This window comes from Hyperolius riggenbachi, chromosome 4, assembly GCF_040937935.1.
Source record: "Hyperolius riggenbachi isolate aHypRig1 chromosome 4, aHypRig1.pri, whole genome shotgun sequence".
Taxonomy (NCBI): Eukaryota; Metazoa; Chordata; class Amphibia; order Anura; family Hyperoliidae; genus Hyperolius; species Hyperolius riggenbachi.
This window is the reverse complement of record NC_090649.1, coordinates 210,146,465-210,218,553: the sequence shown is the minus strand read 5'-3', so window position 1 is coordinate 210,218,553 and position 72,089 is coordinate 210,146,465. Positions and strand designations below refer to the sequence as shown.

Sequence of the window (72,089 nt, the reverse complement as noted above, 5' to 3'; positions counted from 1 at the left end):
ACCAAATCTAAAAGAACTAAAGCATAATTAGCACATTAATAGCACCTGCCATATCATTATTATGCTATTCAGGCCTCTTTCATCTCCCAATCAGCACAGCTCATTTAAGTGTTACAATTATCATCTAGCTTTTTCTTAGAATAACTGTTAGTTGTGTATAAGGATTCTATAAATCAACATGCTATGAATAGATCTTTGGTGGCCCCTCCGGCAGGTGTCACCCTAGGCATCTGGCTGGTGTGCCCATGTCCCCAGAGAGAGCTCACTTATTATCATTTGTTTCCATACAAGAGGATAAAGAAGCAAGCCAACAAGCACACTGACAGTAATTAGTACCTGGCAGATGCTTTATCATGCCCCCTCTTTTTTCTATTGTATCTGTTATGGAGATTTTACTCACACCCTGACCTTTATGTCACCCCTTAAAACAACAGGAAGTGAGTGAAATTATTTCTGATGAGGATGCTCAGAAAACTAAAAACTTGCCACTGTGATTTGATATATCTTGGCAACTTATTAGGTTTTAAGCAAATTGTAATTTATAATTTAGGTACTCTTTAACCACTTCAGGACCACAGTCTTTTCGCCCCTTAAGGACCAGAGCCTTTTTATCCATTCAGACCACTGCAGCTTTCACGGTTTAATGCTCGGTCATACAACCTACCACCTAAATGAATTTTACCTCCTTTTCTTGTCACTAATACAGCTTTCTTTTGATGCTATTTGATTGCTCCTGCGAGTTTTACTTTTTATTATATTCATCAAAAAAGACATGAATTTTGGCAAAAAAATGATTTTTTTAACTTTCTGTGCTGACATTTTTCAAATAAAGTAAAATTTCTGTATACATGCAGCGCGAAAAATGTGGACAAACATGTTTTTGATAAAAAAAAACCCATTCAGTGTATATTTATTGGTTTGGGTAAAAGTTATAGCGTTTACAAACTATGGTGCCAAAAGTGAATTTTCCCATTTTCAAGCATCTCTGACTTTTCTGCGCACCTGTCAGGTTTCATGAGGGGCTAAAATTCCAGGATAGTACAAATACCCCCCAAATGACCCCATTTTGGAAAGAAGACATCCCAAAGTATTCAGTGAGAGGCATGGTGAGTTCATAGAAGATTTTATTTTTTGTCACAAGTTAGCGGAAAATGACACTTTCTGACAAAAAAAAGAAAAAAAAAAAGTTTCCATTTCTTCTAACTTGCAACAAAAAAAAATGAAATCTGCCACGGACTCACTATGCTCCTCTCTGAATACCTTGAAGTGTCTACTTTCCAAAATGGGGTCATTTGTGGGGTGTGTTCACTGTCCTGGCATTTTGGGGGGTGCCTAATTGTAAGCACCCCTGTAAAGCCTAAAGATGCTCATTGGACTTTTGGCCCCTTAGCGCAGTTAGGCTGCAAAAAAGTGCCACACATGTGGTATTGCCGTACTCAGGAGAAGTAGTATAATGTGTTTTGGGGTGTATTTTTACACATACCCATGCTGGGTGGGAGAAATATCTCCATAAATGACAATTGTTTTATTTTTTTTACACACAATTGTCTATTTATAGAGATATTTCTGCCACTCAGCATGGGTATGTGGAAAAATACACCCCAAAACACATCATACTACTTCTCCTGAGTACGGCGATACCACATGTGTGGCACTTTTTTGCACCCTAACTGCGCTAAGGGGCCCAAAGTTCAATGAGTACCTTTAGGATTTCACAGGTCATTTTGAGAAATTTCGTTTCAAGACTACTCCTCGCGGTTTAGGGCCCCTAAAATGCCAGGACAGTATAGGAACCCCACAAATTACCCCATTTTAGAAAGAAGACACCCCAAGGTATTCCGTTAGGAGGATGGTGAGTTCATAGAAGATTTTTTTTTTTTGTCACAAGTTAGCGGAAATTGATTTTAATTGTTTTTTTTCACAAAGTGTCATTTTCCGCTAACTTATGACAAAAAATAAAATCTTCTATGAACTCACCATACTCCTAACGGAATACCTTGGGGTGTCTTCTTTCTAAAATGGGGTCATTTGTGGTGTTCCTATACTGCCCTGGCATTTTAGGGGCCCTAAACCGTGAGGAGTAGTCTTGAAACCAAATGTCGCAAAATGACCTGTGAAATCCTAAAGGTACTCATTGGACTTTGGGCCTCTTAGCGCACTTAGGGTGCAAAAAAGTGCCACACATGTGGTACCGCCGTACTCAGGAGAAGTAGTATAATGTGTTTTGGGGTGTATTTTTACACATACCCATGCTGGGTGGGAGAAATATCTCTGTAAATGACAATTGTTTGATTTTTTTTTACACACAATTGTCCTTTTACAGAGAGATTTCTCCCACCCAGCATGGGTATGTGTAAAAATACACCCCAAAACACAATATACTACTTCTTCTGAGTACGGCGATACCACATGTGTGACACTTTTTTGCAACCTAGGTGCGCTAAGGGGCCTAACGTCCTATTCACAGGTCATTTTGAGGCCTTTGGATTCTAGACTACTGCTCACGGTTTAGGGCCCCTTAAATGCCAGGGCAGTATAGGAACCCCACAAGTGACCCCATTTTAGAAAGAAGACACCCCAAGGTATTCTGTTAGGAGTATGGTGAGTTCATAGAAGATTTTTTTTTTGTCACAAGTTAGCGGAAAATGACACTTTGTGAAAAAAAAACAATACATATCAATTTCCGCTAACTTGTGACAAAAAATAAAATCTTCTATGAACTCATCATACACCTAACAGAATACCTTGGGGTGTCTTCTTTCTAAAATGGGGTCACTTGTGGGGTTCCTATACTGCCCTGGCATTTTACGGGCCCAAAACTGTGAGTAGTCTGGAAACCAAATTTCTCAAAATGACTGATCAGGGGTATAAGCATCTGCAAATTTTGATGACAGGTGGTCTATGAGGGGGCAAATTTTGTGGAACCGGTCATAAGCAGGGTGGCCTCTTAGATGACAGGATGTTTTGGGCCTGATCTGATGGATAGGAGTGCTAGGGGGTGACAGGAGGTGATTGATGGGTGTCTCAGGGGGCGGTTAGAGGGGAAAATAGATGCAATCAATGCACTGGGGAGGTGATCGGAAGGGGGTCTGAGGGGGACCTGAGGGTTTGGCCGAGTGATCAGGAGCCCACACGGGGCAAATTAGGGCCTGATCTGATGGGTAGGTGTGCTAGGGGGTGACAGGAGGTGATTGATGGGTGTCTCAAGGTGTGATTAGAGGGGGGAAATAGATGCAAGCAATGCACTAGCGAGGTGATCAGGGCTGGGGTCTGAGGACGTTCTGAGGTGTGGGCGGGTGATTGGGTGCCCGCAAGGGGCAGATTAGGGTCTAATCTGATGGGTAACCGTGACAGGTGGTGATAGGGGGTGATTGATGGGTAATTAGTGGGTGTTTAGAGGAGAGAAGAGATGTAAACACTGCACTTGGGAGGTGATCTGATGTCGGATCTGCGGGCGATCTATTGGTGTGGGTGGGTGATCAGATTGCCCGCAAGGGGTAGGTTAGGGGCTGATTGATGGGTGGCAGTGACAGGGGGTGATTGATGGGTGGCAGTGACAGGGGGTGATTGATAGGTGATTGACAGGTGATCAGTGGGTTATTACAGGGAATAACAGATGTAAATATTGCACTGGCGAATTGATAAAGGGGGGTCTGAGGGCAATCTGAGCGTGTGGGCGGGTGATTGGGTGCCCGCAAGGGGTAGATTAGGGTCTAATCTGATGGGTAACAGTGACAGGTGGTGATAGGGGGTGATTGATAGGTGATTGATGGGTAATTAGTGGGTGTTTAGAGGAGAGAATAGATGTAAACAATGGATTTGGGAGGTGATCTGATGTCGGATCTGCGGGCGATCTATTGGTGTGGGTGGGTGATCAGATTGCCCGCAAGGGGCAGGTTAGGGGCTGATTGATGGGTGGCAGTGACAGGGGGTGATTGATGGGTGGCAGTGACAGGGGGTGATTGATAGGTGATTGACAGGTGATCAGTGGGTTATTACAGGGAATAACAGATGTAAATATTGCACTGGCGAATTGATAAAGGGGGGTCTGAGGGCAATCTGAGCGTGTGGGCGGGTGATTGGGTGCCCGCAAGGGGTAGATTAGGGTCTAATCTGATGGGTAACAGTGACAGGTGGTGATAGGGGGTGATTGATAGGTGATTGATGGGTAATTAGTGGGTGTTTAGAGGAGAGAATAGATGTAAACAATGGATTTGGGAGGTGATCTGATGTCGGATCTGCGGGCGATCTATTGGTGTGGGTGGGTGATCAGATTGCCCACAAGGGGCAGGTTAGGGGCTGATTGATGGGTGGCAGTGACAGGGGGTGATTGATGGGTGGCAGTGACAGGGGGTGATTGATAGGTGATTGACAGGTGATCAGTGGGTTATTACAGGGAATAACAGATGTAAATATTGCACTGGCGAATTGATAAAGGGGGGTCTGAGGGCAATCTGAGCGTGTGGGCGGGTGATTGGGTGCCCGCAAGGGGTAGATTAGGGTCTAATCTGATGGGTAACAGTGACAGGTGGTGATAGGGGGTGATTGATAGGTGATTGATGGGTAATTAGTGGGTGTTTAGAGGAGAGAATAGATGTAAACAATGGATTTGGGAGGTGATCTGATGTCGGATCTGCGGGCGATCTATTGGTGTGGGTGGGTGATCAGATTGCCCGCAAGGGGCAGGTTAGGGGCTGATTGATGGGTAGCAGAGACAGGGGGTGATTGACTGGTGATTGACGGGTGATTGACGGGTGATTGACAGGTGATCAGGGGGGATAGATGCATACAGTACACGGGGGGAGGGGTCTTGGGGGGGGGGGGTCTGGGGAGAATCTGAGGGGTGGGGGGGTGATCAGGAGGGGGCAGTGGGCAGGGGGGGGATAAAAAAAAAATAGCGTTGACAGATAGTGACAGGGAGTGATTGATGGGTGATTAGGGGGGTGACTGGGTGCAAACAGTGGTCTGGGGGGTGGGCAGGGGGGGGTCTGAGGGGTGCTGTGGGCGATCAGGGGGCAGGGGGGGGAAATCAGTGTGCTTGGGTGCAGACTAGGGTGGCTGCAGCCTGCCCTGGTGGTCCCTCGGACACTGGGACCACCAGGGCAGGAGGCAGCCAGTATAATAGGCTTTGTATACATTACAAAGCCTATTATACTATTTCCATGCGGCGATCCGGGTGCTAGTAACCCGCCGGCGCTTCCGAACGGCCGGCGGGTTACTACGAGCGGTGGGCGGAGCCAGTCCCCGGCGGCTGATCGCGTCACGAATGACGCGATCGCCGCATAGCCACCCACGCAGCCGCCCCCGCCGATGGGCGTATTGCGGTCGTTTGGGCCCGGTCTTTGCCGCCGCCCATCGGCTGGGGGCGGTCGTTAAGTGGTTAAGGTGCTCATTAAAGAGAACCCGAGGTGGGATTTAATTATGTTAGTGGGGCACAGAGGCTGGTTGTGTACACTAACACCAGCCTCTGTTGCCCCATGGTGTGCCTCCAAGACCCCCCTGCGCGCTGCTATACCCCCCGCAGTGCTGGCGACACGCAGCGCGTCGCCAGCACAATGTTTACCTATGCCTGTCTGTTAGCGCCACTCCCCCGCCTCCTCCGTATCGGCGCTACCCGCCCGCGTCACTTCCCTCCAATCAGCGGGAGGGAAGGGACGCGGGCGGGTAGCACACCATGGGGCAACAGAGGCTGGTGTTAGTGTGCACAACCAGCCTCTGTGCCCCACTAGGATAATTAAATCAAACCTCGGGTTCTGTTTAATGATACCATCTTGATTTTACAATCTTAAGACATCTATGTAATATAAGGGACTGGCTACCTAATACTGGGATGGTTAGATGGTTCGATAGATAATTTCCGACATGTCCGATCTTATTTTCGATCGTTTTTCTGATCGATTTCTCATAGAAGTGAATGTAAATTGATAAGAAAAGATAAGAAAATCGATCAAAAATAGGATCGGACAGTAAATAGACTGAAAAATCTCATCATGTATTCCAAGCAAGTATCCATTCGGAAGTATATTTATACAATTAACCCTTCCACTACATAGATTTGGTAAGATTGTACAATAAAGATTGTATGATTTCAACCAGACTATATCCGAACCTTTTCAGATACACCGAGGTACTAGGCAGGGGTGCCCACTGTCCCCTCTGCTTTTCGCTCTAGCCATAGAGCCACTGGCACAGGCAGTACGTGGGAGCTCCAATATCATAGGCCTTAAAATCAACAATATAATGGAGAAAGTATCCCTCTATGCAGATGACATGCTTATATATTTGGCTGACCCTGGCCCTTCCTTGACTGCTGTACTGGAGCTATATGAAAGGTTTGGACGACTATCAGGTCTTACTATTAACTGGTCAAAATCGGTATTATTCCCCTTAGACATATTTGACCACAGTATAATTTCCCCAATGTCAAACCTATTAATTGTGGACAAATTCAAATACTTGGGTATCTGGATACATAAAGATATTTTCTCATTTAAGACCAATAATATTCAACCAGTTATTACAGCCATAGAAACTCAACTGAAGAGTTTATGTTCCATAAAGATGATTAGTTTATGTTCCATAAAGATGATTATAGCCCCTAGGCTACTGTACGTGTTGCAGATGTCTCCATGTTGGCTCCCACAAAAAATATTTAAAAAAATAGACTCTGTTATGACCAGTTTTCTATGGGCAGGAAGTACACCAAAAATAGCGTTACGAACGCTTCAACTACCAATAGCTGAAGGCGGATTTGCCCTACCGGATTACCAAGCTTACTACCTTGCATCTCAACTGGTGCCTATACAGCACTGGCTGAGTTCCACAAGAACACACTCAGACATGAATACAGAAGCGGACATTGCCACTTCTTATGAAGCATTATGCTCTGCTATATATAGAGGTAAAATCCCCATGGGAGATGAAGGCTCATGTTTGATTCAACACACTATTAGGGTATTTAAAAAAGCACAAAAGATATGCGACCCCTCTCCCAGCACCATATCGCCTAACTTGCCCCTGTGGCATAACGAGCAACTTCCAGAACTTAAAAGAATTCCGGATATTCATTTTTGGTGCAAAGTAGGGATTAAAGAGAGTCTGAAGCGAGAATAGATCTCGCTTCAGACCTCATAGCTAGCAGGGGCATGCGTGCCCCTGCTAAAACGCCGCTATAGCGCGGCTTAACGGGGGTCCCTGTCCCCCCAAACCCCCTCCGAGCAGCGGGGGAGCGCTTCCTGGTTGGGGCAGGGCTAACCGCCGCAGCCCTGCCCCATGCGCGTCTGTCAGACGCGTACCTCCGCCTCTCCCCCGCCCCTCTCAGTCTTCCTTCACTGAGAGGGGCGGGGGAGAGGCGGCGATGCGCGTCTGATAGACGCGACTGGAGGCAGGGCTGCAGCCGTTAGCCCTGCCTCCAGGAAGATCAGCTCCAGCGACCTTTTTCCGACCCAGGTTTGCGGGGGGTGGGTTGGGGGTGAAGGGACCCCCGTTAAGCCGCGGGATAGCGGCGTTTTAGCAGGGGCACACGTGCCCCTGCTATATATAAGACCTGAAGCGAGATTTAGTCTCGCTTCAGTGTCTCTTTAAGTACATCAACCAGCTATATTGTGAAGGTTCCTTTAAGGACTTTGCAACTCTGAGAAAGGAGTTTTGTCTACCACCCCACTCGCTCTTCCGTTACTTTCAAATTAGGCATGCTCTTAAATCCCAACTTGGCCTACAGGGAGTTATACTAGCCCCAATGCCACTAGAATCACTGCTTCTACAAAAGGATACTAACAAGCAAATATCAAGGTACTACAACTTTGCACTCCTTGCTAAACAGAACAATATTCGTAATAATTATAAATACAAGTGGGAGAGTGGGGGGGGGGGGTGGATATAACTGACTCGGAGTGGTTGGAATTTCAGGATACATACTTTAAAACCGTAACAACCTCAAGGGATAAAGTAATTCAACTTAAGTGGCAACACCAGGCCTATTTATCACCAATCCGATTGGCGAGGATGGGAAGAGGAGCTGCGGACTCATGTTTTAAATGCAAGGCGATAAGCGCTGATTTTCTACACTGTGTGTGGCACTGTCCCCAGGTTCAAACTTACTGGAAGACAGTAATACACTTCCTATCAGACAAACTCAAACTCTCTGTTGTAATATCATTTCAAGCATGCATGCTAGGCATATTAGGGGACATAGGTTGCAGCACACATAAGAAAACTTTAATACGTATACTATTGTTCTATGCTAGGAAATCCCTTACTTCCAAATGGAAGCAAAATTCGGTACCCTCGCTAAAACAATGGAAGGAAACAGTAAATAGTGTATTACCCTTATACAAACTCACATATCAGTCCAGATCACAGTTTGGAAAGTTCGAAAAGGTATGGAGTATCTGGGTTAATGCTTTTGAAACTATAATCCCTCACCTTGACATCTCTGTGATGATACAAGATCTTCATTGATTATGTGTTAATGCTGTTATTAACGATTAGATGAATACTTACCTGTGCCCCAAAGTGGTTGGAATGAAGCTTTATCTTTTTTTTTTGTAAATATAGTAACAACTAGCTTTGTAAGAGTTTAAGACATGACATCTGTAAAATGCAATGGCACAAGAATAGCTAACTTGGGGTAGGTGCGGAAGAACACCAAAATGTTATGTGATTGTTGTGTTGTAACTGTTTGTTAATGTGTAACTATATTACAAAATCAATAATAAAAATTCTCTTTAAAAAAAAAAAGATTGTATGATTGATAGGCACCTTAAAGCCTGATCTACAGGGTGCAATTTTCCATCAGATCGGATCTGTTAGATGGATCTAATAGATGATTTCCAACCGATCCAATCGGATTCAGTTAGATTTTGTAATACATTTTAGGTACTTATCGAAGCAAAATCTATCGCAAAATTGATCTGAAACAATTTGGATGTCTACACACGATGCAATTTCTTATTGGCGGATGAGCTTTTTGTCCCTAGGCCTTCTCAAAGGACTAGAGGACATGATCTGCGCATGGACGAAAAAACGTTTTAGCCATTTATTTAGGAAAGGGTTCTTTACAGTAAGAGTGATTAAGATCTGGAATGCATTGCCACAGGAAGTAGTTATGGCAAACTCTATACCTGCATTTAAAGGGGACTTAGATGCTTTCCTTGCGTTGAAAGACGTCCATGGCTACAATTACTAGGTAATGCCTAATGATGTTGATCCAGGGATTTTATCTGATTGCCATCTGGAGTCGGGAAGGAATTTTTTTCCCTTTTGGGGCTAATTGGACCATGCCTTGTAAGGGTTTTTTGCCTTCCTCTGGATCAACAGGGATATGTGAGGGAGCAGGCTGGTGTTGTACTTTGTTCTCTAGTTGAACTCGATGGACGTATGTCTTTTTTCAACCCAAATAACTATGTAACTATATATTAGAGCCATCTAATAGATCCGTCTATCTGATGGAAAATTGTACCGTGTAGATGAGGCTTTAGATTTATTTATTTGGTCGATTGGTTTTTACTCTTCCCCCTCCTCTCTCCATACATACATGGTATATGAGACTGTAATCCAATGCAATCAAAAAAGATTGTTTCAATAGCAGAGATGTATAGTCTGAACAATAGAGCTTTACATTTTAATCAATTCAACATTGATTACATTTACTTTATTTCAGGTAAAATTAACCTTATTCTGGCATGTGGATTTACAGATTGCATCAAGCTCATGGTGAACCGAACTCCCAAGAGTGTGCAAGAGGCTAAAAAAAAAGACTAAAAAGCCCTCTTACTAAAATGCTATGCAAAACAGAAATGTGCCTTCTTAAAACAGAAGGTATTTAGGATTATTCAGGTTGGAGTGAGTGTTATAGGTGCCTTCATGCAGATTATCCTTTAAACAGAAATCCAGTTGCTTGTTACAAATGACTACACTACACTTTACTGACAGAGCCTTCTACAATTTTTGGGGGCGGCAGTGACAAACAGATGTTCCTACTTTGGAAGTTTGGTAGATACAATCATAGAGCGTGTGCTCCCTCTCCTGGGAAAATCCTGAAATGACACTGGGATTCGTTACACAAATTACTATAGTTCCCATACTTTTAAACTACATGCTACCAGTAGAAGCCACATTTAAGATTTTGTGTCTATTGTGATGAGAGTGCAAGAAGTGTGTGATAGCATACATACGTATCTTATCCTTTACTGGAGGCAATGTGTGGCATGTAGCATTACAATAGTCCAACGTTCATTGATTGGTACCAGACAGAGCAGAGTTCATTAATGTATGTCATGGAATCCTGTAGGTTTCGGCTACAGTTCTCTGTTCCCTTTATGAGAAATTCTACAAGATAGCTTTGTCTTTAGAATGTGGAATATATCTTTACAGATAGGGAATGGTAAGCTGAATTAATATTGATTACTTTAGGAGTTGCACGGCCAAGGTTAAATTAATGATCAATAACATTCTCACTTATCTACAGAGTGAAAATTGACTCCTCAGTATACAAGACAAGACAAATAACATACTGTAATTTACTTAAAGTGATATTCCTCTTTTATTTCAAAAATTGCTATAAACATGCATCAGTGCTGCATTCAACTTTTTGAAATGTAATTGTGCAAGAAATTATCATTCCATTAGTACTCGCATCCCTAAAACTGACTGTAATTGCAAACCTTTTTTTCCATTCATTGGCTGTAGTATCTCTGAAGTATGAATTGCCTAGAACCTTGTTCTCCAACCCTGTCCTCAAGGCCCACCAACACTGCATGTTTTGTAGAAATCTACAGAGGCAGTTAATCGGGATCAGTAAATAATGGCGCACAGCGCCTATGCATAAAAATGGCGCCGCATTAAAAAGATACGCTTATCGCTATTTATCGTTAGTACTGCATAATAATGGCGCACAGGGAAAAAAGAAGAAAAACGGCACACACTAACGTTATTTATCAATAGTGGCACACACTAACGTTATTTATCAATAGTGGCACACACTAACGTTATTTATCAATAGTGCCCTATATAAGCCAAACTGCAGATGTTATTGAACTTCAAAACGGTGAATGGATTTAATGTAACACTGTCAAGGTTAGGGTTAGGGACCACCAGGGAGGTCTTAGGGTTAGGAACCACCAGGGGGGTCTTAGTGTTAGGCACCACCAGGGGGGGTCTTAGGGTTAGGCACCAACAGGGGGTCTTAGGGTTAGGAACCACCAGGGGGGTCTTAGTGTTAGGCACCACCAGGGGGGAGTCTTAGGGTTAGGCACCAACAGGGGGTCTTAGGGTTAGGCACCACCAGGGGGGTGGTTAGGGTTAGGCACCACCAGGGGGGTCTTAGGGTTAGGCACCACCAGGGGGGTCTTAGGGTTAGGCACCACTGGGGGGTCTTAGGGTTAGGCACCACCAAGGGGGTCTTAGGCTTAGGCACCACCAGGGGGGTCTTAGGGTTAGGCACCACCGGGGGGGGTCTTAGGGTTAGGCACCACTGGGGGGTCTTAGGGTTAGGCACCACCAAGGGGGTCTTAGGCTTAGGCACCACCAGGGGGTCTAGGGGTTAGGGATAGGTACAGGGAGGGTTCTGTGTGAGAGTAGGGTTAGATATAGTTACAGTACAATATACATCACCAGGGGGTCTTAGGGTTAGGAACCACCAGGAAGGGTCTTAGGGTTAGGCACCACCAGGGGGGTGGTTAGGGTTAGGCACCACCGGGGGGGGGGGGGGGTTAGGGGTTAGGGATAGGTACAGAGAGGGTTCTGTGTGTTAACGCTAAATAACAATAAGGCTTTAACGCTAAATAACAATAAGGCTTTAACGTTAAATAGCGATAAGCGGCAAACGGATTAGCGGCAACACTGTGCGCCATTATTCACAGGCGCCATTTTCAGATGGATGCGGTTAGTGTTAGGCACCACCAGGGGGGTGGTTAGGATTAGGCACCACCATGGGGGTCTTAGGGTTAGGCACCACCAGGGGGGTCTTAGGGTTAGGCACCACTAGGGGGGTCTTAGGGTTAGGCACCACCACGGGGGTCTAAGGGTTAGGCACCAACCAGGGGGTCTTAGGGTTAGGCACCACCAGGGGGGTCTTAGGGTTAGGCACCACCAGGGGGGTCTTAGGGTTAGGCACCACCAGGGGGGGTGGTTAGGGTTAGGCACCACTAGGGGGGTCTTAGGGTTAGGCAACACCAGGGGGGTCTTACGGTTAGGCACCACCAGGGGGGTTTAGGGGTTAGGGATAGGTACAGAGAGGGTTCTGTGTGTTAACGGTAAATAACAATAAGGCTTTAACGTTAAATAACAATAAGGCTTTAACGTTAAATAGCGATAAGCGGCAAACGGATTAGCGGCAACACCGTGCGCCATTATTCGCAGGCGCCATTTTCAGATGGATGCAGTTAATCAGCTCTACTGAGACACTAATTACCTCACCTGTGCATGCGTGTAGTTTCCTGCAAAACATGCACTGTTGGTGAGCATAGAGGACAGGATTGGAAAACTCTGGCCTAGAACATTACCTTCCATGCATGAGAAACTAGCTGCACATAGCAGGAGCCCCTGTCACTCATTTTATACACAAGCTTTTTCCCGTCAGATACCCCCACCCCCTCCAAAATGTCTCACTTGATAAGTGCTTATTTTTGTTTTCTTTCTTGTACTCACCGTTTTGTTTGACAAGTTTACACTTGCTAACCTAACAGATCATGTCAATTAATTAAATTTAAAAAGGAATCAGACTAAGGCTGGGAATACACGGTACGTTTTTCGCGTTCGATTCGGCGTGCTATCTATTAGCCATTCAATTTTCTGCTCAATTCTCTTATCCTCCTCTCATTTTTCTTAATTTTTTTTCCAGTCACTTCTATGAGAAATCGAGCGGAGACGAATCGAGCGGAACATCGGACATGTCGGAATTTTATCATTGGAGGCATCTATCGGAACAATTTAGAAAAAAACGTAACATGTATTCACAGCATTATAACCAAATCTGAAGTAGAAAAGAGCGGCACTGCGGCACATTTCTAGCTGCAAAAAGTTGCTTGTATTCTGGAACAGTGGGCCAGATTTATCAAAGTATTACCGACAGTTATTTCTTCTTAAACAGTTCTAACCAGCGGGGGAACTGTTCTGCATGATAATTAGAAACGTCTTAAATTCCTAGTTAATAGCAGCAGTTTAGCGTGCATTTCTAGAACTGCACTACAGTTGAGAAAAGTGCAAATCCATTCCTAAACTGACACAGATTAAGCAGCCCATACACTCAGCCGATTTTCTGGCCGACCGATCGATCGCGATCGATCGATCGATCGATCGATCGCAAATCGGTTGGCCAATCGACCGATCGACGGCCGATTTCGATCGATTTCGATGGATTTCCATCGAACTAGCAGGGTGGAAAATTTAGGTCGATCTGATGAGATTGCTTATCAGTTTGCATTGGCCTTAATGGAAATCTGATGGCAAAAAAATGCCATCAGATCGAATTTCAACAGATTTCAAACTGAAATCTATTGGAATTCTATCCTGGTAAAAAATGTTCTAAAAACGCATCAGATAGATCATCAGATGCATTTCTTATCTGTCTGCTGCCAATCTGACGAGTGTATGGGCACCTTTAAGAAGTGCTCATTAGCACTTAACCTTTCCAGTGCTGGGCATTGATCAATACAACAGATGTATTGGTTACCTTAGCAACAGCAATTTCCCTCACACACTGCAGAAACCTTCCTAATTCCTCCTATTCCTAACAGTTTAATAAGGAAACTGCACTATTTAGTGATTTGTTAAAGAGAACCCAAGGTGGCTTGTAAGAATCCTATTAGCACACAGAGGCTGGGTCTGCATATAATGCCCAGCCTCTGTTGCTATACTGTCTCCCCAGCCCTCCCCCCACCCACGCTCTGCTGTCCCCCATATATCAAACGCCATGCTGGCGACATGCAGCGTGTCGATAGCAGACTGTTTACCTCTGCATTGTCACTATCGCCACTCCCCCGCCTCCTCTGCATCGCCACTGCCCGCCTGCGTCCCTTCCCTCCAATCAGCGGGGAGGGAAGGGACACAGGCGGGGAGCGACGACATAGAGGAAGCGGGGAAGTGGCGAGAGTGACAGTGCAGAGGTAAACAGCCTGCTAGCGATCAATGACGCTAGCACAGTGTTTGATTTATGGAGACAGCAGAGTGAGGGGGGGGGGGGGGGGTCTGGGGGGAAATAGTATAGCAATAGAGGCTGGGTATTATATGCAGACCCAGCCTCTGTGTGCTAATAGGATTCTTACAAGCCACCTCGGGTTCTCTTTAAGATGTCTGAGACAGATCTGCACGGATTTCTAAACACCTACCAATATTTTTACTCAGACACTCTTGATAAATGTCACCCAGTGACACTATATGTTATGGACACGCAGGTCCTTCATCAGGTGCATAACTGGGTGCTGTCTCCCTGGATAGTCACTTTGCAAATTTACAACTAAATCTGGTCTTTGAGACAGGAGTCACACTAGTTGAAATTGCTGGCGTTTTGCTCTAATGGGAAAATAATGTTTCCTTATGGGGTCACAGCTGCAGTCTTTTCAGGAGCCCTCTGACATTCTCTATAGCGTGTAAAAAAAAGATACAACTTGCGCTATTTTCCCGCCAATGCATGCAATTCCTAATTGAAATTGTCAGGCTGATGTAAAAAAACGCCTACATTCAATCGCATATGGGAAGCCGTCTGTGTTTCCTACAGACACAAGTGTGATCCCTCCCTAAAGTATAGCTATACTTTATAGGCTACTTTTTGACTAAGGGCCAGTTCACTTGGACGCTTGTACGACATTTACCACCGGCCGCAGTGCTCATCATTAAGTGCTGCCCTTTCAAATGGCTGGGCAGCTTTGGTATCATTGTTTGCATGAACACCGCATTTTACCCCTATTTTTGTGTTGCTTCCACTGTAGCTTAGCGCAAATTTCCTGTGTCCCCCTGCAGGGGTGAAGGAACGCAGAAAAATCAGCCATGCTTGCAGAAAAGCATTTCAGCAAGCCGCCGGGTGGCCAGTTCAGACGCCCATCTGAACTGGCCCTTAGTTTATAAGTGCAACTTATAGGGTCTTTATAAATGAGTTCAATTATAGTAATAAGAAATGCTTGTCCAGTACAAAAAAGCAGGGGGTGCAGAGGTTGCGACCGAATCAGGGCCCTTGGGCCAGAGGGGCCCCCGTAGGGCCCTCCCTGAATTACAGTATTAGCTCTCTATTGGTCCTGTGCTCATAATAATCACTTCTTTAGATACTTTGAATAGTGGTAATCATTAACAAACTGTTGCCCATCCCCTTTTTGCACCTCTGACACTGTAGTTGCCATTGGCAGGTTTTGGTGCGCCACATCAATTGTTATGAATAGAGTGCTTGGAGGGGCCCTATGTAAAACTTGCATCGGGGCCCACAGCTCCTAAACTACGCCACTGTTTGGCTAGAATCCCACTAGGAGTGATTTCTAACCGCTAGTGATTTGAAAAAGCTCTTGCTAATGAAAACCTATGGAGGATTTTTATAAAATCACCTCGCTCAAGTGGGATCACACCCATAGCATTACATTAGCAAGAGTTTTCAAATCACAAAGCGCTCAGAAAATCACTCCTAACGGGTTTCTGGCCTTTGTGCATTGTTAATTAATGCAGATTTACACTGTATTAAGATATGGGAGGATGTACTTAAGTATACCTGCACTACTGCTACAAAAATAGACCAATCAGCACACATTCAGAAGCAACCCATTGCAGTGACAATATATGGTACACGACTTGACCAGTGTCTGGACTCTTGACCAGGTACATTAAGGATCAGTTAACATTGCAGGGATCAACAGCTGATCCATGTAAAAACTGATCCGTAAAATGGATCAGTTTTCATTGGGCATCAGTTTTTGATCCAATACCAAGTTATGGGTGGCCGTGATGCGTCGCATTGACCGCACGCTAACAAATGCGACGCATCACGGCCACCCATAACTTGGTATTCTGTTTTCCAGAACAGTCCAAATGGATCCATTTGGAGCAATGTGAATGGGTCCTAAACTGACCAGTTTACTGCCAATGTGAACTGGGCCTAATGGTGCCTACACATGGTACAATTTTTTTTTTTTTTTTTAATAATTAGATAATTTCATTAGCTTATTCAGTTATATTGAATATAAAGATTTTTCCAACGTGTCCGATTGGATTTTTATAAAAAAAAATAAAATAAAATGGATAATTGTTCGTTTTTCTTGATTGAAAAAATATTTTTTTTCCACTTTCTTTAAGTTCATTTGCTTTGGTTGAATAAGCTGGAAAATCAAACATTTTTATTGTACCGTGTATGGGCACCATTAAGGTGATTTATTTGACAAGAGCTCTGGCTCTGGTCAGTGGTGCTCACCGCCAGGTCGTGATCACGCTTACGCGTGGATTCACGACCATTTTGACGCATTCCGCCTCGGACACGAAAATCCGTGAATAGATTTTCAACCACGAAAATCTACTTCGGCTTCGCGTGAATGCGGACAGAAATCCGCATTCACGCTCGTGAAACCCGGGGCTGAAGTCGTGGTTTGTGGAAATGCGTCAAACTATGCGGAAGTGACACATTGCAGGCCAATCAGAGTGCCCCAGCCAGGCCCTAGCAACCAATCACAGGAGGGGAGCTATGCCCTCCCCTCCTGAATATAAAGCGGCGGCCATGATGGAAAAGCTCTGTCCTTGCTACTAGACTGTGGTGCTGAGAGGATTATCTCCAGGCCATTGTTGTTTGAGCAAGTGCATTTATTGTGTTAAAAACAAAGCGTTTTTTTTGCTAACACTGCTCTTATACTGTACACAGTTAGCTAGTCAGTGAGTGATTGCTGTAGTTAGTTGTAGTCAGTGTAGTGTAGTGGGAGTGTGGGAGTCTAGTGATTATTTAACTGTGTGTAGTGCTGTGCAGGCAGGTTCAGTGCTGCAGTGTAGTGGGAGTGGGGATTATCTGTGTGTAGAGTGCAGGCAGGCAGGTTAGTGCAGCTGCAGTGTTCACTTGTATATTCCAGTGACAGTTATACACTTGTACTATTTGCAGGCAGCCAGTCACACCGCCGGCGCCGCCACTCTCTGCCAGCGCTGTTCATTCATTCTGTCAGTGACCTTGTGCCGTGCCCAGTGCCCACTGCTCGCTCGCTCGCTGGCATATGAGCATCTCATTACACAGTGTGACATCCTTGTGTGCCCACTGCATCCTTCAGTGACCTAGTTGTATATCCAGTGCCCACTGCTGTGCCCACTGCATCCTTCAGTGACCTTGTACTGTGGCCACTGCATCCTTCAGTGACCTAGTTGTATATCCAGTGCCCACTGCTGTGCCCACTGCATCCTTCAGTGACCTTGTACTGTGGCCACTGCATCCTTCAGTGACCTAGTTGTATATCCAGTGCCCACTGCATCCTTCAGTGACCTTGTACTGTGGCCACTGCATCCTTCAGTGACCTAGTTGTATATCCAGTGCCCACTGCTGTGCCCACTGCATCCTTCAGTGACCTTGTACTGTGGCCACTGCATCCTTCAGTGACCTTGTACTGTGCCCACTGCATCCTTCAGTGACCTTGTACTGTTCCCACTGCATCCTTCAGTGAGCTAGTTGTATATCCAGTGCCCACTGCTGTGCCCACTGCATCCTTCAGTGACCTTGTACTGTGCCCACTGCATCCTTCAGTGACCTAGTTGTATATCCAGTGCCCACTGCTGTGCCCACTGCATCCTTCAGTGACCTTGTACTGTGCCCACTGCATCCTTCAGTGACCTTGTACTGTGCCCACTGCATCCTTCAGTGACCTTGTACTGTGCCCACTGCATCCTTCAGTGACCTAGTTGTATATCCAGTGCCCACTGCTGTGCCCACTGCATCCTTCAGTGACCTTGTACTGTGGCCACTGCATCCTTCAGTGACCTAGTTGTATATCCAGTGCCCACTGCTGTGCCCACTGCATCCTTCAGTGACCTTGTACTGTGGCCACTGCATCCTTCAGTGACCTTGTGCTGTGCCCACTGCATCCTTCAGTGACCTTGTACTGTGCCCACTGCATCCAGTGATTCATTACTAGCAACATGTCTGGCAGGGTTTCGCGGGGTGAGAGGAAAGGGAGTTCAATTGCCTCAGCCACTTCTGGGACTGCTCCACGTCCAGGGAGAGGACGCCCAGCTGTACGTGGTCGTGATGCAGCAGAAAAGGGGGCAGCAAAGCCTGGGCCGAGTCAGCGGACGCCATTGTCCAAATATTTTAAAGTTTCTGGTCCCCGTGTGGTGGTTGAGCAAATGGAACCTGACGTACTCATGGACATCATGACTTCCTCCCAGACCTCTACTGTGAGCACCACTCCAAGCAGTAGCAGCAGCAGCCAACATCCCACGCTTGTTGTGACATCCACCTCAGCACCCACTGGTCAGCAGCCCTCCCAGGATGACAGCGTTCTGTCCCTCAGTCCGGCATCTGGGAACCTGCTGATGCAAGAAGCACAGGACTTACTGGGGACTGATGTGGCAGAGATTGAGATCGGGCCACAATCACAAGCGTTGTTGAGTTCTGGTGATGAAGAAGAGGGGTCTGTGTCTGGGGATGTAGGGACAGAAGAGGAGGCGGAGGAGTCAGAGGAAGAGCTGGATTATGATGATGCTGCTGATGATGACGTTGTGGACCCTAACTATGTGCAGCCTGCTGAGTCCGTGGAAGAATGGTCAGAGCAGGATGACGAGTCACCTCGGCCTAGGCAAGGATATCGCCATATGTCAGGCAGGGGCAGGGGCATCGGCAGCAGTGGGCGTGGAGGAAGTAGACAGGACACTGCTTCAGCCGGCACCACCACCATGCAACCCCCGGCAACTACTACCACACATTGCTCCGCTGCACCCTCTGCTAGTGGGGGCCGCAGTAAATTAAAGTCACCAGTGTGGGATTGCTTTGAGGAATGTACTGATGACAAAAGGTATGCGGTGTGCAGGTTATGCAGCAAAAGATTGAGCCGTGGGAAAAGTCTGAGCAAGATGGGTACCTCATCCCTCCAGGGCCACCTGAGAAGCCGCCACTGCCGCGAGTATGCGGACTTTAAGAGGAAGCAGGCACTGCTGGCAGGGGTTCCTGAGAGCAGAAGGCCCACCAGCGCAGCAGCATCCTCCCTCCCTCAGGGTCGTGAATCCCCCACAGCAGCAGCAGTAGTAGCACGCAAGCGCTCTTCCACCTCGGCTGCTCAGGACACAGACATTGAGGCTGGCAGCCAGTGTTCGTCTCTCCTCTGTCTCCCCTGCATCCCAGCGTCGTCAGACCCTGCTGAGCGACACCTTTCAGGGTCTGACCAAGCCTCTGCCTCCAAGCCACAGGCGGATCCGCAAACTAAATGGCTTGCTGGCCCGGGCCATGGCATCACAGCTGCTTCCCTACTCCCTGGTGCAGGAGGGGAGCGCCATGCGGACGCTGCTCCAATTTGGCATCCCCGAGTGGCAAGTCCCCAGTCGCCACTATTTCAGCAGGAGCGCGATCCCAGCACTCCACAAGTTTGCGGTGGAAAACGTGGCCCGTTCCCTGGACTACTCTGTGGGCAAGCGGGTCCACGTGACCATGGACTCGTGGAGTAGCAGATTTGGGACAGGTCGCTACCTGTCCTTTACGGCCCACTGGGTGACACTGATGGAAGGGAGGGAGGACAAGAGCGCATCAGCCCAGCTAGTGGTGCCACCACGCGGGATCAGGGGGGATGCAGAAGGGTCCTGTCACGACACTCCCTCAGCACCCGGAAAGCAAGCCCGCCTCGGCAGCAGCAGCGCCAAGCCTCGGCACTGCCAAGCCCTTTTAAAATTGGTGACCCTGGGGAAGGAGAGGCTTACGGCCACCAACGTCCTGGCCGCCCTCAGGAAGCAGGAGCGGAGGTGGCTGACCCCCAGAGGCCTGGAAGTGGGGTATGTGGCAGCCGATAACGGGGCCAACCTGGTGGCAGCAGTGCAGCAGGGAAACCTCCAGCACATCCCCTGCTTGGCCCACGTGCTCAATCTTGTGGTGCAGCGCTTCTTGCGCACCTACCAGGGGATGAGCGAGCTGCTGCAGGATGCCCGGGCGGTGGTACGCTTTTTCCGCCTGTCAGCCACTGCCTCTGCACTCTTGTCCACCTTACAGCAGCAGTATGGAAGGCCACAACACCGGATGATCATCGACATGCCAGTTCGCTGGAATTCGACTCTGGCCATGTTGGAGCGGCTGTGTCACCACAGGCTGGCTCTTAGGGCCTACATGCTAGACCCAAGTGTCCCCAGCAACCAGCAAGTCCCCATGATTACTGCCACTCAGTGGACACTGATGCAGCAAGTATGCCTGGTGCTGAGTCCCTTCCTGGAGGCAACCAAGATGGTCAGTGAGGAGCGGGCCTCTGTGTGCCAGTGGGTGCCCTTGGTTTGTCTACTGGAGCAGGCAATGGACAATTTAATTGAGCGTGGGGATGAAGCCCTGAGGCAGTTGGAAGAACAGGAGCAGATGGCAGCACAGTCCAGCTCAGAGGAGGGCTCACAGCAGGTAGTGGAAGAGTTGGAGGTCCCTAACCTGAATGAGGAGGAGGAGGAGGAGCAGAGTGCAGCAGGCGTTGTACGTGGATGGCGGTTTGAGGAGGACAACGACATGGCACAGGAAGAGGACAGGCATGCGTTATGGGACAATGGCGAGGACGAGGAAGATCTTGCTGGCAGGGCCCACTTGTTTCCCATGGCTGTGCACATGTTGCGCTGCCTTCGCAGGGACCCCCGGGTGATCCAGATGCGTTCAAGGGAGGACATCTGGATTACCTTGATGCTTGATCCCCGTCTGAAGGGGAAGCTGGGAGACTTAATGACGCCATCCACCACCGAGCAACGCACAAGGGAGTTGAAGGAGGTCCTTGTGCGCAGACTACTGGAAGCATTCCCCCAGCATTCCACCCCCACTGTAACTGCTCTGCCAAGCCAGCAAGAGGTGCCTGCCATTGCCACTAGCAGCACAACAACAACCACCAGCAGCAGCAGCAGCAACTGGCGCCCCGGAGACCTGAAGAGCCTAAGCAAGAGCCTGTATGCAGTGCAGCAGCCCAGAATAGAGGTGCCCGCCACAGCATCCACCACCAACCAGCACAAGCAACGACTGACCACCATGGTGTCTGACTATATGGGGTCAACCAGCGGGCTCAATGACACCGACAGCCCCGTGGACCCCTTGGAGTACTGGGTCAAGAGACTGGACATCTGGAGCGAGCTTTCCCAGTACGCCCTGGAACTCCTATCCTGCCCTCCTTCCAGTGTCCTCTCAGAGAGATGCTTTAGTGCGGCCGGTGGCGTGGTCACAGAGAAGAGCTCTCGGCTCTCCCACGCCTCTGTGGACAAACTCACCTTCCTGAAAATCAACCAGGCTTGGGTGGAAGGTGAGTTCCTGGCCCCTATTGTCGGACACAGGGGGACATGAAGTGGCTGCTGCATGTGCTGTTGTTAACTATGCCTGCCTTTATAAAGACATTTACTACCTGCCTAGTGCCTACCTTGGTTAATTTTTTGGTGTTATGGTACTACTACCAGTAAGTTGCCATGGTCCTCCTTCTGAGCTGCTGAACTGACCGCCCGCTTTGTCCTCCTGACTCAGTCGCTACTACACTCTGCGTTCACACTGCCCGGGTCGCCGGGTGCATTTAATTTTTTGGCCAGCACTATGATGCTGTGCTACTACTACTGTGCTGCTGCTGCTGAACTGACCGCCCGCTTTGTCCTCCTGACTCAGTCGCTACTACACTCTGCGTTCACACTGCCCGGGTCGCCGGGTGCATTTAATTTTTTGGCCAGCACTATGACGCTGTGCTACTACTACTGTGCTGCTGCTGCTGAACTGACCGCCCGCTTTGTCCTCCTGACTCAGTCGCTACTACACTCTGCGTGCACACTGCCCGGGTCGCCGGGTGCATTTAATGTTTTGGCCAGCACTATGACGCTGTGCTGCTACTACTACCACCAGTATGTTGCCGTGGTCCTTCTGTGCTGCTGAACTGACCGCCCGCATAGTCCTTCTCCTGACTCAGTCGCTACCACCACTGCACTCTGCGTTCACACTGCCCGTGTCCACTGACAACTCTGCTGCGATGTCATGGCTAATTGCTGCAAAAAAAAAAAAAAATTACAAAAACCTCTCTGGAGCCTTTTTGCCGTCAGCCACTCATCCTCCTCCAGCGGTACCTTCGCCGCCAAGTGCCATTGGAACTCGCCTTCACCTCTTTGACTGCTTAACGCGTATATCCCTTTTTAAAACCACTTATTACCAATTAATAGCCCCATTTAAAGTGTTGATTTCACTTTAAAATCCATTTTCTCTAGAAAAATTTTTTGGGGGGGAATTTTTTATGTTGAAGTTATGTTGCCCCTTATCACCTCGATAATCCATGCTATTTGGGGGACTGTAGCATGTATGGGGGCTTTGTTATTAACGTTAAAAGAAAATCTGCCTCCGGGCGTGAATCCGCGCGTGATTACGCCATTCACGGGAAAAAATCCGCGTGGTTGCGTGGACGCGGACGAAAATCCGCATGCGGCGGGGCTGAATGCGGATTTTTTTTTGCAACCACGCGGATTTCTGAATTCGTGGATGAGGCACATCCGAGCATCCCTGGCTCTGGTCCAGGGCCAGAGATGTCCAGTACTGAAAGGGTTAGAAAGCTTACCACAGACAAAAAAACAAGCTTTGTAAGCAGAACACTGCTCACTCCAATTCCTGTTCCACAACTTTGTGTATAACAATTCTGATTTACCACACAGTGTGTGTAGTTTATAGGAGAATAGGAGCACTCAGTCACCAGCATTACCACTAATGACTGACACAATATTATAACTTGCAGCAGCCATTTGTGGTGGTAATACTTAAAAGAAATACATTCAGGTAGCTGGAATAGTTGCAACCATATACTGTACGTTATCAGCGTGCTATGTATATACAGTATGTGTATACAGTAGATTACACGTAGTCAATTACAAGGTGAGTTTTCTCACCATTGGGTGTCTGGTGACACTGAAGGAACTGAAATTTGCAAGGTTCTGTTTGTGGACTCGTTAAAGTTGGTTTTAAGATTAAACAGTTATAAATCATAAATTAACCTGAACTAGTATATTTATAATTATTCATATTGAATTAACACACATAACTAATCAGCCAATCGATGGCAGTAACTCAATGCATTTAGACAGCTACACATGGTGCAGACAGGTTTCTGAAGTTCAAACAGAGCATCAGAGTGGGGAAGAAAGGGGATTTAGGCTGGGTTCACAGTTGCGGTATAAAACAGTCCATTTCCGGAACAGATTAGAATGGATCTAATGTTAACCTATGGATCCGTTCACATCCGTCCGTTCACGTGGATCCGCCCTGCACAATCCGCTGAGCATCTTTGGTTCTGTACCAATTTTTACTGACCACGGAGCTCAGCGGAACTGAAACGGAAGCTGAGGACCTGCAGTGGGGGCAATGAGAGAATGGAACATTCTAGTGAAGAAATGGACCGTTTTAAATAGAAAGATCCACTTTGGGGGTGGGGGGATGTGGAGGCAGAGGAATGGAAACGGAGTGGCAACAGAGTAAAAAAGGGATCAGGTGATCAGATCTATTTTCACGGATCTGTTTGCCACGCTAACACAAGTGTGAACCGAGCCTTAAGTGATTTTGAATGTGGCATGGTTGTCAGTGCCAGAAGAACTGGTCTAAGTACGTATTTTAGAAACTGTCAATCTGATCAATTGGGATTTTCATGTACAACCGTTTGTAAGGTTTACAAAGAGAGGTTCAAAAAAGAGAAAATATCTGGTGAGCCGCAGTTGTGTGGACCAAAATGCATTGTTGATGTCAGAGGAGAATGAAAATACTGGTGTGTGAAGACTGGAAAGCAACACTAGCTGAAACAAGCCCTTGTTACAATCAAGGTATGCAAAATACCATCTCTGAACACACACTTTGAAGCAGATGGGCTGCAGCAGCAGAAGAATACACCAAGTTCACTCCTGTCAGCTAAAAACATGAAACAGAGCTTACAATTTGCACAGGCCCACCAAAATTGGACAAGATTGGAAAACTGTTGCCTGATGTGATGAGTCTCACTTTTGGCTGCAGCATTGAGATGGTAAAGTTAAATTTGGCATAAACAAAATGAAGGCATGAAATCATCCTGCCTCATGCCAATAGTTTAAGCTGGTGATGGTGATATAATGGTGTATGAGACACTTTTGTCCTCTAGGTACAAGTTGAGCATTGTTTAAATACCACAGCTTCTTTGAGCATTGTGTATCATTCTTCTGATGGCGACTAACACTAACCCCCCCTTACTTAGGTCTATCAGTAACCCCTCACCCCCATGTCTAACACTAACCCACCACCTACACTTAACCCCAAATGCCCCTAGTTACGCCTAACACTAACCTGTATAGCCAAGGGCCACAGCCAACAACGCTCCGGCATAGCCTATGACGGTATTAGGCTATACCTGCACCGTGGCCGATCTGGTGGTCGGCTATATGAAACCAGAAAATCCAGCCACCGTTAATGAAGTGATTGACGATATCCAGAATTTTGTTATATTGGTGCACATTTTAGTATGTATCACCATAGCTGCAAATTTACATTGCAAACTATTGCACATAATTTACTGATTGCGCTGTGTGCCAAAATTAATGCCAGAACAGGAATCTGTGCCTGAACTTTCCAGATATAAAAAAAAAACGTTTCTAAAATAATGGGCTTTTTGAGTTCAGCCTGGCCCTATGCAATGCAATAGTTATATTTATGTGACCTAAAGATAGAGCAGAGATCAATGAGATGCAAATAATTTAGCAGATTGTTTGCAGCTTGAAATTGGGCCAATCAAGTGAACTTCCTGTAAATTTTAATTGGTTCAGTTCCAAGCTGCATACTTTTTACATGCAATTTGGAATTACAGTATTAGCTATTAATTGACCATCTTAACTTTGTAGGAAGTTCAGTAGAGAGGGATGGGACAGCACCCATGTATAGGAGAATGTGTGCCCAGGCTAACGGCCTTCCACACCACTGGAGTTGTAGATGCAGGAATCAAGTCGTGCAGGCACCACTGCTGTAAATATATAGCTTCTTTATTGGTTACATCAAATACAGCAGAAGGTACAACGACAGACCACTGTTTTGAACAATCAAGCTCTTTGTCAAGTTGATAAAACTGCAATGCCAACTTTGTATAGACAGTTTCCCAAAGTGTTCTTTCTGCTCACCTTACCTCCAGAGTAAGGCTACATCCAAACTTTGGAGGTAAGGGACCAGAGGTGGGGCACTGTGTTGGACACTATAATGACATTGGTAATGTGATGCAATTATATTACAATGGTATGTTTACATTGTCATGTTAGCAGTGTGTATTCATTGGCATAAGGCGAGCCATGCTGTGTTATACCAGACAACGGGCGTGTGTACAGTTACAGTAAAGCATACATCATTATCTGTATGTTCGACTTTTCAACTTTTCCCCTCTGTTGTCATTCTGTTCTTACATGGTACGCATTGCACGTATCCAGCTTAAGAAGTGGCTGGATAGTGTAATGGTTAAGGCCTCTGCCTCTGACACAGGGGACCTGGGTTAAAATCTTGGCTCTTGTTCAGTAAGTCAGCACCTATTCAGTAAGGAGTCCTTGGGCTAGACTCCCTAACACTGCTACTGCCTATTGAGCACATCCTAGTGGCTGCAGGTCAAGTGCTTTGAGTCTGCCAGGAGAAAAGCACAATTTAAATGGGGTTTGTCTTGTCTAAGAAAACTACTTTCCAAATAGATTTAGCTATGACAGCATTACTGTTGTTTGACCTTAGTAAGCACAGCAATGCTTCTGTTTATGATGGTCTTTAGATCTCTTCAGTGCTCCATATTTCCCTGCCCTCCTCCCCTCATGGTTTTATTTTCAAATCACCCTCTTACTGACTCATTAAGCAGTGAAAGCTAGCAGTCCCATTCTATAAGTCATTGCATGAATGAATGCAGCGGAGGTAAAGACACACAGGAGATAACGCAGTCAGAGGTGAATATACAGTGTGTGTCTCTGACTCCCCCACCTAAGAGAGCCTTCATACATGAATCAGGGTCAGGCAGCAAAGGACACTATGGAAACAGAAATATTTCAGGTACACTTACAGGTTTTAATTAAAAAAATTATAATAAGAACAGGTCATTGAATTTCAGTGATACCACATTGAAAGCTGTACTGTACTGTTTGGCAATATTCTGCAGTTTATTTCCGTTCAATAAATACAATCCAAATAATTAACTTGCGTGGTGGCTCCATCCACTGAAAACACTATAAATAACAAAACACAATTTAGAAAAATTCTTGTGAAGCTTTGCAAAGTGTGTGCATGTATGTTCATACATTTGTCTGGCATATCCATGGTAAGCATGTCTATGTTTGCACACACAGTCCTCACATCTACAGTGCAATCCTTGTCTATCATACAATCATTCTTCATGCAGGCCTGCATACTATTCCATGTCACTGCCTGCTGCACATTGCACATATATGCTCTTAAGCATCTCCCATAAAGGTGCAACAAATCCCCGCTCATTGTATGTACATGCAATGTCTGAGTCCTGGGAGTAGCTGGACAAGGAGATGCTCTCGTCAAATCAGAAGAACATTTGTGGAGGAGTCTGACAGTGTCACATATAATACTTTGAGTGACACTTTGCACACTCCTTGTCCTCACAGTGATAAGAGACAAAATAATTTGTGTTATGATATCATTGTCCAGCTGTTATTCTTAAATGGTGTAGCTCACTGGTCAAAATGAATGATATCACAGCCCTGCAGCTGTCAGAGTACAGAAGTCATAACATCACAGTTCTGCAGGTGTATTAAGACAGATGTGGCATCACTAAGTACTGCAGCTGTCCTGAGGAACTCATGTCAGCACAGAAAGTCCTGTGGTCTTTGATATTGCTTGAGGCAGGAAGGATACAGTATGACAAAAAGATACATAATTCCTCCACAGAGTTCTTGCAAACGTAAGGTGTTTGCTGAAAAAGAGGGTTATTACTTCAGAGTCCTTAAGTTGTCTTGAGATGTTGCGTGGGAAGGCATAGTAGAGTTGACATTGCAGTGTCTGAAAGCCCCTTGTGAAATAGCCATTGAGGTGATATTTAATCGGAGGGTCTTATCATTTTTCTGAAAACTTTATTTTTCAGTATAATCCATGTAGCGATCCTCCATATCTTTTTCTTGCATGTTAATGGCTTTCATGCTCCTCGGGTTTAGTCTTCTCATGTTCATAATGGCTGCCTTTTATACCAGAAACAAATTCATTAGATACATCAGATGTAAAAGAGATATTTCTATGTACAGTTTTTGACAAAAATTGTACTCAGTGCAAGATGGCATAGTTTTTAGACAGACTGACGCACTTGCCTACAACAATAATCTTTAAAAACAAGGCCTTTGTGAATACCAATGCTTATATTTTCATCTCTACGGGCTGGTGCACACCAAGAGCACTTCTGTGCGTTTTTCAAATGGCCAGCGCTTTGAAAACCACTTGGATAATGTAACCCTATAAGGGTGTTCCCACAGCAGCAAGTTGGTTTTTTTTTAAATCGCAAACGTGCTGTATGTACCCTCATTTCCCTGAAAATAAGACCTACCCTGAAAATAAGCCCTAGCCTAAATTTTGCACATGCTTCAAATATAAGCCCTACCCTGAAAGTAAGCCCTAGCGGAAGTTAAAGAGGAGGAAGAGGCAGCCAGTAAGTGGGGACACAGTGGTGGGTAGCATTTTTTGGAGCGATTCAGTTTGAATAAATGTTCAAAAATGTTTATTAGTTCAAAAATCGCTTTACAATATGGCAATTGCAAATCGCTAGCGATTCTAATTGCGATTTTGGTGTGCACTAGCCCTTATACTTAACCTGCTTGGTTGGGTGGAGGGTGGGTGGTAGGGATGGCAATGCTTAGGAGGACTCATGGAGAGCATGTCATCAGTTTGATCAGCTGATTGATTTGTAAGACTCTGTTTTGCTAGTCATGATCATGTGCTGAACCAGGAAGTCATCGCAGCAAATCAGAACCTTATAAATCTATCAGCTGATCAAACTGATCACATGCTTCTCCATGAGTTCTCCTAAGCATTGCCATCCCTAGTGTGTGGTAGTAATAAGAATAGTGTTTTCAAAGATTCAGTATCTGACCAGGAAAAGGCTCACGGACTGGCTTGTTCCCATATCTCACATACACAGTGTTCTCCCCAGGCTCTTTTTGGTGAAGCACCTGGCTGTCATCAGTTCACCTCCTCCTATGCTGTAAGCAGAGTCCTGCTGGCCCTTCATCCCACTGTCGCACCCCACCCGCCTACTTTTTCATGCCACCCAGCTGGAAAAAACTTCTGGGGAGAACACTGCATACATTTTCTCACTCCTCTGTATTTGTGCAGAGGCTGCAGAAAAGACCACATGTTATGGAGTTACCAAGCTTTACATATCTGGAATTCCTGCCATCTTTAGAGTCCTGCTAGAGCTTAGTAGCCGTGTTTCCCATAACACTTGTTGCTGGCAGCATGGGCATAGCAATCACCCCTGCGACCCCTGCCATCGCAGGGGGGCCCAGAGGCTTTGGGGGCCCCTCCTCCTCCCTCTCCCCAACCACAAGTGCAGCCAGTTAGTAATAAAAAAAAACCTCCCAGTTCACTCACAAAAACTGTGTGCAGGTGCATGTGTAATTTTTTCCTGCTTTCAGTTGCTGCTTCACAGCAGAACACTCTCTGCTGCCATTTGCTGGCTCCCAATCACATTACCTGCATGAAGTTTGGGTACCAAGGGGGCCCCATGCTATCATTTTTGCAGGTGGGCCTGTTAAGTCTAGTTACACTCCTGGCTGGCAGCAATGTTACAGGGCTAGGTTTCTGGAAAGCCCACATGCAGACATCAGACCAACAAGCATTGATCCCGGTGATACCTTTAATGACTAACTGTACATGGTTTACTGCAAACTTTCAAAATGTTTAGTCGCTTCTTCAGGCTGATACAGTTCTGTATAATGCCTAAAGAAGAAACTTAACATTTCGAAAGCTTGTAATAAACCATGTACAGCTAGTCATTAAAGGTATCAGGTGAGTTTGCATTTCTGCTTCTTGACTAACACTTCACTTGCTTGGAAAGCCCACAAAGACCTGGGCCTTGGGTGGCTGTTGTTTAAGGGGAGGTTGAACATGGACAAAGTTGCTGCATATTGAAGAAGAGGCTACAGGTGTAATAGGGAGGCTGCAAACAGGAAGCAACACATGGAAGAGGGGAGCTGATGCTCAATGGAGCTGTATATGAAGAAAAGGGGCTACTGTACATGGATGTTACATGTGGAAGACGGGGCTGAACATGGAATGGGAGGGGGCTAATGCACATGAAAGCGTTGCCGCAAGAAAGTTGGACAAGGGGTGTGAAAAATATAAATCTGACCTTGTGGACGGCTAAATACTTTGTAAAATATGTGTATGCATTGTGAAGAATTAACATCAACAGGATATGTTGGGTGGGCGGCACTCACCTTCGCAATCGCGGCAGCAATATTTGGTAAACCTTCTATTACCACGGCATTCTGGGTGACTGCACTTCCATTTCTGTTTATGACACTTAGGAACACCATCCTATGAAGATACACATTAATATTTACATCTGGCATTTAATCATGATAAACATTTTATTGCCTTTTTTCCATCCTCCTCCCAACAGCCTATATTATACATGTCACTTACCGTACAAACACAGGTCAAACATTTCACCGTTCCATGGTCTACAACTGTTGGGTGCCACTCTTCATTGTTTCCATACAGCCGACTCATAATTTTGCAATGCCGGGGTTCATCAGATTGCATTCTGTCTGCCATATATAAGGGGTTTGGTTCCTCAGCTGCAAGAGAGAACAATTTACTGTATAAGTCATATTTATTCCAGGTAGTAAAAATGAGAATGAAATGCATTTAATGAAGTCATGGACATTTCTAGCAATCAGCTAAAGCTGAGTTTTTTAAACCATTGTGTCAAAAGTGTATTTTAAATTTCTATTAGTTTCAAAAGTTTTTATTAGAGTTATAATAAATGTCCCTACGCAGGGACAAAAGTAATTGCACATAGGGTAATTAAACTCAAATAAAAGAACATAAAGACCAGCAAACAGCCAAAAGAGAAATGATTACAGGTTATAACAAAGTACATCATGGGGCTCAATATGAGAGGAGATATATGTCAAGTAATATTGCACACAATAGGAAATGCATAGCAAAAGATGAAAAGAGTAAAGCACTCCTGAGTGATAGTCTGGAACACAAATATAACTAAAAATGCTAGATACTGTAGCCCTGATTTATGCGCATAGGCGACCCATGGGAACCATGTCTTAGAGAACTGAGGCATTCGGTCCTCCACTATTGCAATCATCCGCTCATGTTACATAAGTCGGTGGACTCTGGTAATCACATGATCAATGTTTAATATAGAATCTTTCCCACATGATGCCAAATATGACTAACCACAATTTGCAATATGCTGGGCCAATTTGTGGGCTGGGTGATGTAGGCAACTATGCTTGTTACCCAGATGTAAAACAGAGGGGTCTTTGCTGAGAGCTATGTGGAGAACCAAAGCAATTAAACTATCAATCTGGGGCCATCCCCACCACATATGAAAGGGAGAGCCCCTAGAACCCCATCCGCAAAACAAAGACCAGAAATCAGAGGGTACATTTTGGAAAGTCTAGCAGGGGTTAGGTATGCCCTATGGAGAAGCTTGATGTTTGTTTCTAAGATTGAATAATAAAGGCTACCCTTCATGAGGGTTTCAAAACAATGTTTCCATCTTCCTGGGGTTAGCTGGATTTCAAGCTTGCCTTCCCACTTAATCAGGGTAAGAGTCATGTTTTGTTGAGGATGGCAAGCTAGAAGCTCAGTAAGGTAAGTGATAATACCACCCTCAAGTGGATACTCTTTACACCAGGGGTCCCCAAACTTTTTCGGTCAAGGGCCAGGTCAACAGCATACTTCAGACTACTGGGGGGCCGGAGTATACATGAAATGATGAAGAAAAGCATAACTTTGAGCCTAGGTATTGTAGACAGTGCTTATTAACATGGACAACCCTCAAGTTTCCCATTTAACCAGAGCAGATGTTATGCCCCCCAACAGAGCATGTGCAGATAGTATCCCCCCCCCCAACACAGCGCAGATATCGTGACCCTAACATAGCAAGTCATATGTGAGCCACAATGTCACCCAATGGCCTGCTAAAGCCTGCAGCACTGTGGGGGGCCGGTAAAAAAGCCTCAGGGAGCCACATTCGGCCCGCGGGCCTTAGTTTGAGGACCACCGCTTTACACCAAGGTAAGGCTTGAAGATTACTGAAAATGTAGCGTTTCCAAAGCCACAAAGTATGGAGAAAGTTTGGCGATGGCATGGCAACCTGAGACAAATTGCGAAGAGAGGACCACACCAGGAATTCTAAATTAAAAGGATAAACAGTAGGAGAGAGGAATGTATGGCCACCCATAAGCAGGGCTGACTTTTTGCTGCCTGAAGCAAACTGGAGCATGTGCTCCCCCCCCCCCAATGATCGCTCGCATAGCAGAGGAAAGGGGGTGGGCAGCTGTTTGCTGGAGGGGGGCCTGATTTCTCTCCTCCCCCAGGGTGCCCCTCCGGTGCTCCCCTCCATGCAGAGCAGCAGCGGCAAGGCACTCATGTGCTTGCAGACGCCGGTAGGTCTCCCCTTTGATGTGCCTGCACCTGCCGGGTCTCCCTGTGATCTGCCCTTCTGGTTGTCATGTAAGTGGCTTGCCGCTGCTGTTCTGCATTGTGGATAGCACCAGAGGGGGACCCTAGGACGGGGGGGATGCCGCCCTGACGCTGATGCCGCCTGAGAAAGTGGCGTCACCTGGCGTCATGGGTCTGTCCATAAGGGAGAATAATTACTTGCCTGGGTAGGGGGGATGTGAGCCAATAGAGCTCCTATATAATAATTGTAGAAGATGGGGACAGCAGGCCCACCTAAAGTCCTAAGAAGCTGCATGCACTTCACAAATATTCTAGGGCAGTGATGGCTAACCTTGGCACTCCAGCTGTGACAAAACTACAAATCCCATCATGCCTCTCCCCGAGTTATGCTTAGAGCTGTCAGAGTATTGCAATGCCTCATGGGACTTGTAGTTCCACCACAGCTGGAGTGCCAAGGTTAGCCATCACTGTTCTAGGGGGACTGTAGGACCATATAAATCTAACTACTTCACAAGACTTTCAGCCAATTGTGAGCTGGCAATAGAAGCAGAAACAGTAATGCTCCATTATGTGATCCAAAGCAGCTCACAACAAGACTAAAGCAGCAAGATCCAGTCTTGAGACATTTCAGTGATATATCTGTCTCTGGGCAGGAGCAGCCCATTTGACTGGGATGTAGAAGACAAAACCCTGTACGATCTCTCTCATCATTTTCCAGTCATTTATATGCAGTATAAACAACTGAACAACCCCAGTCAGTGATTTCCTCTCACCTGGACATTTCTTGCAGCAGTCCATTGGATTTTCACGGTATGGTTTGGCACAGGTAAGTTCCGGACACTCCTCTCTCTCACAGTGGAGCCCTTGTGCAGAACTCTAATAGACAAAGACATGGGTGAGTGCATTGTAATGAGCCATTCCCAGTTATCTGCTGCTAGGACATCTCTGTAAATCTCACCTTGCAGGAACACAGTGCACATGAAACTACACCAAAAGGGAAAATTTCTGGATGCCAGCGTGTCCCAGCATCTCTCCATTTTCCACTGAAAAAGCATCCTAAGGGAAACAAAAAGACAATCTGAGTTCACAAAATAACTAAGAGCCTGATTTACTTAGGCATCTCCTGGGTAGAGTCTGCAGGAGACTATAAGTGCCCTTTTCTACCAAAAATTATCTTCATTTAAAAAGTGCATTTTCCCACGATGTTGCAGCACTTGGGATTGGTTGCTAATAGCAATCAATCCCAAGTGCATGAAAAATGCAGCATGCAGCGCTTTCCCGAATTGCTGTGAGTCTAATTGCATTGGTGGAAAAGGGGAACCGCAATTAGCATGTTCATCGTCAGATAAACGTGACTGAAGGGTGTGCCTCCAATTTCCCTGTCAACGCAATCTGCCTCATATATTAAACTGTATGTAATGGTGCGATGCAGTGCTGCAGCCAATATGTTGCATACAAATCACATCACAACAAGTGTAAAGGACTCTTAAGGTTGCTGAAAGGTAAGTGAATAAGCAGTTGAGTGACTACAGTAATAAGCATTCACCTGTCTCTGGAGCGTTTTCTTAAAGTTAACCTGTAGGGGGAGGAAAGTGCCCCTGGGGCTTACTTAGCTTGGGAGGGGGAAGCCTCATTAGGATCCAGAGGCTTCCCCCTCCCAAGGTAAGTACCACCTGACACCCCATCCCCCGGTCATCCTTCTCAAGTAGCTTGTTCTGGCACTGTGACCCCCAAGCCAACATAAGCAATAATAATTAAAGTGGCACAGTAGAGCAGCGCCGGATGGGGCTTGGCTGTTTCCGCCACATGGGTATGTGCACCAAGAAGGATATTCTTGGGGGAGCCAGGGCTGGATTCCCTTTGCTGAGGAGGTCAGGTCTGCAGTATCACATAAAGTATGTTCTCCTTTATTTTTCAATGATCCCAGTTTAGGAGAGACTTAGTAAAATAGGCCTATTTACATCATGTAGAATGAGGGAAAACTGTAGTGTGCGTTTAGGAAAATAAATAAATTAAACTCTTCTTACCATCACTGTGCTGTCCACTATGTTTCTTCTCTGAAAGAAAGCAAAATGTTGAAGCATTTAACAAAAACTAAGAAGGACCAGTGATAAGTAGACTGAGAATAGATTCTAACAACAATCTTTAAAGTGAACCTGACTTAACCCCCCCCCCCCCCTCCCCCCTTGCATGATGGATAACAAGTACTGAATGTCTGTACCAGACTTGTACATAACTGGAGCAGCTGGTGCATTTGGTGTCGGCTGCAGCAATCACCAAGTGGTCATTTTGGGCTTGCTTTGATCTTTGTAATAAAAATAATCATCCGAACATTTGTATAGTGCTTTTCTCCTGTCGGACTCAAAGCGCTCAAGAGTTGCAGCCACTGGGGGACGTGCTCAAGAGGCCACCCTGCAGTGTTAGGGAGTCTTGCCTTGAACTCCTTACTAAATAGGTACAGACCCTAGCCAGGGTTCGAACTCTATTCAGCCACTAGTACTCTATCTAGCCACTGTAGAATGTCTAATCTGTATACTAGTTATTTGACCCAATGAACTCAGTAACAGCAAAGCTGCATAGAACCATTCCTCTCTCCTGTACATTAACACACCTAGAGAAACATGTGACATTTCATCCCTCTAGCAGGTCATAACTTACCCTTGCACACTGGACAGCACTGGTCAGGCAGCTGCACAGTTTGGGTACAGTTCAGAGGCTGGCACACAATAGGCTCACAGGTCGGTGTTTGTTTCTGAAAGAGAGAATAAACAATTAACAAATGAAATATGAGAGAGAGAGAGAGAGAGAGAGAGAGAGAAAGAGAGAGAGAGAGAGAGAGAGAGAGAGAGAGAGAGAGAGAGAGAGAGTGTGTGTGTGTGTGTGTGTGTGTGTGTGCGTGAGTGCGTGCGTGCGTGTGTGTGTGTGTGTGTTGGGGGGGTGTTCCCGGGATACGGTTCCTGCACATGACAATTGTGCATCAGGCCCTAGATGAGATAAAGTTGTGTACATATAGCATTAATACTACTTAGAGCTTGGCGCTGTTCCCTTTTTATTTTTTTATTGCAAGGGTTAATACACCATTGCTTTTTCAGGAGTAGTCAGCAGCAGCTTTCCTAACTACAGGCCATATAAGCCAAAGGCCATATAAGCAAACACTTATGATAGCAGGGAAGTAATGAAAAGTTCAATAGGACATCATTTTTCTTTTAATTCCATGTTAACTGTATGCAAATTATGCAGCTTGGAATTGGACCGATCAAATGCAGTAGCTGATAATTTTGTTTAGTTCAGTTTCAAGGTGTATACATTGCCATAAAATGTACATCTACTCAAAATTATTAGCTTCCCACTGACCATTGGAAGCAGGAAATTTGGGCGCATGAGGCAGGTGGACAAAAAGGGCGCCGCCATTCACTCCCATAATAAATATCGTTTAATGGGCGCCCAACAGGAAAAAAGGGCGCCAGAGAAAAATAACGTTTTACAAGCGGCGCCCGGAGATTTTTAATGTTTTATAACTGCTTCTCATGATTACAGATTATTTAATGATTTATAATTTTTTAAACATTATTTTTAAACGGAAAACAGTACAATATTTTTTTAAAACATTATTTTTAAGCGAAAAACAGCACAATACTTTTTTAAAATGTTATTAATGCTTATCACAGGGGGGTCTTAGGTTTAGGCACCACCAGGGGCGTCTTAGGTTTAGGCACCACCAGGGGGGTCTTAGGTTTAGGCACCACCAGGGGGGTCTTAGGTTTAGGCACCACCAAGGGGGTCTTAGGTTTAGGCACCACCAGGGAGGTCTTAGGTTTAGGCACCACCAGGGGGGTCTTAGGTTTAGGCACCACCAGGGGGGTCTAGGGGTTAGGGGTAGGTACAGGGAGGGTTCTGTGTGAGAGTAGGGTTAGGTATAGTTTTAGTAAAATTCTTATTAATCTTTTATAAAACGTTATTATACATTTTACTTTTTAAACAGGGAAGATTAACGTTTTTACAATTGCCGATTTCATACACATTATTTAATGATTTATAACTTTATAAAACATTATTTTTAAACAAAATATAGCACAATTTTTTTTAAACGTTATTCATGCTTATCGTTTAAAACCCTGCGCCCTTTTTTCCCGGCGCCCTTTTTTAACGTACGCCTGACCATTATCCATCATCTATCTAGTTAGTTGCATTCCCACCTTTGTGTTATTTCAAAAATAGATCTATACTTACCTCCTCCACCACCTTTTTTCCAAATGCAGTACTGCAGGACAACTGATCAATTAAAATGTATCCGTTTTTAAATAATATCTGAGATGAATAGAAATTTTTTTTTTATATATGCCTGGGCTTCCCTCAGTCCCCTTCAGGTTAAATGGCCCCTCGCCGTCCTCCGCCTCCTCCTGGATGCTCCTCTAGGTGGCCTGGTATCTTTGCAAGTTTTACGAAGTATGTACTAAGCAAGTACTACTATTGAAAATCTGTGAGCCGTGTATGGGGGAATTGATCCTTCTGTGATCAGATTCAGATCAGAGATGAATCTGTTTGAAAAATCTATGCGTGTATGGCCACCTTCTCAATTTTTCTACACTACAAAATGGGCTGTTGTCAACCACACCAACCACACACACAATAGGGCTTATCTTACCTCACAAGTGCATACTGAACACTTCTTGTCATAGTCAGGTGCCCATCGAGCTCCATGAACTCTTCGTTTTCCTTCAAAGAAACAAGATGTAGGTTCTTTGATAACTTCCTCTGAGTGATCTTGGGTGCTCTTCTCAACGGGTTCATATTCCAAGTCCTCAGGTGACAATTGCGTTACACCAGATTCACATGAGTTTGGAATATGTAGCTGGTTAAAAAAAAGTATTGAACATTACTCATGAAGTCATTCTGTTAGTATGACAGCTGCATAATGTATTCCAAATGTCAGTTGATTTAAAACCTGAAGGAACATAACAGTATGGAACCAGCAGTGCATAACTAGTGGGTTACACTCACCGGACCACGGATCTCTCCACGTTCGTTAAGTTTTGTGCTCACTTGGATGTAGGCAGTGCCACTGTTCAAATGCCTAAAAAGTTCAAGATCAAGGTCCTTCACACTGCCCTGAGCCTATTAAAAATAAAAACAAAGTAGTAAGCAGTCATTCATGTTCTAAATTAAGATTACATTCCATATACAAATTTCTCCACTTTAAAGTCTTACTGTAGGCAAATGTAACAACTTGGCGAAAAAACTAAAAAGTAAACAGCAGCAATCATAATGATAAGAAGAGTGCACTGAATACTTTATATGAACAACTAGATTCAAAAATAAACCTTAGAAGGCATGGGGTAGAAAATAGTAGGGATGTCAATACCAGATTTAACCAGCAGGATACAGTATATACAAATATAATACTTATCACAATCCTAAACAACAGGCGAATAAACCATATGAGTCAAAATGCAATCACCATATATCAAAACCAGTTCCCAGATATGAGTAAAATACTCTCCCAGTCATGGAAAGCAAGATATGTACAGTACATTTAGTATTGGGGGACACAGTAACCAAGTAGCTTGGGGTGACCAAAACCACAAGGAGAGTATAGGAGACTAAAAGAGCCCAAAAGCCCAAACTAGTATTAGGGGATTATCCACAGAATAATTAATAGAGAAAGGGTGAATACATAGCCATGACAATAAAGAGTATGTCCAGTGTAGAAAAAAAGTGAATGCTCATAATATGAAAAAGTGTGTCAAACAAATGTCTGCTATGGTCATGAGCAAAGAACACTAGAGGGAAACTCAGTACTATAATACCTGGCGTCTATTGGTAACTAGGTTATCTACACCTGGCCATCCCACAACCGACAATTGGGTCAGTAGTGGGTGTCTTGAAGAGCAATGTAAAAAAACATATGTACCTGGTGGCTAGTAAGAGCGAGCAGTATGAATCTGACCAATCTGCAGACCAACTACACGTAAATGAAGTGCGTCTTATGTATAAGGTCAGGCATCCTGGTCACCACTGTTTGTAACAGCAAGATACATAAGACTATTGTTTTACTGTTTTTAGTTTCGTAGCCTCCCAGAGGTGATAAATACAATGTAGTCCCCTTACCCACCCAGCAGCCTCCCAACTCACCTCTGACCCATAGAAGCCTTTCAACATCCTCTTATGTCCATGTGAGCTATCACTGACTTCTCCCAGTTCAGCAATGCCAAGGAGATGTGCATGCAGGGCGGCATCCTCTGCCCGTCCCAGACCAGTCACCACTATCTGGTAGTGCAGGTGGCAGTGCTCATCCAGTGATACCCAAGCATGACCTGCCGATCCTGTCTGGAGAGGTGGTGACACAAACATTCCCGCCAGTGGTATTGGATGTTCTGTAGAAAGAAAGAGATAAGTGAGAAAAAATGTCTAGCAGAAATTCAACTGAACGTAAAGACAGGAAATATTCTCACTAGGAGGATGTGTAAGTAAACAGTTCCATAAGAAAGATTCCTAGTCATTAGCCACTTATGTGGGGAACAGAGAATATGAAACTTGAAAGCAGGAGGATGAGAAAAGCAGTCACATGGCAAGACTGTGACACTGATGGAGGAGAGGGTGTCTGAAGAGTGGAATGAACAAGGAATAAATTGATAGTTCTGAAAGATAAAAGAAAATAGGGCACCAGGGGTGTAGCAATAGGGGGTGCAGAGGTAGCAACCGCATCGGGGCCCTGAAGGGCCCTCCCTGAACTGCAGTATTAGCTCTCTATTGGTCCTGTGCTCATAATAATCACTTCTATAGATCCTTTGAATAGTGGTAAACATTAACAAACTGTTCCCCATTCCCTTCTTGCACCTCTGACACTGTAGTTGCCATTGGCAGGTTTTGGTGCGCCGTATCAATTGTTATGTATAGAGTGTTTGGGGGGCCCAATGTAAAACTTGCATCGGGGCCCACAGCTCCTAAGCTACGCCACTGTAGGGCACTGTGGTGGTAACCACACTTACCCTCATACATGACCCACAGTCCACTGTATAGTAAAGGTGTGATCTGGCCTCTCAGTTCTCCTTCCTGGAAATCCTTTGTGGCAACGTTCAGGAACAATTCACTCTGCAGTAACATGTGCAGGTCTCGGGCGTTAGCACCTGTCCAGCATCCACAAACCTATCAAAAGAAGCAAATAAATTTGAGATTAAATATCATATTGACCTTCACATTTAATAATCGTAAGCTACAAAGGTAAATAAAGCAAAAAAAAGCAATCCAAAACAAGGTACTTTCACTAATGCTACTGTGCAGGATGCTGTGAGGTACACCACAATGCCAGTATCTGAACTAGAGTATGTTATTGATTTCCACCATATTGCCTAACATAAAACATCTTCAAATACAAATACGGTAATGCCAAAAAAAAAAACCCTTGTGGTAATCAGAAGGTTATTTAACAGCCAGATTGAGTTACAGCTAATATGGCACCAATATACTTATATTCCAAAATGCAAACATAGTTTCCCATGACCTATAAATTCCTGAGGTACGGCTAACCTGGTCTCCTCACATATACATCCTGACTCATCAGCTGAATATTGCCCCCAGCTGTGCCTAAAACTATTACAGTTTCCTTCCTTCCAGTAGTTTGCACTGCTTCACATCTACTGTGCAGCCTGGGTACTGGGTAACATTTCTCAGAATACTTAAAAAAAAGCAGGTCACAAATACACAGATTTACGCTTTGATGAATAGCGTCCCTTTGCTTCCATCATGACGAGAGGCAGAGTCATACATTTTACAGAAAAATCAACCCAGTAGCTCATCCTGAAGATCTCATTGCTGTCATGATTGCTGTCACTCACAGCTTCCCACACTTTTGGGGTACGCGGGTGTTTCTTTGCTTACGTACAGTACATTATGTGCTAATACTGGAAAGCAGGGCTGCTGCTGGCCCCAAAGATCAGTGGCACGTGCCCCGGATGTATTCTGAGGTCCCCCTGATGTCTCCCAGGCAGAGTCAGCTGTGGTGCCTTAATGGCGGGCATGCTGGGAGCTGTGGTGCATCAATCATGGGTATGCTGGGTGCTGTGGTGCCTGTACGTCGGCATACTGGGCGCTGTGGTGCCATGCTAGGCGCTGTGATGCCTTTATGGGGGCATGAAGGGAGCTGTGGTTCTTCTATGGGGGCATGCTGGGAGTTGTGGTGCCTCATTGCAAGGCCTGTGGGAGCATGGGAGGGGGTCAACTAGAAGGTCAGGGAATGATATGGGGGGATTGGCAGCAGGCCAGCCGCCCAACAGAAAGCCAGACTAGCCAGAACAGAAGCCAGGTATCTCTGCCTAGTTATGTTTAAGTGACACTGACTATTAATGTGATATGCTGCATTTTTGTTTTGTATTAATGGAGACGGGGCTTCATCCAACATTTTGCTGGGCAGGCTTCTTAGACCGCTGTTAAGCTCATGTAAATTTGGCTCCACCCATGACCACACCCATATTCTGTTGCATGGCCACACCCATTTTACAGCTGGAGTGTCCTGGATCTCTTAGGATCCTAGCAACCCCCCTGCTGGAAAGTAGACTCTAGGCAGGGGTCACACTTACCGGCTTTCGTACGCGTTTTCTGCACAGAAAAACTGACTTCAACTGAGAACTCATGTTAATCAATAAGCAAGGTCTCACTTTAATGCAGATTTCTCATGCAGAAAAAAAAACTGACATCTTGCGCAATTTGTCAGTTTTCTCTATAAATTACATTAGCTGCTGTAAGGCAGGGGTCACACTTGTCTTTCAGTTTTCTGCAAAGTGTAGAAAACTGAAAGACAAGTGTGACCCCCTGCCTTTTTTAAATGTTGATTCAGGTAATTCCTTTAATGACTAACTAACTGTACACGGTTTATGCAAGCTTTCAAAATGTTAGGTTTCCTCTTCAGGAACAAGAACAAGATCAGAATTGTATCTGGAGCAGAACTGGATACAATGGGTGCTGCTCTCCTGGCTGTGGCTCAGGCAGTGGGCACTCTCCTGTTGCCGCCTGAAATCGTCTGCCGGCAGCAGTTACCCTGGTGTGGGGATGTGCCAGAGAGTGGCTGTCAGCTTTGGAAGCAATCATGCACCAAGTAAATACTAAAGCTTTATTTGGGCTCCACGGCTTACACATCCGTGCATTTGGCATTTCATTCATTGGCAAGCTCATTCCCCCTATTGCTCTGGCACACTTTACTGTGTTATTTTACAAGTAGTTGTATAATGGTGTTTGCTGCATTATTTGTCTGCAGTTATCTTAGGACACTATTTCTATTGATGAATTGATTTCTTATTGTTGGTTAATTGATTGTTTGCACTATAGCACATTTTGAAGCATTTGTATGTATAGTTAATGAATCATAATTGATGGATTTAGGATATTTTCATGTCATATGAATTACTGTTTTGAACTTCAGGACAGCACCTTTATAACCTCTCTACATAAGATCATGTTATTTACCCAGTGACAGTTTCACTAAACATGTATTTGTTGCCTTTATTTTTGCACCTTTATAAATATCTGTTGACTAATGCCCAGGGTCACCATTTTACATTCACTTGGAACTGAATCCCCATCGTCACAGGGGACCTGCCAGGGCTAAGGGGGAGCCGTATTACCATGACCTTCATCTTGAGTACTTGTGTTCTTATACATTTATGCTGTATTTCAGAATTCTCACCTTCCCATTATTGAGGTCCTTAGTCAGATCATACAAAACATTTCTCCTGATTTTCCTTCGTGGTTTGGTCTCCAAAGTCACCGCTGTTACATCACTCTGAATGCCGACAATCTGAAGCTGAAAGTAAAAGATTGTATTACATATCAACAGAATCTGATTCAAATACAGAGACTATATATGGCAATTTCTGCTCTGTACCTGGTACTCCACTGTCCCATTTTCATGCAGTGTGAGGGTTGCTGAGCCCACTGATCCAGTCTTTGTTGGGGTCAAGGCATCACCTCCAGATAACACACTCTGGAAAGCTATATGGACAGAGAAGAGAGATTACCATGTAAATGGCAGTAAACTTAACTCTACAATCCATAATCTACCCCAAGCATTGTCATTCATGACACATAGCCCTAACCTCTTCCCCATTCTAATTTTGGCACCCATCCCTAGCCAATCTTAATCCACACTGGAAAGGCACCCTGGGACAAAAAAAAAGACAACCGATTTCTGTATTCACACCTACATTCATGCTCGACATTTGGCCAGTGTCATCTCAGGCGGATGCTGCATGTAACATCATTTGTCTATTTTTTGGTTGTCTTCTAAGATTTCATCATGCCTGACGCATTTCCATGAGATAAAGGACTGAGTGCAGGCAAGTGCTTTGGTGCCTCCACATTACATCCAGGTTAAGAAACGATTCAATTGCCCAGATCTCGCTCCCCATGTGTATGCGAGGTTGGCCTCACACAGCATATTAAACAAATTGCTTCAGGCAATTCATGAGGATTTTAGCAAAAGATGCTGGGCAATTTCTAAGCAAGGTCGTAGTGCTGTCTTCAGTACCATGCACCACTTAATCAAATTTGTATTTACTTTTTTTTTTTAATACAGTGAAAAAAAGAACAATCTACATAATAAAAACATGTCTTCAACTCCCCTGCAGTGTCCTCTCCACAAAGCAGGTTCATCCACCAGGCAACCTAGGCAGGTGCCTAGGGCCTGTTGGGTGTTAAGGGGCCCACCAGTCACCTACTCTGACCTCTCTTCACTTCAGCTTACCAAAAAAACACAAGAGGGCCCCAAATCTACTACTTTACCTAGAGCCCCATTATGTCTTAATTCATTTCTGCTTCTCTGTGTGATGCTGTCTGGCTCCGCTATTCTGGCGATACCAACTGGGCTAGGGGAGGAGGAGTTAAAAAGCTTGGTGAGGGAGGACTACTCTGATTTTTTTTTTAATTATTGAAAGAGAGAAATTATATAACTTTGCACCTGGGTAAAGCAAGTGATACGTTTCTCCCTCCTCTTCCCTCATCACTGTAGCGGTGAAACCTCCCCACAATTAAAACCACTAATTAAATCAGGGAGAGATCTTTCTCACACTGCTGGGTGAGCTAATATTTGCCCAGCTGTGCAGGGACAATTGAATCATCGGGTTCCTGGAAATTCCCATGCAAAACTGACATCACAGTAAAACGTGCAGTAACGTCATTATTGCATTCATTTTTTCCTCGCTAACTGCAGATCGCCTCTAAAGCAGATCGCCAAAATGAAGCATTCTTATAGCCAAAATGTTGCACAGAAATTAGGGATCTTATTTCAAAACCACCAGAACATAATGGGGTTACTGAAACCTAGTGAATTAGGGTTTGTGAGAGTGTAGTTATGTGCAGCACCCACAAGTGAGAGCTTTTTAAACATATCTAGGCAGTCCTGGATTTAGGGCCGGTTCACACTTGCACTTTCCAGTAAAGAGATCCATGAAAACAGATCCGTTTTCCATTCAAATGCATCCGTTTCCATTCGGCTACCATTCAGTTCCGTTTCCCCATATTATCCCCCAGAACCCCATCACCAACGTAGATTTTTGCTTGCTAAAACAGTCCAGTTCTTTGCCAGTGTGTTTTAACGATCCGTGTCTTATTGCCTCCCATGTAGTGCTCCAGCATCCGTTTCCGATCAGCTGGGCTCCACTGTCTGGAAAAATCACTGCAGTACCAAACTTGCGGTCCGTTCAGCGGGGTGTGCGGAATGGATCCGTTCAAACTGACCAATGTGAACGGATCCATAGGATAACATTGAATCCGCTCGCATCCGTTCCAATCTGTTCCGTTCCTTGACTGGACTGTTTTTAATGCTGGGAATACACGTTACGTTTTTACTTTAGATAGATGGGTTCGATAGATAAATGCCAACCTGTCGGATCTGGTCGATTCTACTTTCGTTTCGATTCTCCTCATTCAAGTGAATGTAATTGATAAGAAAAGATAAGGAATCGAGAGGGGAATCGAGCAGTGAATCGAGAGTAGAATCTATCGAAAGCGAAAACGACGGCAAAAACGAACACAAAAACGCATCGTGTATTCCTGGCATTAGTGCTAGTGTGAACTGGGCCTTTTTTAAGTTTTTGCTGTGGGTTTGTGAATGTAACTGTAACAGCGCAAACTAAATTCCACTAACCGTTCAACAATCCCATTATGTTCTGACATAAACCAGGTGATGAACGAAAACTTTATAAATACAGTCCAAGTTGGCTGGATCACTTATACACTCAAGTTTTCTTTACTGATCTCCAGCCTTAGTAAATCAGCTTGATTGGACGGGTTTAGCTTACTCAATTCCCATGATCCTGTGTTTCCCAAATCCTCCTCCAATGCATAAAGTCACATCAGTTGCCAAGCCAGAATCTAGCTGTGTATGGCTTTAATCCCCAAGGTTGGGCTGTGTGACAGAGTGAGCCAGCTACAATCACCGGAACAATTTGGCACACCAGCCTATTGTTGCCTGCAGTATTTTACTTACTGTCACAAGACTTCCTGACAGTGATAACACCACATATGCGTTGTCCATGTCTTCCCGTAGTCTGCACTGCAATCTTCAGCTGCCCATGAGCAAGCCACTGCATCTCACGGCTGGAGAGATCTGGCAACACCTCAGCAAAGTCTGGATCCTGTGAGGGACATGAGAAGGATATCAATTATAAAATGCACTTATGGAGGTTAACAAGTACCCAGTTGGTTTACAGCATTCTACATAGACACAACATATGGGGACAAGTACAATCTCTTACCTGTACGGTAATATTGGCATAGAACTCTCGTATGACATGATTGTGATGTAAGATTTGCACAGTTATTGCAATTATTTCTATAACAGGAAAAAAAAAAAATATAATAAAGACTTATTCTCTAATATTTTTTCTTATTTTAATCACTTTAGTTTCATGATTTTCTGTTCCTATGGCAATTTATTCTCCTTTTTGTCTGGTTTGTGTTCCTGTAAATGCCATTCTACAGCCGCACCTTTCACTGGTTTCCAACTATTCTCTCTGCCTGACATTTTTCAGTTCTGGACTGAATTCTCAATGTAAGTGATCAATTTGTTCCTCTGTTTCACCCAACTTTTCATAGCAGAACCAGACCTTGATACAGCAGTCTAAAATGACATAGAGCTTTGATTGCGGTATCAAGAATGCTCACCCTACAGCAGCTGACAGCACTCACTAATGAAGAATACTGTATAAAGTTATACTAAACTTTCTCAGCACCTATTCCACTGACTGCATTTCATAGTGTAATGAATAGCCTGTTGTACACAATGTCTCTTACATAGGCCTAGACTTCTTACCTCGTTCTCCTCCTTGTATCCCTCTCAGCATGAGAATAAAGTGGAGATTGTCATCCACGTCACTAAGCGTTAGCATGGCAAGGCCTCGTTCCATTCCCTCCTCTGGGTTCTCTGGTGTTAGAAGGGCACTAAAAGACTCTGTTCAAATCAAAACAATGAAAATTATCCTCTTGAATGTCTCATCTTTAAGCTATCAATCTATCCAAGAACTTTTTTTTATTATGCCACTAAAATACGCTTCGCAATCAAAGTGGAACTCTAACCCTAAGATTAAAGAGGAACTGTAACCAAAAATTGAACTTCATCCCAATCAGTAGCTGATACCCCCTCTCCCATGAGAAATCTATTCCTTTTCTCAAACGGATCATCAGGGGGCTCTGCATAGCTGATATTGTGGTGAAACCCCTCCCACAGTGTGATGTCAGGACCTAGGTACTGACATCACACTATGGGAGCCTTGTTGCTTTGTGGGAAATAACAGCTGTTTCCAACTGGCAAAAAAAAAGCAGCATCTCCTTCCACTGACACCACCTGCCAGCAGTAAAGATGTCTCCTGTGATAAATGTCAGAATGTAAATCAGGGAGAGGAAAAACTTTAGAATGGGCAAACATTGACTAAATCATTTATAAATTATTCAAAATTAAGCACTTATTTCCATTACTTTATTTTCACTGCAGTCCCTCTTTAAGCTTTCTTTTCTTTGTTAAAATCTTAAATAAGGATGCTCAATGTGATGCAAATAACTCAGAGTTGATGCAGATTTATGGTAGTTTTATGCAGCTTGAAAATGGACTAATTAAATGCAATGGCGGTATAATCATTAACATAAATGATGATGTCAACCGCAAACTCCTGTCTGCCTGTTTCAATGAAAGGAATCTGCTCTTTAAAGAGACTCCGTAACAAAAATTGCATCCTGTTTTTTATCATCCTACAAGATCCAAAAGCTATTTTAATGTGTTCTAGCTTACTGCAGCACTTTATACTATCACTGTCTCTGTAATAAATCAATGTATCTTTCCCCTGTCAGACTTGTCGGCCTGTGTCTGGAAGGCTGCCAAGTTCTTCAGTGTTGTGGTTCTGCTATAAACTCCCCCTTCCAGGCCCCTCTCTGCACACTGCCTGTGTGTTATTTAGGATTAGAGCAGCTTCTCTCTTCTCTCTTATCTTTTACAAGCTGGATAAATCGTCCTCTGAGCTGGCTGGGCTTTCACATACTGAAGAATTACAGACAAGGGCAAAGCTGTTTGCAGGAACAAATGAGCAGCCTGAAACTTCAGTGCATGAGAACAGGGGGAAAGAAACACACAAATGATCTCTTGAGATTCAAAAGGAATGCTGTATACAGCCAGCTTGTGTATGGATGTATTTTCTATGTGTGGACATACTTTACATCAACCTACTTCCTGTTTTGGTGGCCATATTGTTTGTTTATAAACAAACTTTTTAAAACTGTTTTTAACCACTTTTAATGCGGCGAGGAGCGGCGAAATTGTGTCAGAGGGTAATAGGAGATGTCCCCTAACACACTTGTATGTTTACTTTTGTGCGATTTTAACAATACAGATTCTCTTTAAGGCATTAATCACAACATCTAAAGAAGATGAGAGTAGCTGCTTCCTGCTGAAATTCCAAGACTGCAATCCTGAGCACATTGTACAGCATTGGGAAAGGCATTATTCCAGTCCACACACTTAAAATTTTCATTGTTTTGAGTGCCAGCCAGCTCTCCCAATTTACATCTGAAACTACAAGACTGCAAATATACTTTATGAAAACTCTAGAGCGCGGATTGCCATAATTGGAAGCTGTGTATTGCACGATGGCATGGGTCACTACTAAAAACTTTTATTGCTGTTTTTCATTAAAGGAATATATAAAGTTGTTTTTTTTCAACTTTAACCACTTTGTGAATAGGAAAGGGGTTAACAATGAACCATACACGTATTCCTATGGGTAGGAATGAATATCAAGGGGCTCTGTTATTAAAAACAGGTTCTTACAAATTATACCATAAGTCCCACCCATTTTAGTACTAGCCCCAACTCATTCTTGGGATACAAAGAGGTGGAGAATAGGCCCTTGCTCTTCCCCAACTCAGGGATACTCTGCAAGGTGGAAAGAGGCTTTGTCAGGAATCCCCAGTGTTGCAAAGCATATAATCCGGTCTGGTACAGGAGGGGAGGGGCACATGCGAGGGGAGGGACACATGCATGCTGGCCTCCCTTTCCTGGCCGCGCAGGTTGCAAATTTGGACAAGGAACTAGTTGTAGTGTAGTCACTGTGTTGTTGTTTTTCTTTTTTTTTAATAAATGGGTACTGTCGATTAAAATGTTTACACTTTACAATTACTCAGAGGGGGAAAAACTTCTGTAGCTTAAAGTATAGATATGCTAATGAGCTCAAAAACAGCTGCAAATTCCTCCCAGTGTGTTTACAAAATGGAAATGACAATTTTTCTGAAAAACTATGATCTTAAAAAGAAACGTCATGTGGAACATGTTCCCACACATGCAATTGTGGTGGCAATAGACCTTTACCAATCTCGTGTTATCTATTTTCTGTTTCTGATTAGAGACTTACCTGAAAAAAAAGCTTTGTGTCGGATAATCTTGCCAGAAATGTCAGGCTTTGACAGTGTTGGGGTGACCAAGGAAACATGAATTTGTCCCAAACGAAGGAGGTGAAGAGAGGAGCGAGGAAATGACCGCCAAATGCCACAGATCTAAGAAATACACCAATTGGTGAGACACGAGGAAAGTATTGAATAGTACAGAGTAACAGGTACTGGAACATTACTTACTGTGTCTCCTTCCGGGTTCCTCACCCTGTGCACAGGATGCTCAAATAACACAGATTCATCAGAATCTGTGAAGCGAACACGGGAAACACTATCTATCCTAAAAACAAGAAAAAATACATACAATAATAAATACAAACAATAATGAATATGCACATATGCAGAGAGCACAAGAGGGTTCACAAACAAGGCGGAACTCAAGCTCAGTAATTATGAGAAATACATAGAGGGGCTTGTGTACTTAACCAGGCCATTAGACAACACAACTACCTGATGAAGGGGCCTGGGTAAAAACCCAAAACATGTTACTGTGCAACTAAAACTGTTTTGTGTCCATCACCAGGTCATGGAGATTACAGATGGCAAGTGCCTCCTTTTTTTAAAATCTTTTTAAACACTTCTTATACCTTAGTTCTAATATCACCCATCACCTGTTGTTTGGGGCACATATACATCCACCATTCAGGAGGTTTCACACAGAGTGGACACCACTGCAAAGAGTCTGAGAAGAGGCAGTCCTAACATGCCGTACACAAGCACCTAGCTAATTTATTGGTAGCTGAAAACAATTTGTGATACTTCATACAATTTACATTCCAGCATGTTAACAAACTTCTTCCCTTTTATTTATTTCATTTATCCACACCCTTCACTGCTTTCTGCCAGTTTATTGTAGAAGTACTGGGTCACCACGTACAAAAAACATGATCTAAAAATGCACTAAAAACACAGTTCTTGACAGCAAACACTAAGTAGAAGTGTCAGTCTGCTATAAGTCACTCTTCAGTGTGTTGCCTCAGTGATTAAAAGCCTGAGGGGGCTAAAATTATACTATAGGCAGATAGATGATAACTCTAGTAAGTGTTCCACAGTGGACAGTGCACTCTTACTATGGTTGCAAGTTACATGCACACTTCCTGGTACTCTATAACTTATGACTGGCTGCAGCTTCAAATAGAGAGGTCATTTTAAGAGGTCATTTTAATAACAATAATTACAACAATTACATATTGTGTGCCAATAGATATTATAATTGAAGCAAGACTGGGCAAAAGAGAAGTGACCAATAGGAATACTTAATTTGCAGAACCGCATGACTTGTTGCAATTTTCTTTGCTCTGGGTACCGGAGTTTGGCTATTGTATAGCTGAACTCTGTATATTGATCCAGCATGCCGCAGAGATGACAAATTGGCACCAGAGATTAATTAGTTAGCAAAGCTCTGGATATTGGCATAATATGCAACAGGGGTGACAAACTGGTGCTCAGATTCAGCTATTACAGTATATATCGATAATGATATTCAAAATAACAGCAATCACAGTGCCCAAATTATCTCTCTTTTAAATATATACACTGATATGCTTGTACCATAGAAAGGAGGTAAAATAAACAATGCAATTATATTTCATTTTTGATCCGTGCATCAAAAAGATAAGTACACCAACACTTCAATAAAAAAAAGGAAATGACTGAACTTTAATACAACTATTCATGTCAGGCAAGAAACCAAGAAAAGGAGATGCAAGTAAAGAAAATAAACCACAAAAAGGTGATGCAAAAACGCCTTACCCTTTGTAAGTAATAGAAAACAGTAGATTGGAACTCTGTAAATTAAATTTGGCCTTGGCAAGACCGCTGTTCATTGTTGGCCACATGTCACTGGAAGCAGTCAAAAATGCTACATATTCTGTTTAAAAAAAAAAGATAACATACATAAATATCACATAGCAAGCTAAACTGAACATAACTGTGTGCATACATAAGGTCAGAAAAGTATATAGCTAATAAAACTGCAATGCATTCGTTTTTTGCACTCCAAATAATATTTGAGTCATATTTTATTCTATCACATGCCTAACAATCAATGTAATTGATTTACAATACATAACAAGTGATCATAGAGGAAAGCTATACTGAAGGCTGCACCTGTATTCCCAAGTCACCATTAGGGTTAGGTGCTTTTCCACAAGCCACACCTCTTTTCCTTATACGCAAAAGCTGCATTAAAGATGTTGTCAGAGATGCTTACATACATGTTCCTTCCATGTAACAAGACCAGCTGCCCGGGTCTGCAGTAAGCTCTGTGCTCCTACCTGTATGGCTGTCCTCCACAGCCACATCGTCAGAGTTCAGGTAAGAACGGTCATTATAGAGATCATCATCTTTTTCCTGGAAATGCTCAAACTCATCAAACATAAACTCGGATTTCTTCGCAGGTGGAACAGGAGAAGCTGGATTGGTAAAAAAAACAAAAAAAAAGTAATGCAAAACAGTGAAAAGGAAAGCTGAGCTGCAGGTGAGCTGCTAGATATCCAGGTTACATAGAGTACACCCGACATGCTTTAGCTGGGAAAAATGTGTAATTCTATCCTGACAATTCTGTATTTTAGATGTAAATAGAAGTTACAGGCGCTACTCCTGAAGATAAGACTCACAAGGATGTGATCATAAGAGAGTGAACCAGCTGCTCAGACTACCACATCCACGAAACGGTGTCATCACATAATCCTCAGCGCTTGGTATCACATCAGGAGATCTACAGTCACCAATAACGTGCTCAGAAATGTATACAGTGACATTGCGGGCCCTTCCAACAGGGACCCTTCAAGTATAAACGGCTGTATCGTGTATACCATACACATATATCCAAAGCATGACATTGTCAGCAATCCCTCTGACAATGGCGGAAGGCTGAAACTGGTCAGGAACTGGAGAATGGGCATTGCTGACGATTTCATACTTTGGATTGATGTGTATGGTGTATTCTGCGCTGCACTCCAGTGCATGCATGCCCTCACCCTGTACATAATTCACTATTATTATACTCACTCAATATTCTCGCACTAAACTTCCCCTATCTATGCCTCTATGCCTAACGCTATCCTTCCCCAACCCACTCCTAACACTAACCTCTTCCCAATCTTTGCCTAAAATCTGCCCCCCACCCCCCTCCTTAACCACAATGATATCCTGGTGCCTAAAGCCCCTCCCTCCCGCCCTTCCCCTCAGCAGCACTGGGGATGTAATTCAGGCACTGGTGTGTTGGAAAAAGCACTTAGGCACTTGGCTAGCCACTAGCTTGACCATTTGTTTCACCTTGGTATTCCTTTAATGCTAACTATAATCCCCCTGTGCCTACACGATATCCCAACACCTAAATTATAGCCAAGCGCCTATTTTTGCTCTGATGCCACTTCCACAATATCCAGGGATCCCTTATGCTATTTTTTTTTGCAGTAGTGGACAGTGACTACAAGATTTATGCATAATTTACTATAGAGATCTAGGCTAATTCCCCTATGAAAGCCTAGCTATTTAGCAGTAAACTCTACATAGCAGACTGTCTGGAGACATAATGATGTGCCTTTGAAGGTGTACCTGTCGTCACTTTGCCGGTGAGTTGGGCACCGGGAGAGTCGAATGACGGCTCTCCCTGCTGCCGCAAATCTCCCCAGCAGCGCTAAATACTATTCCCCCTGCGAGTTGTCGCAACTCAGAGGGAGATGTAATTCAAGGGAAGCTGCCAGAGCCCCGAATTAGCGTTACGCGCCCGTAAAATTGCTGCTATGGGGTGTCTGGTTTTGGCACCCAGCGGTGAACTTCGTGCACCGAAACCATTGCTCAACTTTGAAGGCCTATGAGCTATAACACGGCAAACATGGTAGAGACATGCAGCTGCTCCAAATCTCATGCTCCAGTTGCCTCTCTTGTTGTCCGCTGTGGTTACTGATAGTAATACCACAGCAGGGACAACTCACAGCTGCCTAAGGACATACGGCAAGCTAGCTACAAGTCTCTGCCACAAAGATGCTGATGTGACATGATCCTGTGCCTGGGCAGTGCATCATGGCACAAAGCATGGAGTGAGCAGTGAATGGGGCATATGAAGATATGGAGAAGATGAAGAAGGTAAGATGCCTTACACTTGGGACACACCCGGCAGCATTGTCCTGGGACTTCGATGGGATTAGCACAGGTGAGTGTAGGGCATTGACGCTTGATGTTTTTGCAGCTGATCTTCCCAGTTTCTTTTCCCCAGCGACTCCGATGCTAAAAATACAATAATAAAAGAAACATCTGAGAAATCTACAATGCATTGCGATGAAAGAAAATCTGGAGTGAGGAAACTCACTTCAGGTTAGGTACAGCAGAAAGAAAGCTCTGGGGAGTGTGTAAGAGCTATTCCAACTAGCAGGTCAAATCATTTCAACCAGGGATAGCACAGGAACAAGGGAACGGCCCGAGGACTGGGAAGGCTCTATGCCATAGAGTCTATGGTATCCAGAGCCTTCCCTCTACTTAGGTGTGTATCTAACCTGAAGTGAGTTTCTCAATTCCCTTTATGGCTTATTTCACACTGGGACATTGCATTGCGTTACATTATAACATGCACTTGACACGACCTAACACAACATTTGCAGTGGCATGTGATGTAACGCAGGCAAAGAAGCAACTGACCAATATGCAGCTTCAAAGACTGACAGTCAACATGTGCAATTCTAGCAACGCACTACATGTTCTGCGTTGTATCAATGGAGTAAGCTACACCAATGCAACGCAGTGTGAAAGTAAGTCCGAAAACAAGATAAAATACGTCACATTTGAGATAATGACCTCAATTCAACAAGATCATGCTGGAGATAATAAGGCAATAGAAAACTTACCTCCACACAATGAGAGAGTTATCTTATCACTCCATTACTTAAAGAGAAACTCCGACCAAGAATTGAACTTGATCCCAATCAGTAGCTGATACCCCCTTTTACATGAGAAACAGAGCAGGGACAAGGTCCTCCAGCACCCAAGGCTGAGACACCAAAGTGCGCCCCTCCATCCCTCCCACCCCAGCTGTCACACACTGATTGCTATTAGACTAAGAGGGCCACAGGGCCCACAACCTCCCCAACACCTTAATATCTAGTTATCTGGCTTGCAGTCACTGCTATGTATCCCCTTTTCTTATTTCTTTCTGCTTCATACACAATTAGGAATGACAGCTGAATGAATTGTGCGCCCCCTCCTACACTGCGCCCTGAGGCTGGAGCCTCTCCAGCCTATGCCTCGGCCCGGCCCTGATGAGAAATCTATTCCTTTTCACAAACAGACCATCAGGGGGCGCTGTATGGCTGATATTGTGGTGCAACCCCTCCCACAAAGAAATTGGCATTTTCCTGTCTGTGAACCCTGTTGCATTGTGGGAAATAGCTGTTTACAGCAAGCAGCAGCTACATCACTTGCCAGCAGTAAAAATGTCACCATGTGATAAATGTCAGAATATAAATCAGGTATTTAAAATATTTTACAATGAGCAAACACTGACTAAATGATTTATACACAATTATTTTAAAAATGAAGCACTTTTTTATTACATTATTTTCACTGGAGTTCCACTTTATGTTACCTCCTCTGTAGTTAAGTTACCTCCTATGTAGTTAAGTTACCTCCTCTGTAGTTATTTTCAGAATTCTGGAGTTATTTTAAGGATTGAAGAGTTAACTTTAGAGATTTCACCTTAGCTTAAAGACAGAAGAGTTAACTTAAGGTTTGCCTGAGGTAAAATGTTTCCTGAATACTACATGCCTCATCACCATGGTGATAACTCTAGAAACCTTACTAAAGACAGGAGATAAGCTTAGTGTATTGAGGCCAATATAATAAAAAACTTGCTGTAATTGTATTTGGGCTGGAACAGATGTTGCATATTCATCCACTGTATAAGGACTGATTGATTGCATGTGCATTGCTTGCTACTCATTGCCCTCATGAGGAGCCCTCCAGTATTTAAAACAAATAATTCTGCTTAATGGACACATGAGTCAGATATGGAGGCTGCTATCTTTGTTTTCCTTCTTAAAAATTACAGTTGCCTTGCTGTAATGCAGGTCTTTTGGCTTTGTTATGCCTGGTACACACAATGAGATTTTCTGGCAGATTTACTGCCAGATCGACTATTTCCAACATGTCCAATCTGATTTCTGATCAATTTTCCGTTCACTTCTAAAAAAAAAAAATCGGTCAGAAAATCGATCGGAAATCAGACCTGACATGTTGGAAATAGTGGATCTGGCAATAAATCTTCCACAAAATCCCATTGTGTGTACCAGGCATTAGTGGCAATGAGCACGCTGCCAGTGGGGACAGAACACCTGATCTGGATCACAGCTTGCCATGTGCTTTCAGGTAATGACTGTAATTTACCTCATACAGATCATTTACTTGCCTGCCACCTTGCTTCTCTGAATGGGGTTGATTCATCTTGTGTTGTTAATATTGCTGTGTGCAGACAGTGCATGGCAATATTACCGCTACCAACACCAGCAGAGTACCGCGCGTTACGTAATTAACTCGATCCGCAATATATGGGTAATGTGAGTATTGCCACAGCAACATGGCTGATGCTGCTTGTGTAGTACTCATTACCATAGTTACACTTGTGTTGCTTCCCTGGCATCTCTAGCACCCAAATTTCCTGCTTCTGACAATTCACCAAAGGCTATCATATCCAATGCAATGGTTTAGTGTTTCAGGTCTCATTCACAGTGGGACGTTGCGGAGCTGCGTTATAAACTCTTATAACGCAGCTTACCACACTGCAATGCTTATGGGACGTTCACAGTGCAACGTTAGCTATGCATTGTAACGTGATGCGTTATGGTAACGCACAGGAAAGCATACTTTTCATTGCCTGTATGCTTTACTGTACCTACTGTATGCGACGGCAGGGTTAATGTGTGTTACCACCTTTTTTTTGCATTGCGTTGTAATGCTGAGTTGTGACTTAAAGAGAACCTGTACTGAGTAAAAATATTTAAAATAAACACATGAGGTAACTTCAAATGAACATTGCCATCAGTTCCTCTCAGAAGCTCACCATTTTCTTCTGACAATAATCCCTTCCAGTTCTGACAATATTTTGTCAGATCTGAAATATATCAGTTGCTGTCAGTAAAATATCAGTTGCTGTCAGTTATAGCTGAGAGGACAACAGATGTACCAGGTAATGTCCATGTTTCCCTATGGCTCAAGTGGGCGATGTTACAGTTTAACCCATTCGCGTTCCGTCGTTTTCACTTGAGAAATGTTCACCTCCCATTCATTAGCCTATAACTTTATCACTACTTTATCACAATGAACTGATCTATATCTTGTTTTTTCCGCCACCAATTAGGCTTTCTTTGGGGGGTACATTTTGCTAAGAGCCACTTTACTGTAAATGCATTTTAACAGGAAGACTAAGAAAAAAACGGAAAAAATTGATTATTTCTCAGTTTTCAGCCATTATAGTTTTAAAATAATACATGCCTCCATAATTAAAACTCACGTATTGTATTTGCCCATATGTCCCGGTTATTACACCGTTAAAATTATGTCCCTATCACAATGGCGACAATATTTTATTTGGAAATAAAGGTGCATTTTTTCCGTTTTGCATCTATCACTATTTACAAGTTTAAAATAATAAAAATATAGAGATATTTCATCTTTACATTGATATTTAAAAAGTTTAGACCAGGCATGGGCAAACTTGGCCCTCCAGCTGTTGAGGAACCACAAGTCCCAAAATGCATTGCAGGAGTCTGACAGCCACATTCATGACTCATAAAGGCAAATGCATTGTGGGATTTGTAGTTCCTTAACAGCTGGAGGGCCAAGTTTGCCCATGCCTGGTTTAGACCCTTAGGTAAATATTTACATGTTTTTTTTTTATTATTGCAATGTTTTTTTTTTTTTATATTAAACATTTTATTTGGGTAGTTTTGGGAGGGTGGGAGGTAAACAATATGTTTATAATGTAAATGTGTGTTGATTTTCATTTTTTTTAACTTTTAGTTGTAGTATTACTTTTTAGCCACAAGATGGCGGCCATGAGTTTGTTTACATGACGTCACTCTAAAGCAGCGTACACACGCCGGACTTTAGGCAATGACGGGTCCGTCGTTGCCTCCCGCTGGGTGGGCGTGCCGGCGGATCGCTCAGAAACAGCCGTATCAGTCTGACGACAGAGCGTACACACGCCGGACTGTCGCTGGCACGCCCACCCAGCGGGAGGCAACGACGGACCCGTCGTTGCCTAAAGTCCGGCGTGTGTACGGACCTTAAGCGTAACACACGCTTAGAGCGACGCATGGGGTACGTTACAGCCAGAAAAAGCGAAGCTTCCGAGAGAAGCTGTCGCTTTTTCAGCGGGGGAGAGGAATCAGTGATCGGGCTCCATAGCCCGATTCACTGATTGCCTGGCTAATGAACCGCGGGTCGGGAGCGCACGTGCGCGATCGGCCGCGGGAGCGCGCGGCAGCGCGCATGGTTCCTGGACGTAGTTTCTACGTCCAGGAACCAAAATAGGTTAACTGTGTGCTGACCAAAAAGCTGTTATGGGTAATGGCCATTTTCAAAATGGAGGACGGAAAATTCCCTTGATCACAGTGAACAAAAAGGACGCGGGACAGGAGAAAGACACTGAGGAGTAGACTACATGGAAGGTAAATATGACTTGTGTATGCTTATTTTGACTTTTCATTTTCAGTTCAGGTTTTCTTTAAAGAGGAACTCCAGTGAACATTTTACTGTTGGCAGGTGATGTAGCTGCTGCATGGTTTTTGGCAGTTGGAAACGGCTGTAAACAGCTATTTCCCACAAAAGTTCAAACTTTTCTTGCGGGAGGGGTTACTTATGGGAGGGGTTTCACCACAATATCGGTCATACAGCGCCCCCTGATGGTCTGTTTGTGAAAAGGAATAGATTTCTCATGCAAAAGGGGGTATCAGCTACTGATTGGGATAAAGTTCAATTTTTGGTCGGAGTTTCTCTTTAAACATCGCATTACAACTCAACGTGAATGAGGCCTCAGTGTTTCTTTACCTTAACCTGAAACTGTGCTGCAGCTGGTTTGCTTCAGCATCTTGGAAAATGCCCTTGCTGACTACTTTTTGACAGGTCACTTTCATGGCTCTTGTTGTAATGTTCCGCTCTGACGCTTTCTAGTAGTCCAGGGCTACAGATGATCAAAAACATGCTAACTTGCATGCAGTGATTGCATTTGAATGACCCAATTTCAGGTTGTATGCAATTGACATTCACTGTGCATGGAAGTCAGAACAACTAGTGTTCTCTCCAGGCTTTTTTAGCTGGGTGCTCCACATGGCTAATTTTGGTGACCACCCCGGCTATCATTGGCTCACCTCCTCATCCGCATCCTGTGTTGTAAGCAGAGAAGCGCCTGCTCTGCATTCTCCTGCCGTGCCCTACCCAGCTCATTTTTCCTGCCACGCATATCAGAACTGCCAACTGACATTTGGTTCTTCACTGTGGATCTACTGGCATTGTTTTACAGTGTTCAGCATTGGTAAATGTCATAACTTTTCAGCATGAGTTCACTTTAAAGAAAACAGAGGTGAGAGGAATACAGAGGCTGCCATCTTCATTCCCTTATAAACAATGCTAGTTGCCAGGCTGTCATGCTGAGCTTTAGTTGTTATTGAGTCAAATTGTTATTGAGTCACACACCTGCGACAAGCATGCAGCCAGTGGAGTGAGACCAGCGTCACATCATCTGATCTGCATGCTCATTCTGGGCCAGTGACTTGTTGTATTAGAGGCAGAACATCAACACAAAAGTCAAGCAACTTGCATTGTTTATTAGAGACTAAAGCCTCCATATTTCTCTCACGTCAGGTTCCCTTTAAAAGGAAATAAAGATAACAATTTTCATGTAACCAGAAAAAAGCTCTATTCAGCAAATACATAAAAAAAAAAAAAGATTTTGTAGTTTGTGAACTTACTGCCTCACAGCGACACACTGTGCAGTAGGCTATTCCAACCGGCTTGCCCAGATCTGGATGCCATGTATCGTCCAGAGAGTAGACTCTGTCTCCAAGGTAGCAACCTAAAGGGGACACATATTTATTACCACAGATTAAAAGCACTATTGCAGAACATTGGCTACTGTGTACAGAGTATGTGCTTTACTTCCTCTGCCTTCTGGAATATATTACAGTGAGGTTGGTGCAGCTGTTGGCTGCTCAGTCCTATCCTTATTCCTGGCATAGGTTACAGATGTGTGAGGAGAATGTGCTCAAGCCAGACACTGCCTCTGAGGTACCCAAACCAGACTGAAAACAAAATGCTGCTCCCACCGCATCACACAAAGAGTCACACTAAGTAACCCCTGCATGACCATTGTGTGCCACAATCACCAAGCGTGAGGCCAGGTGCCCCAATGCTAACAACAAATCACTCATCAAAACTTAAGAGCCCTAAAATCTATAGCAGTGAGCGAGCGATTACATAGAAATATAATATATAGAAATAGTTGGGGAGAGCATGACTATGCTAACAGGTAACAACTGTAGAGTCCTCAAGCTTCTACACTGTCAACCTATAAAGTAGTGTTAAGGGCTCTTTCACAGCTAGGGTGTCTTGCGGGGTTTTTTTTGCGCCAGCAATTTCAAAAGACGCACTATCAATCGCTAGTGCAATGAATCCTTATAGGGTAGTTCATATATGAGAGTTTCGTCATCTTTCCGCTCAGAGAAGCGCTGCATGTACCATTTTTAGGGTGATTTCGCTACAATGGAAGGTATAGAAAAAACGCAATACACTCACAAAAGCACTTTGTGCAGCGATTGCGTTTGAGCTTTTAAAAATAAATACATTATATTTATTCTTTTCCTGGTCAAATAGTTCACTTACTGACTTGCGTCAGGAAGTAAAAAAGCACATCACTCTGCAAAAGCACTTTAAATAGCGCTGTACACAAAATCGTAGCACGCAGGTAAGCGCTGAGAGGGGGAAAAAAATCACAAAATCACAAAACGCTGGTGTGTATAATTTTGATTTTAGATGTGAACAAAGCCTTACTGCAGAAGAGAGGGCCAGAGAGTTGCTTGGCACTTACTGTCTCAACTGTCCCAACTTACCTGGAGACTAGGTTTACTCATATTACATCATACATAGTTACATAGTTAGTTACGTAGTTATTTGGGTTGAAAAAAGACATATACGACCATCAAGTTCAACAAAATCATGCCATTTAAAGACAATTCATGCACTGGTTGCCCGCTAATGTTACAATCTTTTTTGTTAATCTTATGGTTCCCATACATGGTACATTTTTTTTCATCCAATCTTAACATTTTGCGTAAATTAAGTGAATACACTGAAAGGATAATTTAGGCAGTTCCCTTATATTACATAGAAATAGTAAGATTGGATGAAAAAAATTGTACCATGTATGGGTACCATTACCATTTCTATGTAATGATGAGGGACTACCTAGAACACCCATCCAACGTGAATTGAATCATGTTACCCTTCTACTACATTGATGTGGTAAGATTGGACAATAAAATTGCATCATTAGTGGGCACCATTAATTGTATCCTAACTGCAGCTCTGTGTGGCAAGGAGAGTCCCCTGCAAGCCTCATGCTACTTGTCCTATCTTACACTGCATTATTGGGCTTCTCAATGGCTTCTGGAAAGTTACAGTAATAAGAGTCCAGAACCTTGAATGCAGGACTGGGACACTATTGGATCTGAGTCTTGGCAGCCAGACAGCTCTGCCTAATGAAACTGAGTTACATAAACATTCTCTCATAGCAACCAATAAGCAATTCATGTCCTATGGGAGTGATTACTGTGACAGAACATTCCACAGTCTCTTCAAAACTCACATTCCCTGTAATAAAAGCTTTGCTTCACCTCCAAGTCAGCCACAGAGGGGGGGACAGGCTGAACCCATAGGTCAGAGAGGGGCCAGATTCATCAGCACCAATCCTGGATACATTTATAGCTAAGCTAGTTGAGATCCCATATCCATGCCCTCACCCCCTTGCTTACCTGATACAGCTCATCACCTGCTGATCTGAGGAGCATCCACCCTCATAAGCATAAACTGCAATCACAGCATCTCAGTGTCACTCACCTATGTGGGACTTAGATGGCACCAGATCCTGCTCAGGTTTGATGGGAAGAAACATTTTGCGACGTGAGGCACCAACATCCAGCATCCACAGTGCCAACAGGAGGAGATGGGCACATGTCCTCTCCATGGTCGCCTTGCTATATGCGCAGGTTGAAGTTCTCTGTTATCTTGCACTACTGTGATGCCCCCTGAGGAGCAATGCTACACCTCCTGTCCTCCACCTGCCTGGCACAGCTAGCAGTGAGTGGCACTGTCTTCTTCACAGCAGCAGGTCACTTTGCCCAGAGGGCACAGTTCAGTCTGAAGTCTGATCTCTCTTCTGCTAGCTGCGTGGGTCAGGAGCTGGATTTATAGGCGGGGGCTCTGCTAGCTGACACAGCCCCCCCTCGTCCCAGTCCCCTCTTCAATCTTGCTGAAGTATATTGCACTCACTCTGGGAGATGAGTCGCTCAGCGGGGTCTCAGGCCGAGGAAAGTGTCTGTTAACAAGTCTGAATAGCCCAGCAGGGACTCCGGGCTCCCCCCCAAGCTGACACACTCAGCCACAGCATCCTGACTCAGCCTAGAGACCCACCCAGGAGAAGGGAGAGGATGAGCAGAGAGGGGAGAGAGAAGAGGAGAGCTGGTGGGGAGAAGATGAGAGCGCACGGGAGACCAACAATGTGATACACTGTATAGCCAGAGCACAACCGACTGACTCAAAGAATAATCAACTCATACAGATCTCACAGTATCTTAGAACTCGCACAAGAATACTGACACCGGCAATATTCTATGAATTGATCCTGCAGGTCACTAATCTAAAGCAGCTGCCCTTACTGTTGAAATACGATTTTTGTCTCATTCATGTCTTTTATAACGTTATTAGAATTTTCAAATAAATGGGATAAAATTTGACGCGCAGCACGTGATCTCTATGATTAATTTGACCTGTTTATGGTGTGACTTTTCGTCCCTAATGTGTGGAATGGTTTTGGTATCGGGAGGGCTGATTGATTGGATCTTGATGCAATATATACAGGGGATCGTGACACGGTGACACCTCATTTCCACTTTCCACTGACTTGATTAAATTCTGCATTGTTTGCTAAGCTAATGTACAGATCTGCGAATTCGTTTTCAAACATGATGTAAAAAAACGAAAACATCACTCAGCATTCTAATAACATGAAAAATAGCTACTAAAACCGATACAGATCTTCACCTATCAAAAGTGTGTGTGATAAGCCAGGTGGATTTGTGATAATAGGAGAGTTACCTTTCCAATGCCCATTCGGAGTTCTTGACAGCTATAGGCCTGTAATGACACACAGATCACAACAGGATGTTGGCTGCTTTTTAAGTATTTGTTATTCTCTGCAATAGGTGAAACCAAATATTGAAATATACATATAGCAGTTGAGAGAAGGAAGATAGTTGCAGGTTTTTTTTTTGGGGGGGGGGGGGGGGGAGGTGGTGCAAAATTCACTTTTGCTTTGTAAGCTGTCACTGCCAGTGCCACCTTATCAGCAATGGAAATGTCGCAAGTTTCCTTTTATTTTATACCTTTTAAATAAAATGTCAATAGAGCAGCCTAGCAGTTGGCAGGATATAAAGTCTCAGAAAAAAACTCTGACAGGCACTTCAAAGAAATAGCATGGCTGCACCAAGGAGCGTTTTGTGTTAAGGTGCATATACACATCCGATTTTGATTGGCCAAACTTTTACCAACTCTGTGTAGCATGAGGATCAACAGACTGTGAACACTATGAACAGATTGTGTAGGCAAGCTCTCACACTATATGGAAGAGGTAACATTTACATTCATTTATGAATGGATGCATATCCAAGCGTTCTCTGATGGCTTCCAGATATTTACAATCAAACAAAACTACCTAAATCTATGCAATTATTATGGAACTATAATTGTGGTAAAATGTTGAGTATCGCTGTCCTAGAGCCAAGCAGGTCATTTGGGTGCCAGTGGTGGAGCCATAAAATGGGCACCACATAGACTGCAATGTTAATAGTGGCCGCAATAAATTCCCTAATAAGGTGGTACAGAAATTGGCAGAGAGGGCTTTTAGCGGTGAAGGCAGTGCAGATATTAGGAAAAATTGCATGGGGGGGGGGGGGGGGTGTCAGTTAATATTAAGCCTGATACACACATCCAATCTTGATTGGTCAATGATAAGCCAATTTTACCACTTCCATGTAGTATGAGAGCTACCTGCACAATCTGCTTAATTAAATTCTTGGCCCACATGATGGTGGTAATTGTCATTGGCCAGTCAAAACTGGATGTGTGTATCAGGCTTTAGGCATCAACAGAGGGAGGGTTGAAGTGAGGATAGGGTTAGGTGTATTGTTAATAATAATAGCGATAGTAAAATATTGTTAAAAATTACTGATATTCTATCATTTTATTATCCATTGCCCAATGCTAGAATATCGGTTATTTTACCAATATTCTACTAGCGGCTTTTCCTGATGCCAAAATGACTGTGGCGCCCTTTTCACATGTATACGTCCTTGAGCATAGATTGCATATGACAGTATTACACTATGATATTACAGAGGCTATGCAGTGATCGCTGCATCATTGCAACATGAAATAACTTCCAAGGGGCTTTCCAATATTGTACAGCGCTGTGTACTATGTTAGCGCCTTATAAATGAAAGATCACATTTATAATGCTCTTGGCCTCCTTTTCTGAGGCATTTTCAGGGAGTTTCTGTCTTGTACTGTGTGGTAAAGGATTGCATATTTCACATAGGTCATATAGAAACATGGCGGGGGATGGTGAAAGCAAGGTTAGACTGTGTACACACATTAAGCACTGAACAGGCAATATGGTGGCATAGCAGTTAGCGGTCTTGCCTTGCATCGCTGAGTTCTTGGCTTGAATCCCAGCCAGGGCAGTATCTGCATGGAGTTTGTAGGTTATCCCTGTGTCTGTGTGGGTTTCCTCCAGGCACCCTGGTTTCCTCCCGCATCCCGAAAACTTACAGATAAGTTAATAGACTTAGTATTAAGAAGTCAGTGCAGATCAATGAGGAATAAATACAGTCACTAAAACTTCAGCACGGTGATATTCCAACCTCTCATGGTCTCGTGGCCAACCATCAGCAGAAAAGAGTAAGAGGGACTTACCAGCTGCCAACAACCCACATTATAAGGTTGTATGTCTCACATTCAGTGGTAATCCTAACGAACCTCGAGCAGATATGGATCCAAACTTCCACCGCTCCCTCACTCCGATATATGGTATGGTATCCAGGAAGGCCAATATATAAACACAACAAAAAACAGCAACTCTAAAGCAGGCCATACACTGGCTCGATTCACGGCCGTTTCGACAGCAGATCCGATCCTGGGATCGAATCTGCTGCCAATCGCTTGCGCTAAACGCACCCGCCGATCCGATTCCCTCCCGAAATCGGATCGGTCCGTCGATCGCGCCGTGCGGGAAATTACCCTCGATCGCCCGGCGGTAGGAGCGCGTCGCTTGCGGCGTACGATTCGGGCCCGATCCGAGCATGTATACATTACCTGAAGCTGGCTCCGGGGTCCTCTTCTCCTCGCTGCACCGCATTTCCGCATGTCCCAGTGTACGCTTATACTTCCTGTGTCACTCCGGTGACCAGGAAGTTGAAATAGAGGGCGCTCTATTTGAACTTCCTGGTCACGGAGTAACACAGGAAGCGCCGGGATGGAGCAAGAACAGCGGTGCGGTGCAGTGCGGAGAAGACGCCCGGGAGCCAGCCTCAGGTAATGTATACGGGGGGGGACAGGCGGCAGGAGCAGCTGAACAGATTGTGATCGGTTTCAGGCTGAAATCGATTCACAATCTGTTTGCAGTAAAGGCAGCCATACGATCCCTATCTGATCAGATTCGATCAGATAGGGATCTGTCAGCTGGTCGATCTAATGGCACATCGACCAGTGTATGGCCACCTTAAGTGTAAACCGTTTATTGTAAAAACAATCGGTATAGACTGTAAAAAAAACAAGATAAAAACAAAGACTTATATACTGAGCCCAGGAACTGGGAACCCCTAATAAAAACTTGCGCATGTAAGCTGGTCCACAACCAATAAGACATTAAAGGTGCCTCCTGTCTTCTTTCCGTCCGGTTTCGCAATCTAGCATCATCAGGGAATCAAGAGCCCAGGCGGCTGGCACCAAATTTATAGCTTTCTAAAAGAGGAAAGGGTGGACCCGAAGATCCCTCCCCAATATGGTGGCATAGCAGTTAGCAGCCTTGCCTTGCATCGCTGAGTTCTTGGCTTGATTCCCAGCCAGGGCACTATCTGCATGGAGTTTGTAGGTTCTCCCTGTGTCTATGTGGGTTTCCTCCAGGCACCCTGGTTTCCTCCCACATCTCAAAAACATACAGATAAGTTAATAGACTTTCCCTAAGTTGGCCCTAGACTGCGATACATATATTACATGATACATACATAGACATAAGACTATGGTAGGGACTACTTTAGATTGTGAGCCCCTCTAAGGGACAGTTTAGTGACAAGACAATATACTCTGCACAGCTATGTGGAAGATGTCAGCGCTATATAAATAATAATAGTAACAGGCATCTTCTTTGTTGCTAGAAGCCATTTTCTGACTGCTGTGACTCATTTTGCTATTGACCAAACACTGTCTGCATGGAGTTTGTATGTTCTTCATGGGGTTGCATGGGTTTTCTCTAGATATTCTTGTTTCCTCCCACGTCTAAAACATAGATACCTTAATCCCCCCCCCCCAAAAAAAAAATAAGATAGTCGCTGGATCTGTTGTCATGTGTGAATAGGTCCTATTAACAGCAAAGGATCTGCTGACATCAGCATTTCAGAAATTGCAAACCATACAAAAAAGTCAGTTTTGCATTGTAGTGTTTACCGATCCCTATAACGCATGCAGTGTCCACTGCAGTACATATTGCAATGTATATGTTACACAACACGCACAGTGTGAACGCGGCCCTTAGGCCGGGTTCACTGTGGGTGCTACGTTCCCTGCAACAGCAGGAATGCAACAGTACAGGAGAGCGGCGCCACATGTTATCCGCATGTTGTGTCACATAGAGTGAAGCATACAGTAATTGAAAGCCTGCTTCACTGTACTATTAAAGTGGGCATTATGCTGTCAACACACTGCATGCACTGCGTTGGGGTACTGTAAGTCATCCCTATTGTGAACGAGTTATAATGTGGCCATTACAATGCACCGCAAGTCTCCACTGTGAACCCGGCCTTAAAGTTTTAGAGGAAAAGGATAAACAGGGCAGCCAGGCAATGGGCATTGCTTGAAAGGAGACACATATGGCAGCCTCCATACTGTATATGTCTCATGATGGAGTTGCTTTAAGTTTTTTGCCATATTTGTTTCTTTTTATTCTCCTGGCTGGATTTAGTTTGCTCCACTTTTACATCTAGCCCCTAATACATTCCTCAGTGGTTCCCTCTGCATCTAAAGTGATTTTTTTCTATAAATATGTGCCCTTTTTCCAAAGTATTGTCCAACCTAATGTGGTCACACAGTAATGGGCTGCTTGGTTATATGACCAGTGTGTTTCAGGGTTGTTGGTGATATAAAGAGCATATAGAGGAATTTACCAGGGTAAATGTACTTATTTAATTCCCAAAACATACACTATATGCTGTGGTCAGTTTAGCTTCACCCCATCCTATGAACATGATATGTGTATTTTATCCTACTGATGTTTACTGAAAAAGGAAATTGCAGTAGATCTGAATGGAGTGATAAATGATTTGCTAGGATCTGTAAATGACTTCTGTACAGTGACAAACATATGGAAGTATTTGGACAGGGGATTAGTGCTGTCCTGGTGGCAGATTTGGATACATGTCCAGCAATGCAGGCACTTTCTATTGACTATCTCAGTTTCGGAGCTTGTGAAATATATTCCAAAGTTCAACATTTCACTCGCATAGATCCACCCAAAAACCACTGTGTATAAAACAGTACATGTGAAATCCTACAGCGCTAGAATCATTTGTTTTTTTGAAGGCTCTGCCTATAGCATTCTGTACATTTCTTGTTTTGCTTCACCAATGGTAAAGACAAAAAGTGCAATAATTTCCAGTGATATATTTCATCATTTTACTCAAATCAATAAAGGTGAATTTACATTTTGCAACTCTGTTGCTTTCCGTGAAAAGAAACAGACAAAACACATTGGGCATGATTCACAAAGCTTTTTCACCTGTTTTCACCTGTTCTATGTCACTTTTTAAGCTCTTAAAGAGCAAAAATATAACATAATTAAGGTAAGAAAAGTAATATTAAAATGGAGTTACTTTGAGTAATTATTTTGCTTGTAAATGTGCTGAAAGGTTATTTTTTATCAATTAGGGCCTGTACACACTGCTGCGCTTGCGCTGCTTTTTTAAAAAATGCATACGTTTTTAAAATCGCAAGGTCTTTTGAAAAATATTGAAAATCGTGATACGTGCTGCGCTTTAAAGGGAACCAGAGGCCCCAGAAAAAAGATTCTATACATACCTGGGGCTTCCTCCAGCCCCATACGCACGGATCGCTCCCACGGCGTCGTCCTCCGCTTCCTGTATCCGGTGGTACCGGGTCCCGTAGTTTCGGCCAGTTGGCCAGTCGGCGGCAGCACGCGGCCAATTGTCCGCATCACAGGGGCTCCCGGCATACCCTTACGCGTGCGGCTGCATACTGCGTAAGGGTATGGAGGGAGCCCCTGCTCATGCGGACAATTGGCCGCGTCCGCCGGAAGTGACGGGACCCGGTACCGGCGGATCCAGGAAGTGGAGGGCTGCGGCGTGGGAGCGATCCGTGTGTATGGGGCTGGAGGAAGCCCCAGGTATGTATAGAATTTTTTTTCTGGGCCCTCTGGTTCCCTTTAAATGCAGCACTTGAAAAACGCATGAAAAAACGCAATGCAATGGGATTCCATTGCGTTTTTCAGAAGTCAGTATCCCAGAAGACTCTGCAATTTTCTGATTCCTGTTGAAATGTAAACTAGAAAAAAAACAAAGGATTCTTTAGCCAATCAGCAATTACAAGAAAAACACGAATGCATCAAAAACGATGCATTTTTAAAACTACATGCGCTTGCGATGTTAAAACGCATGCGCTTGCGATTTTGCTTGCGTTTTTCAGTGCGTACAGGCCCTTAGGTGAGAAATAAGTAATTTATCAAAAAGTTTTGTGAATAGAGCCCATTTTGTGGGGCTTTAAAAACGAATTTACTAATATTTAGGCTACTTTCACACTATGGGCCTAACGCACAAAGAAGTGGTAAATTTGCTGTGTGCAGCAATTTTACTGGTAATAAAGACAGGGCAATAAAAATGCTGTATTAGTGCAACGTGCATTACCAGGGCCAGATGCGTGTTCATATGGTAACCTGCACATGTACTGTGCCATAGCTTACCTGAGCAATGTACTCATAACCCCAGTAACGCACGTAGCGCTAATAGGGTAATGCGTGCTGCATAGTCAAGGACGGTATTCAGGCTGCGTACATTAAAGCATGTATTAAAATAGGCAGGACTGCAGGACCAGATTCACCATAAAGCACTGTAGGCCCAATCCCCCCGGCGCCTGATGATGGAAAGGCGGCTCACTCCCCTCCCCTAGTGCCTCCTTCTCTTTGCAGAGTCCCAAGCAGAGTGTAAATGAGAGGTTACTCACCCAGCTCTCAACATTCTACTGATGAGATCTCCCTTCACCACTAGCTACTGTACTTAATACTGAGGGTACCTCTGGCTACCTAATGCTAAGGGACACCTGTAGCTATGATGGACAGGGGTAGTAAGGGAGAAGTGACAGCTAGGCTAGCCAGCACACATGTGGTGCGGTCCTGCAGGGGGTTTGTAGGTTCATGGAGGGCGCCAGGACCTCTGTGCCTATAGGCTCTTGTGATGTAAATCTGGGCCCGGGCAGGAGATACTGTTAATAGTAGAATATCACTAATGGTTCCGATATTGTACTATCGCTTTCCATTATCCTGTCCTCACATTAACTTCCCCCTACCTACACATAACACTAATCTCCCCCTACTACGCCTAACACTAACCTCCCCCTACCTACACCTAACATTAACCTCCCCCTACCTACACCTAACACTAACCCACCCTCTACCTACTCTTAACACTAACTTACTCCCTACCTACGCCTAACACTAACCTCTCCCCTACCTACACTTAACACTAACCCACCCTCCACCAACTCATAACACTACCCTACCCCGTACCTAAGCCTAACACTAACCTAACCTCTACCTAAGCCTAATACTAAGGGAGCTTGGAACTGCTTTGCATGTGATCCGCTATATGTTACACCCCCTGCCGTCGCCTCTGCCAGTCTCCAGGATTCAGCTCCATAATAGCCAATCCCGAATTAATTACCCGAAAGGCGATCACTGGCCGGCATTCGGCTATACAATAGGCAAACTTTGGCACCTTCCACCACTATCTTTGCTGCTCCAGGCTCTACCGATGCTATGTGTGTCACCATTAGGAGTTCGGCTTTACTATACCAGAACTCTAGTGCCCAACTTACCCAGCTGGCACCACCAGCTAGTCGAAAATAACAATGTGGCCTATGGCAGCGAACAATTTATCAGTCATGCTCAATTTAATGCCTCTGATACAGGATGTTCCCATTCTAACTTGCTGTAACATCCCAGCAGTTGGGAATACAGCGATTATACCAGAAAGAGATCATATAGTAAAAAAAAAAATCATATTTTTTTCTTTGCAAACAGTATGATGATAAGAAATTGGAAGGCAGTGGGGACAAGGAAGCTGACAGATTGGGGCCCTTTTAAACGAACTGTGTTTCAATCCGAAAATTGGATGGCTCATGTTTTGTGGATCGATACAGCACCGTGATTAACATGCTGTTTTTTCCTGTAGTGTGATTAGTTTTTTTTCCAAATCGTAATTGCCAGGCCTGCTGCATTTTTGGTGCATTTTCACTCTTATACTTTGTATAGGAGCGCAGGTAAATTGCATAGCAATCACACTGCTATGCGGCTTTCCCCATGATTTGGCAATCAGACCCTTTTCCTGCAGAGTTCTTTTCTCCCGACTGATATTGCAAGTTGAAATGCAAAACAGTCACGCTGTACACGGATCACGGCAAAATCGCGGTAGTGGAAATAGAAAGAAACTTGATTGCATCGCAGTGTGGAAAAGGGTCCTAAATGGGCCTTTGTGTACCTCTAATTTAAAATGGTCTTAAAAACAAAAAAATTTACCCTTTCTTTCCTTTCATCCATTGCTATTAAGAAATATCATTGTCAATCTCTGTTGGAATCAATTAAAACAGTGACCAAACAGTGATTTAATCAACTGGATTTGAGTAAATCAAAACCACCAAACAATGTTCCACATGATTCAATCAGAACTGAAAGTATCGTTGTGTTGCATTCTCTGTCAGCAGTGTCTATTATTATGCTGAACCACTCAAAATCAGAATCTTCTGTAACTACAATGGTGCGAGGCCATCTTTACACAGTGCTTGCCAGAATCCAGAGCCGGGACAAGGTCCTCCAGCACCCAAGGCTGAGACACCAAAGTGCGCCCCTCTATCCCTGCCACCCCAGCCATCACACACTGATTGCTATTAGACTAAGAGGGCCACAGGGCCCACAACCTCCCCAACACCTTAATATCTAGTTATCTGGCTTGCAGTCACTGCTATGTATCCCCTTTTCTTCTTTCTTTCTGCTTCAAACACAATTAGGAATGACAGCTGAATGAATTCTGCGCCCCCTCTTACACTGCGCCCTGAGGCTGGAGCCTCTCCAGCCTATGCCTCGGCCCGGCCCTGCCAGAATCTTCCTACATTCAGTCTCTTCATCAATAGTGCCACAAAGGCAATAGCTCCTTCTGTTCTGTTTTGATTATATTATTCATGGGCCTTAAAGTCAACCTGAAGCAAATTTTAAATAAAAAAAACAGATACTCTAAGGAGGGGAAGGCTCTGGGTCCCATAGAGCTTTCCAGTCCTCTCCTGGTCCCCTCGCTCCAGCGATGTCAACCGTTAGCAATCTCCGACTGAAGGGTCGAAGACTGCTGTTTTCTGGGAGACTTTAAAAGTTTACGGCAACCTGAGTGCTCCCAAAAATGGACAGCTCCATAGAGCGCATGTACAAGTGTGCTTTCTTGGGCACTTGCACATGCGCAGTATGGAGCCACCCATGTTCCGGAGCACTCAGGCTCCCGAGGCTTTCGAAGCCTCCCGCAGTGGGAAATTTGGATGGGGGAGACAGCACTGGAACAAAGTAACCGTGAGAGGAACAGGAAGGCTTAATAGGTTCCAGAGCCTCCCCCCATCTTAGGTATCTGTTTGTTTTTCAATTTCAAAATTGCTTCAGGTTTGCTTTAAATTCAGATTTTGCTTCCACACTGTGAAATGGCTGTATTGAAAATAAATAAATAAATAAGGTAAGCAAGCTTAAAAGATGTTTGTCGTTATTGCAATGTGTAGTGCTGAATAGTCACTGCGATGCAATTAGACCTTGAGCAGACGTTTAAAATGAAAATCTGCACTCCTCTTGGTCACCTCTGTGGCCCCACTGGCGGCCCCATTAGCCTGGCAACTTTGGGCGACTATCCCCAGCAAAAGAATTGAAATTTGCCCCATGGTTTCCTATTGCTCCTTACACTGCCAGGGCGCTTTCATACGGCGGTGGTGAGGTGCGATATTCTTACCGCACCCCACCCATGAACAATGAAAGTCTTTTCATACTGTGACATTACGGCGCAACGGAAGTGACGTTTTCTCCGCATCCCCGACGCAGGTCCAGAACTAGCTTCTGCGTCAAGTTGCGGCGGTCTGCGTTTGGCCAGAAGTCATGTAAGTCTATAGCAATGCATGGATTTTTAAAAAATTACAGATTTTAGCAATACGCTTCCGCATACCCAAAGCAGGAAGTGACTGCACGCGCACGTCACTTTCTGCTTGGCTGGAGGCCAGACAGAGATCACTTAGTGTTCCCTGAAGGCCTGTTTTTGGTGGTGCGATGTGGTGCATTGGACGCGACACACCGCATCGCTAAAGCTGGTTTGCAGTCTGAAACCCGCCTCAGAATACTGTTCCTTTTTTTCTTTCTCTGCCTGAAATAGTTAAACAGCAGGTATGTAAGTGGCAGTTCCTGTCTCAGTCAGGACTGGGTCAGACTACAGTGTGACCCTCACTGAAATTACAACTATAAAGCACTTTCTTAGCACAAAATTACTTCTGAGAGCAGGAAAGAGATAAAAAGGATCAATAGTTCATAGATTTTAGCTCTGGCATACATCAATGTATGTGTCATTAAACAAAAACAGTGAAAAGTTAAAAAGTAGATTTAAATCATTAAAAATCATTTTTAAGAGAAAGATAGATACCATTGTTTATTTCATTAGTTTATTTTCACCTCGGGTGTCCTTTAAAGAAAATATTTTTCCCATGAACAACAAGGTCGTTTTGAAAGAATGTTTTGACTTTTTCCCACTATTCTCTCTACCTTACCTTGCAAATTTGGTGATGATAACCTTTATGGGGCTTTGCAATTAAGTGAAGAAGTCTGCGGCCCTGTACCATTTACTTCAATGCAAGTTCACAAAGCAATTATGCCTAAATTTTGCAGAACAGTCGGGGGTTCTAATAAAATCTTGCAAAACTGCTAGTGACAATGTCGCTCAGCCATGAGCCAGGGAACCTGTGATTTCTGATTACTGGATATATTTTTGGTGACTCTTGGCTGACTTTTGTCCTGTCTTTATTGTGTATAGTTAAAAAAAATCACTAAAAAAACTTCAATAAAAAATTTGCTCATCCCTAACAGCTTGCACATTCGCAAAGGCCCCATAACACTGAATGAAAGTATACAAGTTTTAAAGAAGAATTTGCTGCCATCCAGATGACTTTCCAAGAAAGACTTTCATTATTTCAACACAACAATGCAAACCGTGTTATGCAAGTATTACAACAGCATGGCTCCATAGTAAAAGATTCTGGTTGTTAATTTGCCAGCCAGCAGCCCAATCCTGTTGGCCCCTGAACACATTTGGCACATTATGAAATAAGAAAAATTAAGGAAACCATCAACTGCTGAGCAGCTGAAATGTAACATCAGGCAAGAAATTAACACAATTAACAGTCAAAATAACAATAGGTCTCGTTTGTTCTGAAAGAAGAGAAAATATGTATCCGTGCATCTGGAAAATATCTACCTGATAACATTTTCTTTAGAGGACATCTGAAGTGTGAAGAATATGGAGGCTGCCATATTTATTTCCTTCTAAACAATACCAATTTCTGTTTGGCT

General features: G+C 44.2%; 1 protein-coding gene across 2 annotated transcripts; it reads right to left on the bottom strand.

Moving 5' to 3' along the window:
* Positions 1-26,143: 26,143 nt before the first annotated feature.
* Positions 26,144-60,213, bottom strand: CHRD (chordin). 2 transcript variants are annotated; one of them, XM_068279350.1, is made up of 23 exons: positions 59,795-60,213; positions 57,652-57,755; positions 51,796-51,922; positions 49,966-50,103; positions 49,442-49,559; positions 47,873-47,969; positions 47,653-47,794; positions 45,069-45,206; positions 44,512-44,588; positions 44,244-44,391; positions 41,643-41,749; positions 41,445-41,561; positions 38,755-38,911; positions 37,898-38,139; positions 36,767-36,880; positions 36,411-36,617; positions 34,424-34,517; positions 33,793-33,822; positions 32,724-32,821; positions 32,539-32,641; positions 29,759-29,913; positions 29,551-29,650; positions 26,144-27,300 (listed from the first exon to the last, which is right to left on the bottom strand). In XM_068279350.1, the coding sequence occupies exons 1-23, from the start codon at positions 59,919-59,921 to the stop codon at positions 27,248-27,250; spliced, it is 2,793 nt and encodes a 930-aa protein (XP_068135451.1). In that variant the 5' UTR covers positions 59,922-60,213; the 3' UTR covers positions 26,144-27,247. The 2 variants fall into 2 exon arrangements, with proteins under 2 accessions (XP_068135451.1, XP_068135452.1); XM_068279351.1 differs by lacking the exons at positions 57,652-57,755; positions 59,795-60,213 and adding an exon at positions 54,744-54,781.
* Between the last annotated feature and the right edge of the window lie 11,876 nt (positions 60,214-72,089).

Coding starts and splice junctions, on each gene's coding strand:
- CHRD (XM_068279350.1), bottom strand. CDS start 59,921: ATGGAGAGGACATGTGCCCATCTCCTCCTGTTGGCACTGTGGATGCTG. Junction 45,207..47,652: donor ACACAAAGCTTTTTTTTCAG/GTAAGTCTCTAA, acceptor TGATTTGAACAG/AGTCTTTTAGTGCCCTTCTA. Junction 41,562..41,642: donor ATGGGACAGTGGAGTACCAG/GTACAGAGCAGA, acceptor TTTTACTTTCAG/CTTCAGATTGTCGGCATTCA.